This window comes from Pipra filicauda, unplaced genomic scaffold (assembly GCF_003945595.2).
Source record: "Pipra filicauda isolate LSUMZ 115617 unplaced genomic scaffold, ASM394559v2 scaffold587_size370460_pilon, whole genome shotgun sequence".
In the NCBI taxonomy this organism is placed as follows: domain Eukaryota; kingdom Metazoa; phylum Chordata; class Aves; order Passeriformes; family Pipridae; genus Pipra; species Pipra filicauda.
The window spans coordinates 305241-370407 of record NW_024104739.1 but is presented as its reverse complement, the minus strand read 5'-3'; the positions used below and the strand labels follow the sequence as shown (position 1 = coordinate 370407).

General features: G+C 60.4%; 3 protein-coding genes across 3 annotated transcripts in view; 2 read left to right on the top strand and 1 right to left on the bottom strand.

Annotated features, from left to right (window-relative positions):
• Positions 1-5276: 5276 nt before the first annotated feature.
• On the top strand, positions 5277-31272 carry ADORA1 (adenosine A1 receptor). Its single transcript, XM_027746802.2, has 3 exons — positions 5277-5632; positions 6138-6522; positions 30261-31272. Exons 2-3 carry the CDS (start codon positions 6182-6184, stop codon positions 30895-30897), a joined length of 978 nt encoding a protein of 325 aa, XP_027602603.1. The 5' UTR covers positions 5277-5632; positions 6138-6181; the 3' UTR covers positions 30898-31272.
• Positions 31273-35587: 4315 nt separating this feature from the next.
• On the bottom strand, positions 35588-49492 carry MYBPH (myosin binding protein H). Its single transcript, XM_027746799.2, has 11 exons — positions 49138-49492; positions 48821-48955; positions 45734-45901; positions 42872-42960; positions 41620-41815; positions 40976-41115; positions 39943-40102; positions 38902-39038; positions 38299-38485; positions 36328-36368; positions 35588-35795 (listed from the first exon to the last, which is right to left on the bottom strand). Exons 1-10 carry the CDS (start codon positions 49490-49492, stop codon positions 36358-36360), a joined length of 1578 nt encoding a protein of 525 aa, XP_027602600.1. The 3' UTR covers positions 35588-35795; positions 36328-36357.
• Positions 49493-62906: 13414 nt separating this feature from the next.
• The window catches only part of DENND2D (DENN domain containing 2D), a 5006-nt gene continuing 2745 nt past the window's right edge, over positions 62907-65167 (top strand). The window contains exon 1 of the mRNA XM_039387755.1: positions 62907-62981. Coding sequence (XP_039243689.1) covers positions 62924-62981 — 58 coding nt within the window. The 5' untranslated portion in view covers positions 62907-62923. The remainder of the gene's footprint in view (positions 62982-65167) is intronic.

Below are 65167 nucleotides of genomic sequence, written 5' to 3'. Positions count from 1 at the left end.
CGTGTCCACGCTCCGAGCTCGTGGCAGGGACTCGTGTCCCCGCGTCCCCCGAGGAAGGAGCCAGCTGTGGGAATGTCACCGCCGGCGTTGCTCCGAGCAATGCGGAAATGTCCCGTGTCCCGTGTCCCATGTCCCGTGTCCCGTGTCCCGTGTCCCCGTCCCGGAGGGGCCCTTCCCGGGGGATCGCGGCTGCGAGGTTGTTTTTGCCGGCACTCAGACGCTTCAAGTGGTGTTTGTGCTGCTCCAGGGCCACGGGGGATGGATCCCAGCTGGAAGAGGAGCCGCGGAACAGGCCGGGAGGCGGGTCCCCTCTGCTGATAAGGAATTTTCCACGTTTTCAAATAGGAATCTGGGGGTTTAGGAACGTGGGAAGGGTTTGAACGGCTTTTTCTACAACGCAGAGGAGCTGCCCTGCGAATTTCTGTCCTGATTTAATTCCTGAATATGAAAACAATTCGGTTCAGGTTGGTTGGAAGGCAATAATTTGGGCAGCAGCAGAGCTCAGGGCTCAGGGGCTGCAGGAGGGAGTTGGAACAGGAGCTTTCCCCATGGAGGGTGGGATGTGGTTACAGCCTGTGAGTGTCTGAGTGGGGAAAAAAAAGCCTCTCTTAGCGAAGTCGAGAGCTGTAAGTGACAGCTGGAAGCCAAAAGCAGAGAATTTAAAAATAGAAATATGGCACATATTGCTAAAGTGAGAAACCCAGACCTGGGGAGCAGCAGATGAGAGTTCTCTTTGTGCCCTTCGTGAGGGGGCACCTCTCCCTCCCCGCCCTGGGGGCAGCGAACCAGCCCCTTCTCAGCCCCTTCCCTCTGCCACTGTCACTCCTTCATCCCCCCTTTTCTCCCTCACCCCAAACCCTCGTTTCCCACCACCCCTGTGGAGCACAGGGAGGGCAGGGCTGGTGTCCCCAGGCCACCACAGCCGCGGCTCTGGGGCTCACCCTGGGCTCTTCCCACTCAGCTCTTCATCCCCTCCCAAATATTTTCCCAAAGATCAGTCAGCAAATGATTTTATCACCTCAGAGATCCACCAGGGGAAGCAGCTCCCGCATTCACACCTTGCAGCAAACTCGAGCTCACAGATCCACATTTTTCCTTTTACAGTTTCCTCCCTCACTGCCTGTTTTTTATCCCTTCCCTTTCCCGGGAAGTCGCTGGATTCCCTCCTCACTGCCGGGTGTTCCAGAGCCCTCACACCAGCACCTCCCTCCTCCCTCCGCGGGGGCTGGAGCATCATCCTGCCCTTACAGGGGCCACTTCAGCTGAAAAAAGAGAGGCCAAAGAGTGCTGGGGCTGTTTAAGGGCTGGGGGCGAAGGGGTTTGGGTTTTGAGCGGCCTCGGAACCCCTGGCAGGGCTGGAAGGGTCGAAGCCCCTCCTGCCCCTCGGAGCGGCGGCAGGAACAGCTCCTGGCCCCAGCCCTGCTCGGGAACATTCCCGGGGGTCCCTCGGGGTTAAAAGAACCGCGGTGCGTGCGAGGAAAACGCCGCAGCGAGGAGGGAAAGGGCCCCGGGGATGGGGCCGACCCTTTGCCCTACCCCCGTGCCTTGCCAGGGACGGCGCTGGCACAGGGCGCTGGCACCGGGCTCGGGCGGGTTCGCTGCTCCGCGCGGTGATGGCTCAGCAGTTCCTGACGGGGAAGCACAAAAGCCCATTAGGAAGGATCCTGCTGTGCCAAGGAGCCCGGGCTGGCCGGGAGGGCAGCGCCCGGCTGGGACCCCGCAGGGCACAGGGAAGGATGCGAGTGACAGTTCGAGTGACAGAGCACCGAGCAGGGTTGGACATCTTTTGGCACTGCCTGGGAAGCTGCAGGGTCCTCGATGTGGCACCTCTGTGTGACAGGGGGCACTGGGACACGTCCTGGGAGTGACCGTGGGCACCGTCAGTGACTCGGGTTCTCCCTTGGTACCACGGGCAGCGCTGCCACCCTGCTCTCCAGTGCTGCCACCCTGCTCTCCAGTGCTGCCACCCTACTCTCCATCACTGCCACCCTGCCCTCCATCACTGCCACCCTGCTCTCCAGTGCTGCCACCCTGCTCTCCATCACTGCCACCCTGCTCTCCAGTGCTGCCACCCTGCCCTCCATCACTGCCCCCTGCCCTCCATCACTGCCACCCTGCTCTCCATCACTGCCACCCTGCTCTCCAGTGCTGCCACCCTGCTCTCCATCACTGCCACCCTGCTCTCCATCACTGCCACCCTGCTCTCCAGCACTGCCACCCTGCTCTCCATCACTGCCACCCTACTCTCCATCACTGCCACCCTGCTCTCCATCACTGCCACCCTGCTCTCCAGCCTGCCCCGGGATGTGCTCAGTGGGAAGGGTCAGTCCCCAGGGCAGCCCTTCCCTCATCCACCCTCTGGGATTTGCTGATTTAAATCCTCTCCCAGGGTTTTTTGCTCTGCTGTGTCATTGCTGTTGGGGACCTGCTGCCAGGCCCAGGTGGGGATGCACCACCCCACAAAAACTTCCCAAATGGCTTCCCAGGGCTGTGCATCCCATGAAATGGGAGAGGAACTGGGCACAAGTCTCGGAGCAGCCCCGAGTGAGGTCCCCCCGGGCTCTGTGTCACCTTGGCCCACACGGAGTGGTGGCCCCAGGGCTGGTGCTGGGACAGGCATCGCTCCACAGCATCCCAGGGGAGCAGAGGCCTCCTTGGAAAAGCTCTGGGGTTTTCCCTTTGTTTGCCCCTTCTATTTTTGCCTTGTGCCATCCTGTGTGGAGCCACCAGACCGTGGCATTCGGGGGGTCACTCGCCCTAATTAATCAGTCAGCCCTCCAAGCATGGCCCCAGTGCTGCTGGCACCAGCCACGCTCCTAATTAACTTCCCTAATTAAGAGGCCCCTTTCCATGGCCAGAAGGGCTGTGGGATGGTCCCCATGATGGAGAAACCCTCAACTTCTCCTCGCCCTGAGCACCCAGGGGTGGCATCACAGAGCTGGAGGTGACCTGAGGCAGGAGGGGGAAGCTCAAGGAGAGGCCGAGGAAGGTGGGTGGAGATGAGAACTGAGCTCCCCACGCCCTGACTTGTCTCCCTGCAACAGCATTTCTTGGCTGCTGCCGAGCCCTGGGGGTTCAGTCAGGGTTTGGTCTCGCCAGGGCGGGCTCAGCCGGCCCTGACACGCCAAATCCTGCGGATCATCCGCTGGCACCGGGCTGGGCACACACCGGCCCCTCCTGCCATGGCCACGGGCTGTGAGTTGGCCTGTGCCTGTGCCTGTGCCTGTGCCCATCTCACGGGAGCCAGTGCAGGAAGCCACACTGTGTCCCCTCTTCATCCTCCTTGTGCTCCCTCTTTGTCCTCCTTCATCCCACCTCTCCTGCTGTGCCAGGAATGGCAGCGGGTACTTGTGGCCATCCAACACTTCTTTGGGATCACCACGACCCACTGCATCCCCCAAGACCTGTTTCCTCCTTCCAAGAACCTGAAAGATCTTCTCAGTGCTTGGTGTTCACCAGGAAAACCTCTTTCCATGGGTTTTTAAGGAACTCCCGACATTCCCTGGACACATCCCTGGTGACCCAGAGGATGTGTGGATAATGCCATGGCCACCAGGAGCAGGCTCTGCTCAACCACCTGCAACATTTGGTCACTCTCAACCTTTTCCCAAGCCCCGGGACACTTTGCTCGGGATGATGGGAGAGCCGGGATCCCCCTCTGCCCGGCTCCCGCCCGGCAGCTCATTTTTGGCACAACCCGGGGTTTTTTTTAGGGGTGCTGCTGGAATTAAGAGCACAGGGGCACGAGTCCAGAGGGGGAGAACAAACTGCAAATCCACAAAGGAAAAGGAGTGGTTTTAATCTCTGTTTAGGAGATTTGCATACAATTAGGCCGAGCCCTGCCCGCCTTCGCTTCCGCATTGCACTCCCGTGAGGAACCCGCCGCTTTTCCTGCTCCGCTCCCAGCCAGGCGCTGATTGCGAGGACACTCCCCCTGGGAAACCGGGGGGCGAGGGGTCTCGGGGCTCCCTTTCCACCCTCAGTACCCCGTTCTGAGCACACACCCCCCGCCCCTCGCCTCTGGATTTGGGGGCTCAGCCGAAGGGGGAGCATCGGTTCCCTCCCCGCGGCGCGGGAGGTGTGAGGAGATGCTGCGGGATGCAAACGCTCCCATAAATAGCTCGGTGTTTACAGGAGCCCGCGTGCCTGGGTTTATTTTTCTCTCTGCAGAGCAAACAGATCGTTCAGAGCCAGCCAAGCTCCCCTCACCCTGTCCCTGGCACAGCCCAGTGCCCGGAGGTGGCACAAAGCCACCGTCTCCAGACGGCCCCGGGATGCTCGGACCTCCCAGCCCCGGGCTGGGCACTCGCCCAAGGACGCGAGGGGGAAGCCCACGGGCCACCAGCCGATGGAGAAGTCAGCCCTGATTTGTGGCAGTTCCACACTGATCCCACCCCTGCAGTGGGGTGAGGAGGCGCTGGCGGAGGAGAGGATGGGGGTCAACCCCAAGGAGCAGACCCAGGTGTTGGGACATCTGTCACCAAGGCGGGAGGGGACAACTCCAGCCCGGAGTCTCACCAGAGGGGGCAGAAAGGATGGGGAGAGGTGCTGATGGGGGTTGGGAGAGTCCTTTTGCCCCACACCTGAGGTCGTAGCTGGTCCTGGTCCCTGCAGCACTCGTTAAACCAGCCCCGTTCCTGGGGGAAGAATTGTGCAGGATGAGCCTCGCAGGTGCCCGGGCCACCTCTGGGGGTCCCTGGAGGGCTTGGCTGGTTCAGTTCCATCAGTCAGGTCGAGCCTCCGCGCCCACCGTCTCTGCGCTGCCCCGCCCGGGGGGGTGGAGGGGATGGGGTTTGAGGGGTGACCGTTTCCCCCAAAAACTTCTCTGAGGACCTCAAACAGCGTCTGGTGCAACCTCAGCACCAGTTTGGGGTCACCGTCCCTCCACACACCTTGTCTGGACAGACCCTCCCCCCAGACACGGCCCCTGCACGGGGGGTGCTGCCTCCCCCTCCCAGCACGGGGTGCAGCCCCTCAGCACCCGGGGGTGCCCCAGGAGGGCGAAGGGGGCTTTGGGGCTCACCCCCGCCCACCCCAGCAGTGACTGGGGGTGAGACGTTGCCAGCCCGAGCCCCGGCGAGCAGTTGGGGTCTGAGTTGGGGTCCCGAGCCCCGAGCGGCGCTGCCCCAGCCGGGGGGGTGGGTCGGGTCCTCGCCGCCCCCACCCCGAGCTCAGGCTCTGCCCCCGCCCTCCCCTCCCCGCCCCGATCCTCCGCTCACACCCGGCCTCAGAACCCGGGTTTAGTGCTAAAGCCGGGCCCGAGCCGTGCCGGGAGCCTCGGGCTGGGCCGGACTCCGCCGCTCCCCCCGGTCCCGCCGCCGCCTCCGCCCGCCCACCCCCGTCCCCCCTCCCCCGGTTCCTGCCGGTCCCGGCGAGCCCCGAATCGGGTCAGTCGCTCTTTAAACGCTGGCAGGCGGCACCATGTGATGCTCGGGCTCCGGCGGGGAGCGGGCAGCGCCTGCGGGAGCCGAGCGGTGCCGGGCACCGGGCACCGAGCGCAGCCCCGGCCCGGTCCCCGCAGCATCGCCCCGGCCGCCCCCCGGCATGAGCCGCGCCCCAGCCCGCGGGGGGACAGCGCTGCCTATTTTGGGGTGAGGACACCCCGAAACAAGCCCCGGGCTTGCAGGACAAGGTAAGAGGGGTCGGGGCGAGCGCGGGCGGGCCGGGGCTCGGGGCTCGGGCGACTGCAGGAGGCGGGAGGGGAACCAGCCGGGAGGGGCAGCGGAGATCCCGCTGCGGATCCATCGGCTCTGGGGGGGTCCGGCAGACGGGCCCGGGGCGGCCCGAGGGGCGGGGCGGGGGGGGCTCGGCTGCTCTCTCTGGGCTGGTCGGGAGGTCCCGCTCCTCCCGCAGCTCCGGGAGCGGTCGCGCTGCGGGACGGAGGTGGGTGCGGGATGGAGGTGGATGCGGGACGGAGGTGGGTGCGGGACGGAGGTGGGTGCGGGATGGAGGTGGGTGCGGGATGGAGGTGGGTGCGGGATAGAGGTGACTGCGGGATGAGTCCCGGGGGGGTGTGGGAGCCCCAGGGGATGGCACAGACGGGAGAGGGTTTTTTGCCACCCCCCTGCCCAGGCTCCATCCCGCTCGCAGCGCACTCGGCGATGCCAGTCCCTCACAGCCTCCTCGTGCGTCTGCAGGTGACCGAGAGACCCCGGAGGGAGCGGGGGGGCACCGGAGCATCATGGCACACCCCATCTCAGCCTTCCAGGCTGCCTACATCTCCATCGAAGTGCTCATCGCCCTGGTGTCCGTGCCGGGCAATATCCTGGTCATCTGGGCTGTGAAGATGAACCAGGCGCTGCGAGACGCCACTTTCTGCTTCATCGTGTCGCTGGCGGTGGCCGACGTGGCCGTGGGGGCTCTGGTCATCCCCCTGGCCATCATCATCAACATCGGCCCCCAGACGGAGTTTTACAGCTGCCTCATGGTGGCGTGTCCCGTCCTCATCCTCACCGAGAGCTCCATCCTGGCGCTCCTGGCCATCGCCGTGGATCGGTACCTGCGGGTGAAGATCCCTGTCAGGTAGGGAGACGCGCCGGGACCGGCCCCGCGGGGGTTAACAGGGAGCGGGGGTGCCTCAAACTCTTGGAGAAGCACTGGGAGAAAGGTCTTCCTCCGCTCTGCCGTCCCAGACGCGTCTGGCTGCAGCAGCGACCGGGGCAGGCTGGGCTGGGGAGGTCCTGCAGCATCCAGCAGCTTCTCTTGGGGCTTCAGGGGGTGCTGGGTGTGCAGGCAGAATCACAGTCCCTCCCAGGATCCCCGTGGCCAGGACAAAGTGTGTCCTCATGCTCGGGACAGCCCCGACGTGGTGCTTGGGGAGTGGGAAGGGGACACGGATTTGGCTTCCAGCCCGGGTTCTCCCTCGCCACGGGGACCCCAGGAGCCCAGGGGGGACAACCTGCTGGCCCATGGACATGTGGGACACAGCTCTGGGGGTCTGAGGGACCAGGGGTGCCAGCCTAGCACGTTTCCTGGGGCAGCCTCACCCAGGAGAGACCCCACAAATGACTCCTTTCCATTTTCCCCCTCTCGTCACCTGCCTGTGCTCCCGTTCCCAGCCCAGAGCGAGGACCTTGGGATGGGAAGGAGGGGGACGCTCCGTGTCTGAGCTCTGCTGCTCCAGGAGGAGACATTGAAGCCTCTGTGCCCTGTCGGGGCTGTGCTGCAGCCCCTGGGGATGGGGGAGGCAGCCGGGGGCTGTCTCAGTGGGGCTGGGGGGTGTCCTAGTGGGGCTGGAAGGGGAGGTCACCCCCGGCCTGGGCGCTGCTCCAGCACAGCCCAGCTCAGCCCCTCCCGGAGCAGCTGCTCTCCCCGGTCCCCCTCGCTCTGCTCAAGGACATTCCTGGGCTGCAGGGACACCTCAGCACTGCTGGAAAACAGCCCAGCCCGGCCGAGCACATCCCTACTGCCGCCACCCCCCTCATCACAACAAACACCCCCAAAAGGCACCCAAACTCCTTGTGTGGGTGCTGCCCAGGGGCTGTAGGACCCTTCCTGGGGCAGGAATGGCCTCCCCATCTGGGGAGACAGGGACTCCTGCGTGGGGATCAAACGGCAGCTCCGGAGCGCTCAGTGTTCCCAGATCCATGGGATCAGGCCAGGGATGTGCTGCTTTGGGGTTTTCCTGCCCCCACAGCCGGTGGAGCTGCTCGGGGAAGGAGCGTAAGACGAGGGGGTGGAGATGGGGGGGCGCAGGATAAATCCACAATTCCTGCCCACCCCCTCCCTGCCACACAGGATCTCACAGACTGTTCCCAACTTCCTCCCTGGCTGTGATTTTCCCACCCTGACAAATCCCTGTCTCCCAGCCCATCAGTGTCACCAAAGTGATTCCCACCCTGTCGCTGCTCCTGGGGCTTTTTTTGGGTTCTCTCATTCCCTGTGTGGGGTGTGGGAGTTCTGCAGACTTCCAGCAGCACTGCCTGGCATTTTCCTCCCAGTCCCAGCCCATTTTCCTCCCAGTCCCAGCCCATTTTCTTCCTTTGCTGCTTCCTGGGCCTTTTCTGGGGAGATTCCTGTCCTGATCCCAGGAGCAATATTAACTCAGAGCCTCCCATGCTGGGTGCAGTTTAAGTGGGTTTTTCTCCTGCAATATCCCCCCGGAATTTTATCATCCCATTACGTGCCTGAGCACTTGGCAGTAGGAGATTTTCCTCTGTCTTTTCATAGCCTACTTTAATATTGAAAAAGCTTTGCAGCCTCATCAACTTAATGGTTGCACTCGAGTATCTTGGAGGTCTTTCCCAGCTTCAGTGGTTCTGTGACTGGATGAATTCCCAGCGGTCGGAAATGCAGGGATTTTAGGGGATGTTGTGCCCTGTACACAGCAAATAAGAGAGGAAACACCATAAAGAACATTCCCTGAGTCTGAAACGTCCCAAGTTCCTCCTGCCCTGTTGCAGGATGCTACAAGATGAGACTGGATGAGGGGGGATTCTTGGCCTCAGGCTCATCCCTGGGGCAGCCTGGACGTGGAGCAGGGACAGTGAGCACTCTGCAGTGACAGGGTGCACTCTGGGGCCTGGTCCCATGCCAGGGAAATTCCTCAGATAAGCCTGGCACAAGGTGGATGTTTGCCAGCATGATCATGGCTGAGGGTCCTGTGGGATGTGATTCCAGGGAATCCCTCATGTTTCCAGACCCGCTCTCTGCTCACAGAGAGAGGGAAATGAGTCTCACAGAATCCCGGGATGGTTTGGGTGGGAAGGGATCTTAAAGCTCACCCAGTTCCATGGGCAGGGACTCCTTCCCCTATCCCAGGTTTCTCCAAGTTTATCCAACCCGGCCTTGGGCACTTCCAGGGATGGGGCAGCCACAGCTTCTCTGGGAATTCCATCCCAGGCCCTCCCCACCCTCCCAGGGAGTAATTCCTTCCCAATATCCCATCCATCCCTGCCCTCTGGCAGCGGGAAGCCATTTCCAACAGGGAATTCCACAGAGGCAGCTGACAGGGCCTGGGAGCAGCAGGAGAGAGGCTCCAGGAATCCCTGCTCCATCCCTGCTCTGTCCTCGAGCTGAGCACCTCCCAAATGTCATCCCCACTCCAGGGTCCCCCATGAGTCCCCACGGGCATTTTGGGTGTCCTGAGGGGCTGTGTGAGGGTCTCCACATCCCCATCCCATCCCCAGCTGGGAGGAGAAGCCAATGGGACCCTTGGCTGGGGAGGAGAAGCAAAGTCACCCCAGGGCTTTTCCAGGCTCTCCGTTCGATCAGACTGGAAGCGTGGCTCGGCAGGGATGGGGGAACGTGGGGCACCCGAGCCTGGCTCCGGCTCCAGGCTCCCCAGGGACATCCCAGCCCTCGGGGGACAACCTGCGGGTCTGATCCTGCTTGCAGCAACCCCCTGGATGCCCCCAGTGCCGGAGCTGAGCCCTGGGGGGACACCGGGAGCTCTGTGGCCCCGGGGTGGGGGTGCCCTGGCAGCAAACGGTGCCCTGAGCCCTCGGGGTGTCCCGGGATGGCAGTGGGAGGTGCTGAGCCCTGGGTGTGTCCCGGGATGGCAGTGGGAGATGCCAAAGCAGCATCCCGTGCTCTGCCTCGGGATCCTCCGTGGGCACAACAGCCCAGAGGAGCATTGGCCGCTTGTGCAAGGTGGAGGCAGATTTGCTCAGATGTAGACAAAAATCCCGTTTGAGTTTTTTTTTTTTCTTTTTTGCTCGGCTCCGAGGTGGCACCTCCTTCCTCCTGCTCCTCCTGCCCCACCCAGCACACCCCCGGCAAGGTCGGGGGACCAGGATATCCCGACAGACCCAAATCCCTCTGCCCCAGCCTCTGGATATCTCCCCTCCCGGGGTCTGGATAAGGCTGCCTCCCCCCAGGGGGCTTTCCTTGGCTATGGGGGGATGCAGGAGCCCTGTTTGGGCTGAGCAGAGGGGACCCCGCTCCCCACCCCGCAGGAACTGCCCCGAACAGCTGGAAACCACCCAAAATAGCTCTTCTGCCTCCGCGCCGGTGGAAGAGCTCCCACCTCCCCTCTCACATCCTTCCCCCGCGCCGGTGACAGGGCAGGACCCCCGTCCTGTCCCCCCCCGGCCCAGCCGGGCCCAGCGGGGTCCCCGCAGCCCAAACTTCCCTCTCGCAGCCGCGTCTGGGGGAGATGAAATGAGTTCAAAGGGAGGGGAAGGAGCCGGCGGGGGGGGGTCCGGCAGGAACCGGCCCCTCGGCAGCCCCTGCAGGCAGGAACTGCCCCCTGAGCATCCCCTGCGGGCAGGAACGGGCAGGATGCTGGAGGAGACGGTGCCGGGGGGATGTTTGGGGGGGATGTTGAGCTCCTTTGTCCCCACCCTGTGCTGCCCTGGGGGTCCATCTGTGCTCCGAGGTGTGTTTTGGGCCAGGGCAGAGGGAGTTGGTGCCCTTGGGATGCCCCAAAGAGCCCCTTGGTGGGGGTGCTGGATGTGGGGGATGCTGGATGTGGGGGTGCACCCCCCAGGCCTGTCTCGGTGTGTCCTTCGGGTTCCTCGCCTCAAACCCTTTGAAACGTGTGCCAGGAGGAGAAAACCTGCAGGAATTTGCTGTTTTGCCTCATTTATGGGGTCTCTTACCCTATAGCACCCCCCACCCTCTGTGCCCAAGCCCCAACTTTGGGGTGCCCCCCCAGGCCTTCCCTTCCCTCCCTGTGCCATCCCAGGGATCTTCCCACCAGGCTGAGCTGCGTTTCCTGTTGCTGAGGGCTTGGAATCCTCGCCTGAGGCTGCAGAGCCACGGAAATCAGACCAGAATGGGCTGGGAATCCCTGGGAAACAGGGGGGCAGGAGACTGGGGGCAGCAGAGGGGGGGCCCAGGGCAAGGCAGGCTGGCATTCCCAGCACTGGCATTCCCAGGGAGTGCCCTGTCCCGAGTGCTGGGAGGTGACAGAGCTCAGGGCAGGCAGGAGCACCCCTGGCCCCGGATGTGGCAGTGGAAGGGGAAAGCTCTTCCCCACTGGACTCCTTGTTTCCAGGCTCCTGCCGGGATTGCAGACGCTCTTTCCCCTTCTCCCCAGCCCTGCCAAGGGCCTCGGGCATGGGGCCAGCTGGGGCTGGGTCACAGCAGGCCTGGGAAGGCTCTTCCCCCTCAGCCTGGGGCTGTGGAGCTGGACACTCTGAGCTGTGGCTGCCCCATCCCTGAGAGTGTCCCAGGCCAGGCTGGACGGGGCTTGGAGCAACCTGGGATAGTGGGAGGTGTCCCTGCCCATGGCAGGGGGTGGGATGAGATGAGTTTGAAGGTCCCTTCCCACCCAAACCATCCTGGAATTCCATGATTCCTCCAGCAGGAGTCCATGGAGGGTCTCGGCAGGCACCCCCCAGCCACAGGAGGGGGATGAGGAGGACATTGGGGTGAGACCCTGTTTTGGCCCAATTCCCAGGCACCAAAACACCTGAAGATCCTTTAGGATCTTCCCATCTTCCCACTTACCCATTAAAGCACCAGGAAACCTCCCTGGGCACTTGGGCTCTGAGGGACATTTTCATTGGGGTTTTTTCCCCCTGGTTTTCAGGAGGAAGCACCGACCCTTGGTGATGAATCCCCAGTAAATGCGAAGGCACGTCCCCAGCAAGGGCAGGGAACACTTGTGCACCTCTGCAGACAGGGGAGCTGGGACATGGAGCAGCCCCAGGGCTGGCCCAGGGTGACCCCAGGAGAGGGAGATGGGGACGGTCCCACCAGGCTGGGCTGGGGTGGCCCCGGTGACTGTGGGAGCTGCTCCCCAAGGACAATCCCCGTGGAAGTGGGAATATCAAACCACCACAGCAATTTTTCAGGCCCTCACGGGGGTTTCAACCTGGAGCAAGGGGATGAGACCCAGCGAAGGACACGCAGGGGGTGAGTGTCACATGTCCCCACGTGTCCCCATGGGGTTGGAGGTATCTCCTGCCACCCTGGCAGAGGATCAGTGAGAGCAGTGCTGAGAGATTCTGCCCAGCCAGGCCAGGGAACAAACCAAACCAGGCTCTTCCAAGGCCTATTTTAGAATCTGGAGGCATTTCCAGCCTGTCCAGGTGACTCAGAGCCGGGGGAGCTGCGGGCGGCTCTCACGCCCGGGAGCTCATCTGTTCTCCTCCAGCCTCCATCAGTCAGTGCAAAGATGCCACCTGTCCTTGCAGGCCCTTCACCTGTGCAAGCACACTGCATTTCCAGGGAAAACACTCCCATTTTTCTCGTCCTGTGGTAATTTGGGGGACTGGCAGGTCTCTGCAGCCTCTTTCATTCCTTCCCTCCCCGCCCTCCTCCAGGTGTATTTTTAGCCGGGCAGAGCGATCTGTGCAGACCTTCATCGCAGGGAACGGGCAGATCCAACCCCAGGCTGGGGATTACAAGGCAGGATTCGCAGTCCAGGGAGGTTTCTGGAGGCTCCAGGCTGTTTCCCAGCCGCAGTTCCCAGCGCAGTTCCCAGCTCAGCGTGTGGGTGCTGCGGCAGAGCCGGCGCTTCCCACCCAGCCCCGCTCCCACCAGAGCCGGGTGCACGGACAGGATGTGCTGCTCCAGCACCGGGAATTAAATCCCAGCATCCCCAAAACACTCCGAGCCTCGGGAGGGATTTGCCAGCACATTATATCGATCTGAGATCCCGGTAAATACCCGCTAAATACCCAGGTGAGCTGGTTTGCAGCCCGGCTCTCTGATCCACGGGGTAATTTGCAGCCAAGAGCCGGCTAAGTCAGGGATCAAAGCCGCGAGGGCTCTTCCCTGGGCGAGGGAATGTCTGGATTAGGCTCGGCGGGAGCACTCGCAGCTGCTGCAGCGGCGCCACAGACGCAAAATCAGGTCACTCCAAACAGCTCCAGACGCCGCAGGGGAGAGACCTGGGCTGTCAGCAGCATTCCCAGCTCCTGGGATGTCGTGGAAAACACTGGGATTTGGGGGTGTCACCTTGGGGTGCAGCGAGAGAATGAGGGGGGGACGCTCCGACCCTCGGGAGGGAAGAGCCACAAATCCCGCGCGGGGACGCTCTGGACTCGCTGGGATTTGGAGTTATTCCCGAATTTTCAGGATTAAAAGGGCAAGGGGAGGTGAACGCCCCCGGGAGAACCCGGATGAGCTCCCTGAGCGGAGCTATCCCATCTCATCCCAGCCCTTGTGGATCTCAGCAGGGCAAGACGTGGCTCCCGTGCCGGGTAATCTGCCCTGACCCCGTTCCTGCGAGGCCACATCTGTCCCCCGGCACAGCTCGGCATCTGCCGGGGCTGCACTGCGGGGCCGGGGATGAAAACCAGCTCCTTCCTGCTGCCCTTCCCCTGCTGCACCCCAAAGTCCTGCTCTGGGAGTGTTTTCTTCGGGATTTTTCCCCGTTTCTCCCGGTTTTCCGGGTAAAATGTCACCCCTTGGAGATGGGTCCCCGGCGAATTTGAAGGCACGTTCCCAGCAGGGGCAGGGGCACATCCTGGGACAGGGACACTGAGGCACAGAGCAGCCCCAGGGCTGGCTCAGGGTGACCCCGCTGGGCAGGGACAGAGCTCGGGGCACAGGGAAAGGGGGGAAGCTGAGATGTGCTGTGAAAACCTGGGAAAAGCTGGGCAGTGACCGGCTGGACCCGGGTCGGGACTGTGTCAGGGGCAGCCCAGCCCCCCAATCCCATAATTGCCCTGATCTCAGCAGGAGGATCCCAGCAGGAGGAACTCGGTGGAACTGAATTATTTCTCTTTACACCCTTCCCAGAGTGGTTTTGTGTTGGAATGAGCTTAAAGTGTGTCCTGAAAGTGCCAGGAGGTGCAGTGGTGGGATGAGGAGTGATGGGTTCAAACTGAAGGAGGGGACACTTAGGATAAATAGTGGGAAAGAATTCCTCCCTGGGAGGGCGGGGAATGGCTGGGATGGAATTCCCAGGGAAGCTGCGGCTGCCCCATCCCTGGAAGTGTCCAAGGCCGGGTTGGAGTCGCCTGGGATGGTGGGAGGTGTCCCTGCCCATGGAAAGGTGGGACCGGGTGAGATTTAAGGTCCCTCCAACCCAAACCATTCCAGGATTCAGGGATTGTGTGGCTGCCCATGAGATCGTCCTGCAGGGAGCAGCCCCCAGACCAGGTGGGGATGGTGGATGGAGCCCAGCAAGGCTCCACAGCCACCGAAGCCCAGGGGTGGTGGCACCTCCAGCCCAAGAGGATGTGTCACTGAGCCCCAAACCCACCTGGGGACACCCAGCCAGGCCATCACCCTTCCAGATGAGCACTGGAATGGTTTCCCCTTTCCTGGGGTGACTGGGCTGTTCCCCGGGGTGCTGGGTCAGTGAGGGGATGGGGATGCAGCTCCGGGTTTGTGGAGAGGATGGTGGTGCAGCTCTGGGTTGTTGGAGGGGGTGATGGTGCAGCTCTCAGTGGGTGTCCAGGGCTCTCCAAGGGCTCCGTGCAGCTCCTGCTCCCAGGCCAAGGGAAACACCCGACACAGGGAGGCTCTGCCAGAGCAGAAGCTGCTGACTCAGCGGTCCCGGTGCCCGGCCCAACCCGGCCCCGCGGGCAGGGCGTGGGCTGAGTCAGGACCAGCTCACCGTGTCTGTGCCCCAGCGCGGGGCTGCAGCAGCCCCGGGGCTCGGGAGCCCTTTGATGGGGGGCTTTCCCCACCCCCGAGATGTGACTCCATCAGGGGGAGGTGTCACCGTCACCCGGGCTGGGCAGGGACGGCCCCACCTCTGCTCCAGAGCAGGGCATGGAGCCAGAGCAGGGCAGGGAGCAGGAATAAGGGACTCAGGGGGTCCTGGCTGGGGTTGCAGAGGGGCTCAGTCACTGCTTTGGAGGTGCAGAGGGGCTCAGACACCTTCCTGGGGGTGCAGAGGGGCTCAGACACTGCTCTGGGGGTGCAGAGGGGCTCAGACACCTTCCTGGGGGTGCAGAGGGGCTCAGACAGTTCTCTGGGGGTGCAGAGGGGCTCAGACACCTCCCAGGGGGTGCAGAGGGGCTCAGACACCTCCCAGGGGGTGCAGAGGGGCTCAGACACCTCCCTGGGGGTTCAGGAAGGCTCAGACAGTTCTCTGGGGGTGCAGAGGGGCTCAGGTACCTCTCTGGACATGGAGCCCTCCCCAGTGACCAGCTCTGGAGCCCCAGGCTGGCGTCCCTGTCCCTGCCCAGCCCGTGCTGTCTGACTCTGGTGGAACATTTGCCACGTGGCCACCAACCCCTGGGCCACCCTCAGCTCCTGTTGCCCCCCAGGGTCCATCACAGGGGAGGTCTGGAGCCCGTTCATGGAGTCAGAAGAAGTTTAAGTGTGTCTCCAAATTGTCCCCTTGGCTCCGCCGACCACAAAGTGGGGGTTGGCCCCAAACTTGGGTGGGAGGCAGCAGGGACTGAGCCCAGACTCTGCCCTGGAGGGACCCCCAGTTTACAGCCAGTGAGGCCAGACCCCCCCAGGTTTCTTGAGTGGGACATCCCAGAGCAGCTGGTCACCAACAGGAGGGACTGTTGGCCATGGGGACGTGCCCTGGGGGGACACAGCAGCCCCTGGCTGGGTGACCTGCAGGTCCCTGGGCCTCCAGGGCAAAAGGATCAGGGATCTGCATCCCAATGGAATCAGTCTGACAGCAGGGAGGGATGGCTCATCCCAGGGGCACGGGCAGGTCTGTGCTCTGGGGGAGCAGGGGAGGATAGAAAGGTCATGGCAGCACAGAGAAGGGGGGGGGAAAGGAGGAAAACGTGCGGGAGGCACCGGGGTGAACCAAGCTGGGAGCTGAGTTTGTGTGTGACACACACCAGAGTCACTGCAGAGCGGGAGGAACTGACGGGCTGGAAGGAAAACTCTGTCTGGGAGAAGGACAGGGAAAAACCCTGCAGGTCCTGCCTACGGGGCTGTGAGGGGAGCCCAGACACAGAGCAGGGGAGTTGTGGTCCCTGCAAGCTGCAGGACATGGAGTGTGGAGACCACGGGGGCGAGAGACTCCTGGGAGGGACAGGGACAGCTTGGAAGACTCGTCCCCTTGGGGACAACAGCACCATCTCAGAGCCTGGGGCAGTGCCAGCCAGCACAGCTGAGCTGGGATGAACAGCACTGGTTTATCCTGGGCATGAATTCCTGACTTTTCCCAGCGATCTTGCCAAAGCAGCAGGGAGGGACTCGGGAGAGCCCAGGAGAGCCTGGCTGGGAGGGGGAGCCCCAGGGAGCCAGTCCTGCCAGGACACACCTCATCCAGGGTGACCTGAGCTTTCTGGGCCATGGAATGGGAAGGCAGATGTGCCAGAGGCTGGCAGGGTCCTGGCAGGGAGAGGCTGCTCTGGCAGCTGCCGGCGAGGCTCTGGTGTGGGAGGCCCAGAGGCAAGAAAGAGCCATTGATGCTCTCCAGGGTGGCCACAAAACGTCCCCACAGCCAGAGGGGTGTCCTGGGAATAGCAATGAGCTGGGCACCCCTGGCAGTGCCAGCCCAGCCCGGGATCCCCCCGGAGCTGCCGCTCCCACCCGGACAGGCAGGGCTGGGGGTGAGGAGACATCCCTGGTGGTGCCACCAGCAAGGCAGGATGAAAGGACCCCAAAAGAGTGAGATCCTCCTTCCCAGAGAGTCCTGTGGGCCGAGGGCCAGCTGGGGGAGGGGGCAAACAGGGGGGAAGGGCCATGGTTGGTGATGTCAGGCAGAGCAGGATCAGGATCGGTCCTGGAACAGTCCTGGAAAGCTTTGCAGTGTCTGGGTTTGCCCCTCACTGCACTGTGGGACCTCCACCTGCACACCCTCGCCCCATCTCTCACTGCCTTTCCCATCCTTTCCCCCATCCCTTCCCTTCCCCCCTGGCACTGAGCAGGGAACCACAGGGAGCAGGTCCGGGGTGGTTTGGGTGGGTTTCTGTTGAGAACCAAAGTCTCTGATCACAAAAGGAGCTGGAGGGAGATGAGGGGCTCCTTCCCCAGCCCCTTTCCCTGGTCCTCCTCTCTGTCCTCCCTCTGTGCTGCCCCGAGGCCACCGTGGTGCCCTTGGGCACTGAGCCTTGGGTACCAGCAGGAGCACAGGGACAGAGCCAGGGAGGTGACACCGCCTGTGCCACCCCCTGCCTAGGTGACAATGACACCTTTGCACCACCCAGGGCACAGAAAGCTGGACATCCCCACCATGGCAGTTATCACAGTTATCAAAGATGAGGGAAAGGCTGAGGGGTTTAACACTTTCTTTACCTCAGTTTTCCACAGTGGGACAGGATGTCCTGAGCACAGCTGGCTTCTGGGGCTGGTACACAGGGATAAGAAGCTGAACAGCCCCCCTGTAATCCAGGAGGGAACAGTCAGTGCCCTGCTGAGCCACTTGGGTCCCCACAAGTCTATGGGAGCAGACGGGATCCACCCTGGGGTGATGAGGAGCTGTCAGAAGAGCTCTCCAAGCCTCTCTCCATCATCTACCAACAGCCCTGGCTCACTGGGGAGGGCCCAGATGGTTGGAAGTTGGTGAATGTCACACTGATCCACAAAAAGGGCTGCAAGGAGGACCCGGGAAACTCCAGGCCTGTCAGCCTGACCTCAGTGCCTGGCAAGGTTCTGGAGCAGATCATCCTCAATGCAGTCCCACAGCACCTACAGGATGGGCAAGGGACCAGACCCAGCCAGCACGGGTTTAGGAAGGGCAGGTCCTGTCTGACCAACCTGATCTCCTTTTATGACCAGGTGACCTGCCTGGTGGGTGAGGGGAAGGTGTGGATGTGTCTGTCTGGATTCAGCACAGCCTGGGACACCATCTCCCATGGCACACTCCTGCAAAAACTGCAGCCAGGCTTGGACAGGGGCACCCCGTGCTGGGTCAGGAACTGGCTGGAGGGCCGGGCCCAGAGAGTGGTGGGGATGGAGCTGCATCCTGTGGGGATCCCATCACTGGGGGTGTCCCCAGGGATCAGTGTGGGCCCAGTCCTGTTCAGTGTCTTTATTGATGATCTGGATGAGGGGATCGAGTGAACCATCAGCACATTGGCAGGTGACACCAAGCTGGGGGTGTGTTGATGTGCTGGAAGGCAGGAGGGCTCTGCAGAGGGACCTGGCCAGGCTGGATCCAGGGGCTGATTCCAAGGGATGAGGGTCAAGCAGGCCAAGGGCCGGGTCCTGCCCTTTGGCCACAAGAAGCCCCGGCAGCTCCAGGCTGGGCCAGAGTGGCTGGAGAGCAGCCAGGCAGGAAGGGAGCTGGGAGTGGGGATGGACAGGGAGCTGAACAGGAACCAGAGTGTGCCCAGGTGGCCAAGAGGGCCAATGGATCCTGGCCTGGCTGAAGAAGAGTGTGGCAGCAGGAGCAGGGAAGGGATTCTGCCCCTGGACTCAGCACTGGTGAGGCCACCCCTGGAGTGCTGTGTCCAGCTCTGGGCCCTCAGCTCAGGAAGGACATGGAGGGGCTGGAGCAGGGCCAGAGGAGAGCAGCGAGGCTGGGGAAGGGACTGGAGCACAAGTGCTGTGAGGAGAGGCTGAGGGAGCTGGGGGGCTCAGCCTGGAGAAGAGGAGGCTCAGGGGAGACCTCCTCACTCTGCAACTCCCTGCCAGGAGGGGGGAACCAGGGGGGGTTGGTCTCTTTTCCCAGGCAACTCTCAGTAAGACAAGAGGGCTGGGTCTGGAGCTGTGCCAGGGGAGGTTTAGGTTGGATATTGGGAAGAGGCTCTTTCCAGAGAGGGTGCTCAGCCATTGGAATGGGCTGCCCAGGGAAGGGGTGGATTCTCCATCCCTGGAGGTGTTTAAGCACAGACTGGATGTGGCATCAGTGCCATGGGCTGGGAACCACGGCGGGGTTGGATCAAGGGTTGGACTGGATGATCTCGGAGGTCTTTCCCAACCTGGATGATTCTGTGATTCCCTGATTCTCTGATTCCATGATTCTCCAGGTTGTTTCTCTCCCTGCATCCAGAGACAGGTAGGATTATTTTGGCCTCCTCCAAAGGCAAGTGGCAGCTCCTGGCACCAGGGACACTTTCTCATTCAGCTTGATCCCTCCTGGCACATCACAGCCCCCCTCTGCCACTCCCTGTCCCCATCTGTTCACAGAGGGGATGATGCTGCAACCCCTCCAAAAAACACCAAGAGGCCAGTGCTGAAAATGCTGCTTCAGGCACGGCCAGAATTAGCACAGTTTGGGGGACTAAATTATTCCTCTTTCTCTCCTGTGCTGGTAACAAACACCCAGTGAGTTAAACCCTGTGACAGGAGGAGGTGGAACCCTCACTTTCCCCAGTGCCAGAGGCTCTGTTTTCACCTGAGCACGGAGTGGTTGGACCTGGGAGAGCCCAGGGCTGGGCCCGGGGCCAGAGGGACGTGGCAGAGCCTGCGGGGCAGCGGCTGGGCCGGGTTTGTTTTGGGGGAGGTCATTGCCCACGTTCAGCACTGCTGGGACAGTTCAGCACTGCTGGGACAGTTCAGCACTGCTGGGACAGTTCAGCACTGCTGGGACACCGGGGCTTTACGGGCTCGTTTGCTCCAAGGGAGCTCCAGGTGCTCTGATAACAGAACACATGGAACCATGGAATGGTTTGGGTGGGAAGGGACCTCAAATCCCATCCCATCCCACCCTGCCCTGGGCAGGGACACCTCCCACCATCCCAGGCTACTCCAGCCTGGCCTTGGACATTCCCAGGGATGGGGCAGCCACAACTTCTCTGGGAGTTCCATCCCAGCCCCTCACCACCCTCCCAGGAAGAATTCCTTCCCAATATCCCATCTATCCCTGACCTCTGGCAGTGGGAAGCCATTCCCTGTGTCCTGTCCCTCCATCCCTTGTCCCCAGTCCCTCTCCAGCTCTCCTGGAGCCCCTTTAGGCCCTGGAAGGGGCTCCAAGGTGTCCCTGGAGCCTTCTCTTCTCCAGGGGAACATTCCCAGCTCTCCCAGCCTGGCTCCAGAGCAGAGGGGCTCCAGCCCTTGAAGCATCTCCATGGATTTCGTGCATCCCTCATTCCCGTGGCCTGTGCCAGCCTGGCTGCCTGGGCATCGTGTGTGCCCGTTGTCCCTGGTCTGGAATTAGGGCAGAGGATCGAGGAAGGTTCCAGGGTGTCCCTCGGGCATTTCTCTGCCATTCCCGGGCCTCAGATCTCTCCCCCATCCCATGGGATGGAAACACTGAGCTGCTTCCTCCCAGCCAGGGTCAGGCAGTTTTCCCCCAGGGGATTAAATAATCTTTTAATCTAAACGAGAAAAACAGAGTGTAAATAAACTCCAGGTCGGTTTTGCATCTGCACTTTTTATTCGTCTTCCTGGCGAGGGATTGATTCGCTGAGGTGAGGGAACATCTGATCGTGGTGTGAACTGGAGCCTTCACTCCCAACCTGGCCTTTCACCTGACTGGCTGAGACATGGACTCACTGCACAGATCCATCCCCACAGAAATTACCAAATGGCTCAGCACGAGCGTGCTCTGATCCTCCCCTCTCCCTTGTTTATGGTCTGTCCAGGGGACAATAACTCAGATTTTCCTCAAGCGTTGTGGGAAGTTGTGTTTGGAATCCACCCCTGCCCCAAACTGGCACTTCAGAAACAATTTTCACTAAGTGAAGCAGCTGCATACAGGCACCTTGTTAGCAAAAAAAAAAAAGAAAAATAATCCAATGACTCCAGCTGCTTTTTGTGTTTGGGATTGATCTTTTAATCAGGGGAATTTGCATTGGACAGAAGATGCCGGACTGGTTGTTTGGGGTTACTGTGTCCTCTGAGGTCTGGGAACAGGAGATCTCATCAGCTCTCCTAATTCTCCTTCAGACACTGGGGTGGAGGAAAAAAAAAAACAACCTCCCTGGGTTTGGGAGCTTCCCAGCCAGTTTTTTTGTGCTTAATCTTTGAAGTGGGTTGAGTGCAGGGAGGGAAATGTTCCCTCTGCAGCGACAAATTGTGCCGTGAGCATCCTGGTCCAGTAACGAGCTGCAGCCTGTGAAACCCAGGGGCTGAGCTGTTGACTGCAGGATCAGGAGTCAGGTCAGCCAGGAGAAGGGCAGAAAACAAGAAATTAAAGGGCAGCCGATACCAATCTCGTGTTCCAGCTGTAATTGAGGATGTCTTTCCTTTTTTTTTCTGAAGAGCCCTCCTGCCTTGGAGAGATAAAGCCCCACCTCAGCCCTGCCTCAGGCTGGTTAGTGCCTCTCAGTGCAGATCCTATCTGCAGGCTCCTGCCTCCCTGATGTCCAGGGATAACAGATCTTGATGTCCTGTCACAGGCAGGTGCAACAACAACAGCAGGTTCTCGAGACCCCCCCGATCTCCTTCTCCCGGGGGTCTCTGCTCTGCTCCTGCCTTTTGGTGCCTCTCGGTTCTGTCCAGGCTCCCGTGGCTCCAGGTGTCCCCTTTAGCAGTGCTGGTGGCACTGGGCACCTGCCCTGGTGCTGCAGGGGTGGCACCAGGCCCTTCCTGAGCTGGCATTTCCCTCCCAGATTTCTCCAAGCCTCCACATTCTCTGGGACAAGTCTGAGCCCCAGAGGCTCTGGGAGCCCGGTCGCCCCAACACTTTGTGTCTGCTGCCTCATTTCCATCTCTCAGAGAGCCACATTTGTCACATTTGGCATTTTAAAGTGGTTTCTGGAGCTACTTTCTTTCTTCGTCCTCCCCACTTCCCCCTCCCTCCTTAATTCCAAGGGCTGACTTGCAGAGTCCTCGTTTCAAAGAGGTTCTTTTGCATAATGAGGAAAAATATGCAATGCATAGAAAAACACCCAGGCACAATACAGCCAGTAATTGAAAAAAACACTGCTTTTATGCAACCCAGCCCTGGCTTTGCACTGGAGACTGCCAGAGCTGCCTCTCATCCCTTCTCCTTCGTGCTCTGCCTTGCCCTGACTCCTCCAATCCCCCGGTGTCAGACCCCCGGGATCCACTGCTGAGCCAGGGCTGGGCAATCAGCTCCCACCCCATTGCCGTGGCAGGGGCAGGGCTGACGTGTGAGAGCCTTGGAGGTGCCCAATCCCCCAGGGGATGGCCCAGCATGGCCAGGGCACACGAGCTGAGGCTCCTGGCCAAGCAGGGTGAGGTCCCACCACGATGCTGGGGGAGAAACCCCTCCTAGCACAGAATCAGGGGAGGGTTTGAGTGGGGAAGGACCTTAAGGACCCCGTGGGCAGGGACACCTTCCACCAGCCCAGGGACACCTTCCACCAGCCCAGGCTGCCCCGAGCCCCGTCCACCCTGTCCAGAGGGGGATGTACGTGGGTTTTGAGGGGCTCCTCCTGAAAGTGTCTTCTGCTGAAGGTGGGCTCACTCTGTGGTGGGGTTCAGACTCAGACCCACACTCCTCCTCTCCAAGGAGCTGTTTGCACACCAAAGTCCCATTTTTTTTGGCAACAAAACAGCTCAGACACTAAAAATGCCCAGGGAATAATTCATTGCCCAGGGGCAGCACTGGCGAGTCCATCGTGCTCATCATCCTCAGTGGAGGAACCAGCTTTCACAGCTTCACCCCCAGCTCAGAGGGACCAGGCTGTTCTTCCCCGTGTGTCCCAATTCCCAAAGCCCTGGTGCTATAAAAGAACCCCAGCTCATGTTTCTGTTCTCTTTTCAAGCAGTTCTTCTCCCTCTCTGCGTTCCTCAGAGCGCTGTTGCCTGAAACCAGGAGCCAAGAGACAAGAACATCACATTTTCTCCCCCGGTTCTGGGATCCTGCAGCTCGTTCCACACTTTGCAACCACTGCCAGTGGTGTTAAATCATCTCCCTCCCACCTCTGGGGGAAGCCAGAGGCCCAGGAAAATCCTGGAGGGCCGTGACCACACATGGAGGAGCTGGGAGGGGCCCTGGAGCTGCCTGGGGGCAAATCTGTGGCTTGGTGGGACTTGAGCCCCATTGCCCAGGGGCATTGGGGGCACCCTCGGGGCTGTCACATGGCAGAGGGGGGTGACAAGAGCACGGCCACCCCCTCAACACCCTTGGAGGGACTCGGTGCTGCCACAGCATCGGGAGGTGTCACCGACAGACACAAATCAAAGTGTTGTTTCCACCAGGCCTGGGGTGCCCTGGGTGTCCATCAAATTGTCATTCCCACCAGGCCTGGCATGTCCTGGGTGTCCCCAACCCCCGTTTGTCCCCCACCCACCCCGTTTGGGCCGAGGGGCCGAGCACAGGGCGGGGGGTCCTTACTGGGAATCGCTGCTGGTGCAGGGACAGAGCACTGGGACCCGTCAGGATCCAGCCACGGGCTGGAAACAGAGCCCGGCTTGGAAACAGGATTCATTTCCCGTGCAGAAAGGATTTGCATTCACTGCTGGGTGCAGGATGCTGCTGGAAGGAGGGGGGGAAATTGCCTCTGTCTCTGAGCAGCCACGTGTTCCTTCACCTTCCTCATGTTCCTTCACCTTCCTCATGTTCCTTCACCTTCCTTGTGTTCCTTCACCTTCCCTTGCCAACAGAGGTGTCTCCTCCACACCCAGGGCAGAGCCTGAGGGAAAGATGGGGGGTGTGAGATCCCTGGGCTTCCCATCCTCCCTCCCTGAGGTTCCCAGTGCTCCCCTGGCTGTGGGAGCTGCTGGGATGCCCAGGAGGGAGCAGTGGGTCCCAGCCCATGGTGGAGCTCCCGTGGTCACTCCAATCCCAGCCTGGCAGGGGACCTGAGAGAGGCTCTGCACTCACTGGGAGCCTGTGGTTTGTTCCCAAAGATGTGATTCAGTGCCAGGGCCTGTGGAGACCAGAGGCACAGACCCTCTGAGCTCCAGGAGCAGCCCCAGGAGGGGTGTGCAGGGAGCTCCTCCAGCCTGCAGGGGTGTTGTGGCTGCTCCTGACAGCCCAGAGACCAGAGGGGGATCAGACAAGTCTCCTTGGCCCAGCAGGATGAGGTTTGACTCAATCCTTGTGTCCCTGGGGCTGCCTTTGGATGTGCCCACACCCCTCTGGAGATCTCAAGGATCTCAGGAGGCCTCCAAGGTCCCGGGAGATGTGTCAGGGCAGGCTGAGCCCACGGCAAGGCTGAACCCACCCTGAGGCAGCAGCACCTCCCCAGGCTCTGTCTGAGGTCCAGGTCCCTTCACAACCTTCTCTGACAGATCCCAAACCACAAACCCTCCATTTTCCGCCGTTTGCTGGAGCTGTGGCCAACTCCAGCTTCTCACCAAAGCCCTGGGGACTCCCTGCCTCGCTCTGTAGGGACCAGGCTATTTTGACAGGGCGAATTTTTGTCCTCTCAAGCCTCACAATCACCCTCTCCCCCATCCATTAGGCAATTAGTGGCTGTTGGAAGCGATCAGAGACATCAGTGGTCTTGCCAACCACCCCACCCGGCCAGAGCTGCCTGTGCTCTGCAGGCACCTGCTGCAGAATGATTCCTGCATTTTGGGGTGGTAAAACCAAACCCTGGACGCAGACTGGACCAGGAGGAATGTCAGTGGGATGCTCCCCTATGGATCTATGCACCCTGTGCTTTTGGGGTCTCTCATCGTGCTTTCGGGGGAGGTTTGCACGAAGCAGCCTCGGGGTGTGGTGCCACCTCCTTGTGCTGCAGTGGAGGAGACTCAGAGGGGTTTGGGAGCATCACTAGTGGTTGTTGGAAGGGTTTTGAAGGGCTGAGTGTTTGGTGTTTGACCCCAAAAAAGCCACAAAGCTCCCAAATGTCACACGGGAGGGATGTGAGCAAAGAGATGCAACTCAAACCATGCGGGAGGACCTTGTGCCAAGTGACATTTGTGCCGATGCTGAGGGACCTTTGTAGACCTTTCCACACACCTTCGGAGCCTTGGGAACCTTCACGACTTTGAACTTTGGGGTTTGTACCCAAAGGAAGGTCAAAGGATCCAAAGGGAAGGAGGACAAAGCAAGAGAGTGGACACAGAGGGCAGGGTTAGATGGGATAGTGGGAAGAAATTGGATACTGGGAAGGAATTCTTGGCTGTGAGGGTGGGGAGACCCTGGCACAGGGTGCCCAGAGCAGCTGTGGCTGCCCCTGGATCCCTGGAAGTGTCCAAGGCCGGGCTGGATAAACCAGGATAGTGGGAGATGTCCCTGCCCATGGCAGAGGGTGGGACTGGATGAGCTTTAAGGTCCCTTCCAACCCAAACCATCCTGGGATTCTGTGGTCCTGTGATTCTGGGGGCAGAGTCACCTCAGTGTCACCCCCAGGCTCCATCTCTGCCTTTGTCCTGGGAACTGGAGCAGCGGGATCCCTGTGCTGGGCAGGGCCTTGGAACAAGGTGGTCTTTGGGGTCCCTGTGACCCAAACCATTCTGGGATTCCTTCTTAGGAACAAACTTCTCACTGACAAAGGATCCATGATTAAGGCTCCTCTGTCACCCAGCACTTCCCACCTCGTGTGAGCCCCCAGGGACCTCCTCGTCCCTCCCCTGAGCTGGGAACACCCTCCCAGAGCCCAGACACCACTTTGCATCTCCCAGACTCTCATCTTGGAGCAGCTTTGAACACCAAGCCCTGAGTCTTCCCACCCAGAGGCCTCCAGGACATGGAGAGATCTGAGAGGGAGACACAGGCAGGAGAAAGGAGCAGGAGCCCAAACCCACTGCCATCAAAGCACTTTTGTCCAGAGATCTCCAATTAGACCAGGACATGCTCTGGCTGCTCTTCCTGGCTGTTCACAAAGCACATGAACTTCGTGTCAGCTTGGCCTCCTCTCCTCCTGCCCCCTGGCTCCAGCTCCTTCTCATTAACGATGCTCTGTCTTCATTAGCAAATTAATCCCCCAGGAGCTGCAGCAAAACCCACCAGAGCGAGGAGCAGCAGAGCCACGTCTTGGCTCTGGCTGGACAACAGAGAGGATTTCCTGGGCACAGAAAGATAATCACAGAAATGCTAAAAACCTCCCAGACCTGGGATCTTTGAGGCTTTTTTTATTTAAACCAAACAAGAGGTGATTTGTGAGTGTTGGGTCTGGATTGGGTGCAGGTTGGAGGGTTGGGAAATGAGCTCTCAGCTCTCTCCTGGACAAGGGGGAATGGCTTCCCACTGCCAGAGGGCAGGGATAGGTGGGATATTGGGAAGAAATCCTTGCCTGGGGGGGAGGGGGGGGGGGCTGAGATGGAATTCCCAGAGGAGCCGTGGCTGCCCCATCCCTGGAAGTGCCCAAGGCCAGGTTGGATGAACTCGGAGCAGCCTGGGACAGTGGGAGGTGTCCCTGCCCAGGGCAGGGGGTGGAATGGGATGAGCTTTAAGATCCCTTCCCAAACCCTTCTGGTATTCCACGTTCTCCTGGAGAAAAGGGGCCTCAGTGTTTCTGCAGCCTCTCCTGGAGTGTCCCCTCGGGAGGCAGCAGCTTTCCCTGCAGCCCCTGCTCCTTTTAGCTCTGACCAATCTGTCTGCCCTTGGGGACAATTTGTCTGCCTCCACCTCCACCCATCGCCTCTTCCCCTCCTCTGGGGAGCAAACAGCACCATCAACAGTGTCTATTTTGCCTCTTTGCATCACTTTCCAAAACCTCAAAGACGTTTTTGTTCCACACCAACCCAAACCTCCTGCCCATCCCATCTCCCCAGGGGATCAGAGGCTGGATGGTGGCTGTGCCTCCTTTCTCCCGAGGACTTGGGGTGATCTTTGTGGGGAAAGGATGGTGCAAAAACCACCACGGAGGTGGAGGAAAATCTACCAATTATGGTCAGGCTGAAAACCCACAGGCAAAGGAAATAAACCCAAAGTGGGTGATGATGGTGGTGACTGATCAGGGATGGTTTAGTCACAACTGCCAACAAAAATAATAGTGGTAATAAAATTGCAATGATGCTGCTAATTGTTCTGATGCTGATGGTAATAATAAGATTATTTATTAATTGTGAGCCATTATCAGCATCTTCTAGGGCTTCTTCCTGCCAGACCCACCCCAAACTCCAACCCTGTCATATCAGTGCAGGATGAGGTAAATGGGAAAGGCTTTTCCTCTGTGGGAAGGAAGAACCACAGGAACAGCAAAGCCTGTCCCTGACCTCCCTGTTAAATCCCCCCCATGTGCCAGGGGGTTGGAATCAGGGGGGACCTTGCATTTCCACCCTTTACAGAAGCACAGGATCATTAGGGTTGGAAAAGACCTCTGGGGTCATCAAGTCCAACCTTGGACTGATCCCATCTCATCACTGAGTGCCACATCCAGTCTTGCCTTGGGCACTTCCCTGGAAAATCAGGTGGAAAAGTGGTTTAAGTGGGGCCTGTGAGCCCTGGGAGAGCTCCATGGCCAGACCAGAGGGATTCATGGAGCTGGGGGGGAGGACAGAGCGGGAACTTGGAGTCACTTGGTGGCTTTTGCCACTCTCCACGTGGATGGGGACAGAGGGGGTTCCCAGGGAACACAATTCCCTGCAGCCACCCCTGCGCTGGGCTCGGCCCCTGAGGGAGCAAAGGGAACCGAACCAGCTCCAAATGTTGCTGTTTCCCATGGATTTTGGGGTTCATCCAGGACAGGGAGGTGGACAGGCGGCAAGGAGGGATTGATCTGGACCAGGGCAGAGGGATGTGTGAGGAGGAAGAAGGGATCTGGACCAGGAAAGAAGGATGGGTGTGTGAGGAGGGGGGATGGACCTGGACCACAGCAGGGACATGGATGGGCAGCAAGGAGGGATGGATCTGGACCATGGCAGAGGGATGGATCTGGACCATGGCAGAGGGATGGATCTGGACCATGGCAGAGGGATGGGTGTGCAAGGAGGAGGAGGAGGAGGAGGAGGAGGAGGAGGGGTGGATCTGGACCAAGGCAGAGGGATGGGTGTGGGAGGAGGAGCAGGGATGGACATGCAGCAAGGTGGGAGCATCCCTGTGAGGAAAAGAGGGATGGATGTCCAGCGAAGGGGGGGGATGGATGGATGGATGGATGGATGGATGGATGGATGGATGGATGGATTTAAGCAAGGGATGGCTGTGTTGGAAAGGGATGGATGTGCAGTGAGAAGGACAGATGTGCCATGAGGAGGACAGAGGTGCTGGGGGCAAGTGGGAGCTGGAGGAGCCCCTGGCAGGGTGTTTCTGTGCTCTGTGTTTCACCCCCTCTGGACCCCATGAGCTGTCACCCCGGGGTGTGCACACCCTCCCCCGCTCTCCCCACACCCACCTGCACAACTCAGGGTGTTCTGGAGCTCTGGGGGGCTGGGATTGTCCCCCTGCAGCTGTTCCCCCTCCCCTCTGCCTGGGCTGCCCCATGTCCTCTGCTCCTGGTTCCCGGGTGACAGCAGGGACTGGGTGCTCCCTCTGCCCCCTGTGCTCCTACCAAGGGGAGAAGGGCTGGGGGCTCTGGGAGCATCCCCCTGCCTGGGTGCCCTGGGAGTGTCCCCCTGCCCCTGCCTGGGTGCCCTGGGAGTGTCCCCCTGCCTGGGGGCTGCCTGCAAGCCCTGGGAGGGTGTTTGGGGCCGTGGTGGCCCCGTGGCAGCTCAGCAGCTTTGTCTCTCTGCTGGTGGCTCTCCCGCAGCTCTGCAGGGCAGGGCAGGGGTGGGAACACGTCCAACAAAACCAGTGGGAGACCCTGGGAACCCCCGGGAGTGGGGAGATGGGACACGACCTGCAGGGGCTGCAGGGAGGAGCTGGGGTGGGGGATGGGGCTGTGATTTCCACTCTTGTCCCCCCCACCCTGAGCTGCTCGAGCCTGGGGCGTGGGAGGGTGGTGTCAGGGCACACCAGACCCCCCAGGACCTGTTCTGGGTGACAGGGGGTGCACAGGCCAGCACAGAGTCCCACGGGAGCCTCTGACATCCCTCTGCTGCCCCCCCTCCCATGGGCCCCCCTCCCCTCTCCCTTCCCTTGTCCCACAGTCCCAGTTCTCTCCCACCCCTCCTGCCCTCCCCATGCCCTCCCAGCCCTGAGCCTTTCTCAGGGTCTCCTGCCCTCTCTGCTCCTCACAAGGAATAAATCACCCTCCGGCTCCAGCCTTGGCTCTCAGAGGAAACTGTTGCCCACATTGTCACCTCCTTCCCAAGGGACCTGGCTGCCACCAGCATGTTGGGAATCTTTTCCCAGGACAGGGAGGGTTCATTCAGGGGAGCTGTCCGGGAGACTGGTGGCTCTGGACCCTCTGGAGTCCTGAGGACTGATGTCCCCTCCTCCACCCTGGGCCCCTCCTCGCTCCCACCCTGACACCTTGCCCACAGGGTGGGTCTGGAGAAGGGGAAGGAGGTTGGTTTGGGGTCCTCAGCTGTATTAAAAAGCCCCAAAATGCTCCATTTCCCACCACAGGCAAAGGAAACCTTTTTCCAGCACCAGGATGGAGATCCAGGTTTGCCCCCCACCCTGGTCCCCGTGGCCAGGTTAAACACAGCAGCACTGACAGACCCAGCAAACAGATGGAAAACATCCTTTGTTCAGTGCCCTCCAGGGAAAGGCAACAACTCTTGGGCTGAGAATCTTCTCAGCCTCCAAAGAGAAGCTTTTCCGAGGGCCAGGGAAGAAAATCAATGGAGCAGAACTGCACTTCCCGCTTGGAGAGCTCTGGGGACACGAGCCCAGCCCTGAGTGCTCCCCACGGCACCAGGCAGGGAGCAGAGCCCGGGCAGAACTCGGCTCTCCTCCTCCTCCTCCTCCTCCTCCCCCCAGCCTTGGCACCAGCCCACGAGGGAAGAGGGTTTTTGGACGGGTCCTCTCCATTAGGGGGTGGAACTGGAACAGGCCGTGCCCAGAACCTTCCCTGGGGCTCCATCAGCACCTCAGACCCTCCCTCCATCCTCGGGGCTCCCAGGAGGTGCTTTGGCGGCGATTTCCTGCCCTGGCACCGGGAATTGTCTGGGGCAGGAGTTGGCAGGGCCGGGGGGTGGTGGGAGCACAGGGAGCCCTGGCTGGAGGGGCTGGGGTGGGAGCTGGGCTGGCAGGGCACAGGGACCTCTCCTGGGGATGGGGTAGGACACCCAGCAGGCACACTCCAGGTTCCTAAAGCATTTTCTGCCGTGGCATCAACCCCCTGAGCTCCAGGATCGTGTCTGGGGTCTCTGCCCATCCCAGGGCATGTGCAGGGAAAACAGTTTATCAGCACAGTTCTCAGAACAGGCTGTTAGTGGTTGCCAGGGGAGGGGGTGAGGAACATCACCCCCCAGCACAGGCACTGCCACCCCACCTGGAGCAATCCGTGGAAATGGGGGGGATTTGAGATGTTTCAGAGCAAGTCTTGGAAATGCAACACCAGGAGATGGTGTGAACTGAGGGGAAATCCTCCCTGTTCACACACTGCAAATTCCCAGACACCAACCTTTGGAACGATGGACAGGTTGGGTTGTTGGCTTTAACCTGCTCAAGGGTCACTCAACAATTTGGGAATGTGCACAGAGACATTCCAGTCGTACCTCCAGAACCCCAGGTACCTCAAACCCGACCCTCTCTGGTAACTGAAGTTCCCCACTCCAGTAACTGAACCTCCCCAAACTCCCCCTCTACACGAGGTTTATGTCCAGGATCCCCCTGATTTATGTTCGGCTCCAACCCAGACATGATTTTGGGACACGGGGACGAGCACCCGGCCGGGGTTTGACTCCTGTCCCCCCCACAGGTACAAGAGCGTGGTGACGCCCCGGCGGGCGGCCGTGGCCATTGCCTGCTGCTGGATCGTGTCCTTCCTGGTGGGCCTCACCCCCATGTTCGGCTGGAACAACCTGAGCAAGATGAGGAGGACTCAGGAGCCCAACGGCAGCCAGGAGTTCGTCATCACGTGCCAGTTCGAGACGGTGATCAGCATGGAGTACATGGTCTACTTCAACTTCTTCGTGTGGGTCCTTCCCCCCCTGCTGCTCATGCTGCTCATCTACCTGGAGGTCTTCAACCTCATCCGCAAGCAGCTCAACAAGAAGGTCTCCTCCAGCTCCAATGACCCCCAGAAGTACTACGGGAAGGAGCTGAAGATCGCCAAGTCCCTGGCGCTGGTCCTGTTCCTCTTCGCCCTCAGCTGGCTGCCCCTGCACGTCCTCAACTGCATCACCCTGTTCTGCCCGTCCTGCAAGACCCCCCACATCCTCACCTACATCGCCATCTTCCTCACCCACGGCAACTCGGCCATGAACCCCATCGTCTACGCCTTCCGCATCAAGAAGTTCCGGACAGCCTTCCTGCAGATCTGGAACCAGTACTTCTGCTGCAAATCCACCAAAAACGCCGCCGGCAGCACCACCGAGGCCGAGCAGGGCAATTAGGGACAGGGGAGGGCAGGGAGGGGGGTCGGTGCCCACCCCAGCCCCGCTGGGCAATTAGGGACGGGGGGAGGGCACCCGTCTGTGCCCACCCCGGATGCTGCTCCTGCCGTCGGGAGAAGGGAGCGAGGACCTGGAGGGGTCGGGCGGCCCCGAGCAGTCCCAACAGTCGTGTCCCCCCCCGGGGGGGGTTATTTATTCACTGTTTGGATGTTGTAGCCCTGCACTGTTCCTTTCTGGGTTCGTTTTCGGGTTTTCTCCCCTGTTTGTTTTTGTTTTTCATTTTTTTTTAAGGGTTGCCAAGTATTTAAGGAGAAGTTGTACAGACAGAGGTGCAGTTTTTCTTCCTGCAAATAAAGACCTGTGACCCAAACCAGGCAGGAGGAGCCCACCCATCGATGGAGACCCCCAGCTCTGTCTGGGGGATGTGGGGGCACCTCATGCTCCGACCCCCCCATCCACAGACCCAGCTGGGCACTGGGAAGAAGGGAGTGAAGCTGCTGAAGCCCTGGGCAGTGGGATGGGATTGCTGGAGAGCTGAAGCTCTTCAAGGCCTTTCTTCCCCCTCCACAAGGGAGGGGTGAGCTGGGCACAGGCACAGCAAGGGGTGGGAAAAGGCATCCCATGGCAGTGGGAACCACAGAGCACAGGGTCAGTGCCCAGCTCTCAGTGCCACCAGGGATGTGGGCAGGGGGGCAGTGACACCCTCGGGCACAACCCCAGAGGACTCTGCAGAAGCACCTTTTGCAGCCCCGATGGCTCCCCCTGGACCCCAACAGCACCCACCACCCCACGAGCTGCTGCCAAACACCTTCCACCCAAAAGCTGTGGGATAATGCAGCAATTCCTCTGCCCAGGGAGGGCAGAGGGGCCCCTGCACCCACCTGGGGGCAACTGAGGGGTGGCTGCAGGCCACTGAGTCAGCGCTGCTGCTGCCCCAGGGGCACTTTCCCACCCCTCCCATTTGAGGAGGGGGTGGCTGGACAGGGACCATCATCCCCTCCCAGCTGTGACCCTGCTGGATGGTGGCAGTGCCAACCCCTGCTCTGCAGCAGGATCTCCTCCAGGGCTCAAGCAGTGGTGGGAAGGGTTAATTCGAGTTGATTGGGATTCTTTCCTTATCCCTTGCTCACCAGGCTCCCATTGGAAACACACGTCCTGTGACCCTCAGGGTCCTGCCCTCGGCGGGGACACGTCACCAACGGGCAAAGGGGCTGCAGAGAGTTCCTGCGAGGGCTGAGGTGGGTGCAGAGAGGAAAAGGACCTTGGAAGGGTGAGATTTGGGGGTGGTTTGTTGGCTGGGCACCAAGAGTAACGCCGAGAACGGGGGGCACGGGCAGTGGGGCTGCTGGGTGACCCCTTCTCCCACTCTGCTCAGCCTGGAGGGACGGGGAGCATCACAAAGAAGAAAGGAGACAAGGAACCCACCCTCCCACACTTTGCAGGGGCCTCAGTGCCTCATTCCCAGGCTCCACACTGGGTAAAACGGGAGCAGAGCAGAGGAGCAGTGGCAAAAGGATGGGGGGCAAATCCTAAATCCTCCCCTTGGGCCCTGAATGCCCTCCCAGACCCCAGAGGTTCAGACCCCAATGTCAGCGGTGCCTGAGGGTGCTCAGACCCCAATGTCAGGGGTGCCTGAGGGTGCTCAGACCCCATGTCAGCGGTGCCTGAGGGTGCTCAGACCCCAATGTCAGGGGTGCCTGAGGGTGCTCAGACCCCGATGTCAGGGGTGCCTGAGGGTGCTCAGACCCCAATGTCAGGGGTGCCTGAGGGTGCTCAGACCCCAATGTCAGGGGTGCCTGAGGGTGCTCAGACCCCAATGTCAGCGGTGCCTGAGGGTGCTCAGACCCCAATGTCAGGGGTGCCTGAGGGTGCTCAGACCCCGATGTCAGGGGTGCCTGAGGGTGCTCAGACCCCAATGTCAGGGGTGTCTGAGGGTGCTGCAAGCCCAGCCTGGCACAGAGAGACCCCCCAGCCCCCCGTGGTCCCTGGGCACAGCAGTGCCCTCAGATCTGTGCTGCTGTTTGCCAGCTCTGATCCCACTGGCATCTCATTCCTGGCACTGTCACCTTCTCCTGGTCCTCGCTGAGGTGCCCGAAATCCCGAGGACTGGGATGCTCGTAAATTAAAAGCCACGTGAACGGTCACTTCAGACAAAAAAACCCCCTCCAGTGGATTTTTCCACTCCGTGCTCTCCAGACCTTTCCCGGGGAGGGCTCGCTAAAAGTGGATGTTCTCGCCCACCTCGGTGCCCCGGGGGGTCACAGGCACGGGCTGTGCCCTGGAGCGTTGGAATGAGGGTCTGGAAAGGGCACAGTGGGCAGTGTGACACAGTCTCAGGGGTCCTGCTTCTCCCCTGGGACAGCAAAGCCCCTGCTGGGAGATTCCAGGTCCTGTCTCCCGAAGAATGTCCTGGGCCGAGGTGCCAGGGGGATCCAGGGGCATCCAGGGGACCAGGACGTCCCCCCAGTGTCCGGGATGAGTGTGCCAGGGCAAAGCAGCTCTGCAGCCTGGGCTGGGACATCCCCCGGGTCCCAACTGCGCCAACAATCCCCCGGAGCAGCAGCGGGACAGTGAATCCAGGGATGGGACAGTCAATCCAGGGATGGGACAGTGAATCCAGGGATGGGACAGTCAATCCAGGGATGGGACAGTGAATCCAGGGATGGGGCTGTGAATCCAGGGATGGGACAGTCAATCCAGGGATGGGACAGTGAATCCAGGGATGGGACAGTCAATCCAGGGATGGGACAGTGAATCCAGGGATGGGACAGTCAATCCAGGGATGGGACTGTGAATCCAGGGATGGGACAGTCAATCCAGGGACGGGACAGTGAATCCAGGGATGGGACAGTCAATCCAGGGATGGGACAGTGAATCCAGGGATGGGACAGTCAATCCAGGGATGGGACAGTGAATCCAGGGATGGGACAGTCAATCCAGGGACGGGACAGTGAATCCAGGGATGGGGCTGTGAATCCAGGGATGGGACAGTGAATCCAGGGATGGGACTGTGAATCCAGGGATGGGACTGTGAATCCAGGGATGGGACAGTGAATCCAGGGATGGGACTGTGAATCCAGGGATGGGACAGTCAATCCAGGGATGGGACAGTGAATCCAGGGATGGGACTGTGAATCCAGGGATGGGACAGTGAATCCAGGGATGGGACAGTCAATCCAGGGATGGGACTGTCAATCCAGGGATGGGACTGTGAATCCAGGGATGGGACAGTCAATCCAGGGATGGGACAGTCAATCCAGGGATGGGACTGTCAATCCAGGGATGGGACAGTCAATCCAGGGATGGGACAGTGAATCCAGGGATGGGACTGTGAATCCAGGGATGGGACTGTGAATCCAGGGATGGGACAGTGAATCCAGGGATGGGACTGTGAATCCAGGGATGGGACAGTTAATCCAGGGACGGGACAGTGAATCCAGGGATGGGGCTGTGAATCCAGGGATGGGGCTGTGAATCCAGGGATGGGGCTGTGAATCCAGGGATGGGACTGTGAATCCAGGGATGGGACTGTGAATCCAGGGATGGGACTGTGAATCCGGGGATGGGACAGTGAATCCAGGGATATCAATCCCAGGATGGGACAGTCAATCCAGGGATGCCCTCTGATGGTGGGAATGGTGCTGGTGTGGCCGGGGCTGTGCCTGTGCTGAGCCCCCGGGAGCAGCAACACCCTCCGGGTGTAAAACACAGTCAAGTACCCCCAAAGGTCCCAACCTGTCCCAGAATTTCCCCAAATCCCTCCAATATTCCCAAACCCACAAAACTACCTCCAAAAAAAAATCACAAATTTAAATACACCCAAAATATGCGCAAAATACGCCCAATCCCCCAAATCATCCCAAAATCCTCCAAAACCCCCAAATTTCTCCAAGTCCCATCAAAACACCAAACCCCCCAAATATTCCCAAAATCCTCCAAAACCCCCAAATTCTGCCAAGTCCCATCAAAATCTTCAGGGATTTGGGTGGATTTTGAGGGCATTTTGGGATATTAGGCGACTTGATTGGGTATTTTGATGTGACTTGGGGGAATTTGGGGGTTTGGGAGGATTTTGGGATGACTTGGGGGGTTGGACGCATTTTGCGCATATTTTGGGTGGATTCGACGGAATTTGGGGGTTTTTTTGGAGGTGGTTTTGCCAGTTAGGGAATATTGGGGAGATCTGGGGACATTCTGGGATATTTTTGGAGATTCTGGGGGTGGTTTAGATGTGTTTTACATGTTTGGGGCACTTCGGTGCAATTTTGCGCTATTTTATGAGAGTTTTGATGGAATTTTGTGGGAATTTGGTGGAATTTGGAGGAAATGTGGGATTCTGGGAATTCTGGCCCCACCTGTGCACATTTATCCCTCCTCATGCCGCAGGGAGGGGATGCTGGGGGCCGTTCATGGGTCGCTGGTGCGGATAAAGAAATTTGCTTTGATGAAGGAGGACCAACCCCACAGTTCTGGTGCTGCTGCTCTTCCTCCCCAGCCAGGATCAGCCTCCAGTTCCAGCAGGAAAACTTCCCTCCCTATCCCTTCTGTCCCAGACACCTCTGTGGGTGTTCCTCCGTGTCCCTTCCCAGCCCCTCCACCTGTGGGGTGGGGGATGTTCCACGGCCCCACATCCCCCCTGGAGCTCTTCCTCCCGCCTCCCCCCAGCCCAGCAACCCCAGGACAGGCAGGACAGAGGAGTTTGGGGTTTTTATTGGGACCAAAGGCCCCCAGAGGGGCTGGTTTTATTGTCACAGCTCAGGACAGGCTCGGGGAGGGCCGTGCCAGGGCAGGATGAGGTGCAGACCCCCAGAGCTCTCAGGGAGGGGCAGCCCCGCAGGCAGCAGGGACCAGGGGCATCCCCACGGGCCCTGATCCCACCCAGCAGCTGCAGCATCCACCTGGGGACAGGAGTGAGACCTGAGGGCTCTGGGATGGGATGAGGTGGGAAAAATCCCTGCTGTGGCTCCAGTGCAGGACAAACCCAGCCCAGCCCCTCCACCCTCTCCTGCCCCACAGAATTTAGGCACGACCCTCTACCTCCGTGTTCCCACAGCCCCATTTCTCATCCCTTTATACCCATCCCCAGGCCCCAGGACCTACCCCTCGTGTCCAACCCCGAGTTGCTCCAGGAGTCCTGGCTGCAAACAGGGCTGTGCCCGTGCTGGGCACACCAGTCCTGGCCTCCTCCCCCCCCCGGCCCCATTTGCAGCCCTCCCTCCACCTCCCTCCCAGAGAGGCAGTTTTTCCTCAGGCTCCTCATCCCACCTCAGCATCCCCTCCCCAGCCGTGGGATGAGGGAGGCCCGAGTTGGGGTGAGAGGGGCTAATCCAGGACCCTCAAACCCTCCTTCCCCCGGGAATCCCAGAGCCCCAACCCCCTCAAACCCTCCATCCCCCAGGAATCAATCCCAGAGCCCCAGCCCAGACCCACCTTGCTCTTTTCTTGCCCTTGGGTCCGTCCTCACTTGGGCACTGCAGGAGAGCACAGGAGACATAAATTCCCCCTGAATTCCCCTCGTCTGACTCCCCTCCCGACTCCCAAAGGTGGGCCAGGGCACAACTGACCCCGCTGTGTGCCCCCACACCCCCCATCCCTGCACACACCCCTGATCCCAGCGATCCCAGCACCGCCAGTGCCCACTCCTGGCCCTGGGTGATCCCAACTCTTCCCAGCACAGGGACCAGCTCATCCTCCTGCCTGGGCTGATCCCACAGCAGGGACAGCAGGGCAGGGGGGATCCTGCCCCTCTGCCCCCTCAGCTGAGACCCCCCTGCAGAGCTGCCCCAGCCCTGGGAACAACAAAGAAAGGACGTGGAGCTGCTGGAGAGAGTCCAGAGGAGGCCACGGAGATGCTCTGGGGCTGGAGCCCCTCTGCTCTGGAGCCAGGCTGGGAGAGCTGGGGGGGTTCACCTGGAGAAGAGAAGGCTCCAGGAACACCCCTTCCAGGGCCTAAAGGGGCTCCAGGAGAGCTGGAGAGGGACTGGGGACAAGGGATGGAGGGACAGGACACAGGGAATGGCTTCCCACTGCCAGAGGGCAGGGACAGATGGGATATTGGGAAGGAATCTTTCCCTGGGAGGGTGGTGAGGGGCTGGACTGGATTTCCCAGAGGATGCCCCATCCCTGGGAGTGTCCAAGGCCAGGTTGGAGCAGCCTGGGATGGCGGGAGGTGTCCCTGTCCCCACCCTGCCATGACCTCCAAGGTCCCTCCAGCCCAAACCATTCCCTGGATCCATGATTTTGAGAAATAATTCTTGGGGAATCACAGAAACGAGGCATGTTTAGGGACACACAGGCACGGGAGGAGCACAGGGAGGGCGGGCAGGAGGAATCCTGGCTGTGGGACAGGAGGGGTGCCCCGGGCAGGGGGAGGAACGGGGGCAGCTCCTTGCAAGAGCTGCTCCGGGAGCGCTGCTGAGGCAGGAAATGGGAGCTGGGGGGGCTGGGCAGGACCCCGGACACAAATCAGGGCAGCTCAGGGCCAGGGGAGGAGGCTCAGCTCCCAACCCCCCAGGCAGGGCTTGAGGGGGCTCAGGAGCCCGGTGCTGGGGGTGCAGGGAGGAGCAGGATGGGCCCGACCTCCAGCAGCTCCTCTGGCTCCGGGGTCTGGGTCCCTCCCCACTGTGCAGGTCTGGGCACCACAGTACGAGGAAGATATTGAGCTCTTAGAGAGTGTCCAGAGAAGGCAACAGGGACAGGGAAGGGCCTCGAGGGGCTGAGGGCACTTGGTGTGTTCAGCTGGAGCAGAGGAGACTGAGGGGAGAGCTCAGTGCAGTTCCAATTCCTGGGCAGGGGCAGAGGAGGGGCAGGGACTGAGCTCTGCTCTGGGGGGACCAGGGACAGCACCCAGGGAATGGCTGGAGCTGTGTCAGGGCAGGCTCAGGTTGGATCTCAGCCAAAGGTTCTTCCCCCAGGGTCTGGTTGGGCACTGCCCAGGCTCCCCAGGGCAGTGGGCACAGCCCCAAGGCTGCCAGAGCTCCAGGAGGGTTTGGCTGATCCTCTGGGGCACAGGGGGTGACTCTGGGGCTGGGCCTGTGCAGGGCTGAGGGTTGGACTCGGTGATCCTTGTGGGTCCCTTCCAGCTCAGCACATCCTGGGATTCTGTGAGTCTGGGATTTTTAGGCCATGAATGTGGAAAGATGATTTCAAGATGCTTCAAAGACCACAAACTTGAGAAGCCTGTGCTCCACAGGGCTGCCCAGAGCCCTCAGATCCCCCCAGCACCAGGAGCAACACAAACCAGGGACAAACCACCCCACATCGAGAGAGACAGGGAGTCCTGCCCCTCCTCCCCCTTCTCCTCCTCCTCGACCACCCTCACCTTTCACATCCAGCCTGCAGTCCAACCTCACCACCCTCACCTTTCACATCCAGCCTGCAGTCCAACCTCACCACCCTCACCTTTCACATCCAGCCTGCAGTCCACGGAGGCCTCCCCGAGGGCGTTGATGGCCTTGCAGGTGTAGACGCCCCCGTCGAAGGGGCCGGGCTTTCGGATCTCCAGGGAGCACACGCCCTGATTGATCAGCGCGATGTACTTGGGGTCCTCCCGGATCTCCATCTGGTTCTTCAGCCAGATGATTTTGGGCTGGAAAGCAGCAGGATCCGTTCGTTTGTTTAAAGCAGGGAGAGGGGTGAGAACTCTACCTGACCCCAAAATGCAGTCCCTCCCTCTGCCTTCGCCTCGGCCCCGCCTGGAGCTGGTGGCCACAGTGGGATTCACACTCAGAAGGAATTTGAAGACCCAAATCTCCCATTTTCGAGCCCAAACCACTGTTCCACACGTCCTCCAAAAGAAGGAGACAGGACATGGCTTGAATTACAACCAGTCTCCCACCCCCGTGAAGGAACACCCCAAACCTGCCCCAGTTTGACTCAGGGGAGCAGTTGCAACTCCCCACCCTCACCCAACCCTAACCCAGCCCGACCAACCACCTCTCAAGCCCTCCATCCCCCTCCCAACCCCCCTGGTGCCCACACACGAGGAGGTGCTGCCCCTCTGACCTGGGGGAAGCCCCTGACAGAGCAGAAGAGGTGGGTGCTGTAGCCCCGGGTGGTGGTTCGGTCTGTCAGGGGCTGCGTGAACTTTGGAGGCTCCATCATGTCCCTCTGGGGGATCTTCTCTGGCTGGTAAGTGGTTTCTGAGGAAATAATCAGTTCTGGGCTGAGGCAGAGCTTGGTCTCCCAGGCTGACCCACACGTGATCACGGGGTACCCAAAAGTCCTTCTGCTCCCTCACATGCGCCAGGAGTCACCACCCCCGACCCCAGGACCTGCTCCTCAGCTCAGACCAGCCCTGTCTTCCCATCCAGCCACCCCAGTGCCCAGTCCCTGCAGGGGACAGGGCAGATGCCAACCCTCAGTCCCACTGGGATCCATCCCACAGGCAGCAGGTCAGACCCGGGCCAGGCACCTCCCTGGATCTGCCACTCCATCCCCAAAACTCAGGGCACAGGAACAGGAGCTGGTGGGCAGAGACCCCCAACTCCCCGTTTGCTCCCAGGGAGCAGGCTGGGAATGGATAGAGGGAGAGCAGGGCCGAGGGAGGATGGAGGGGGAGCAGGGCTGAGGGAGGATGGAGGGGGAGCAGGGCTGAGGGAGGATGGAGGGGGAGCAGGGCCGAGGGAGGATGGAGGGGGAGCAGGGCTGAAGGAGGATGGAGGGGGAGCAGGGCTGAAGGAGGATGGAGGGGGAGCAGGGCTGAAGGAGGATGGAGGGGGAGAAGGGCTGAGGGAGGATGGAGGGGGAGCAGGGCCGAGGGAGGATGGAGGGGGAGCAGGGCTGAGGGGGCTGCTTGGGGGTTTGGCCCTGAGCTGGACCCCTGAGGGGTCTCTGCTGGCCCTGAGCTGTGGGACCAAAGGCAGGGCTGTCTCTCACTGCCCCCAAGGGGATTGACCCCGGCACAGGGAATGAGGGCTGGGATAAGGGCAGGGGGCCCCCGGGGACCAGCACAGCACCACCACCCCAACACCCAGGAAGCCCCCGCGGAGTCAGGGCCACTCTTGCCCCCACGCCACCCCGAGCCCGAGGCAGGGGGTGCCCCACTTGTCTTCTCGATGTGGGCGAGCCCGGCGGTGACGGCGGCGCTGTCGCTGAGCCCGCAGGAGTTCTCGGAGAAGACGCGGAAGGAGTAGGAGTTGCCGATGATGAGGTCGGAGATGGTGCAGCTGGTGCGGGTGCAGCGCTCCAGCACCGTGAACCACTTCTGCAGAGGGGAAAGGAGCCGTGAGGAAAGGGAGCCAGGAGGAAAGGGAGACAGGAGGAAAGGCAGCAGGGCCCAGGGATGGAGGAGGAAAGGCAGCAGGTCCCAGGGATGGAGGAGGAAAGGCAGCAGGGCCCAGGGATGGAGGAGGAAAGGCAGCAGGTCCCAGGGATGGAGGAGGCAGGATGCTGACAGTGCCCGAGTCTGCTTTTGCCGTCCTTCACCAGGAAATGGTCGGTTCTTTGCTGTATTTATTTCTATTGCACCACACGAGAAACTTCTTTAACTATTTTCCTTTTTCCTTTTCTTTTTTTTTTTTGCTCAAATCGAGAATCCAGTTTCATCCCTTCCCTCTGGGGCCCCACCCATACATCACACATACAGAAACTCCTACTACAGTACAGTACACACACAACCCTTTAAACTAAGAGGTCGATATCACCATTTTCAACAAATCTTTACCTGCAAATATTGAACTGATCTGAACTGCAGCTGTACCAAAAAAAAGTGTTTGTTTCTTTGTTGGTTTGTTTGGCGGGGGTTTTTTATAACCACAAAGCCTTTAGATGCAAGGGTTATTTTTTAAAAATTTTAATCCTTGTCAGACATAACGTACTGACGAACTCGAACGCTAAAAACAGAGGAAAACAGAGGAAATAACAGGGAAGAAGCGCCTGAAAAGTCTTAGTAAGAAAAGCACAGCAAGAAGGTTCCCTTTTCACTGCACAAAAACACGCCCGAAAATACATTGATGTGTTAAAAAAGGCTGAGGTCTGTCATGGGTCAAAAATGTCTCAATCCCTCCTTGTGCCAAGGTCTGACTGTGCTGCCCCTCTGCCCCCAGGGCTGCCCAGCACCGGGGGTGCCCACACTCACCCCGCTCTTCTTGTCTGACTTCTGCACCCTGTAGCCCTTGATCTCGGCGTTCCCGTTGTCCGCAGGGGGAGACCACTCCAGGGCCACATTGAAGCCCCACACGTCCACCAGCTTCAGGTTCTGGGGGGGCCCGGGCGGCTCTGCAAGCACAACCCCCCCGCTGACATCCCGACTCGTTCTGTGCCCCGAGCTCCTCCCTTTGGATCTCTGCTCACCCTCCTGCAGCCCACCAGGGGTGAGGAGCCACAAGGGGCAAGGGCTGGCAGGAATCCTGCCCCCCCAGCCAGAGGATTCACCTCCGTGACCCTGGAGAAGATCCCACTGGAAGAGGCACCTCCACCTTGTTACTGGTCCTGCCCCATCCCATCCCACCCCAACCCATCCCATCCCATCCCACTCCACCTACAACAAGATCTACCCAAATCCAAGGAGAAATGAGCCCTGGAGAAGCTGTGAGGGGCAAGGGCTGGTAAAAACACTACATCCCCAACCAGAGGAGTTTTCCATTATCCTGGGGAGGATCCCACTGGAAGAGGCACCTCCGCCTTGTTACTGGTCTTGTCCCATCCCACCCCACCCAGAACACGACCTTCCAAAACCCAAGGAGCAGAAACGAACCCCGGGGTGTCCGTGCCTGTCCTTACCAACCACCTGGATGTCCAGGATGGCCTTGTCCTCGGTGCCACCGATGCTCACACAGAGCTGGTACTGCCCCGAGTCCCCGCGCTGGGCCTGCCGGATGTAGAAGATGGTGTCCCTCGCCGTGGTGCGGATGTTGATGCGGGACTTGTCCAGGGGCTGGCCCCCCTTGGTCCAGGTCACCTCGGGCTGGGGCTTCCCCTGGAGCAGAGAAGGTTGGGAGCCCCTGGAGCACGCGGGGTGAGGGTGGGCAGGACCACCCTGCTGTGCCTGGAGCATCCCAGGGAAGGACCTAGAGCCGATCCCTGCCAGCCCCGGATCAGCTCCAGCCCCGGATCAGCTCCAGCCCCGGATCAGCTCCAGCCCCGGATCAGCTCCAGTCCCAGATCAGCTCCAGCCCTGGATCAGCTCCAGTCCCATTGGGCATCAGGAATGGGAAGCCATCGGGCTCCAGGGGTGAGGCTGGAACGTGCTGGTTCCCCAAATTCCTTTGCTCTCCCAGAGCTGCCCTCCCATTTCCCAGGTGCTGAGCTGAGCCCAGGCTCAAGCCTAACAGCACGGGCTTAAATCTGGCACCCAGGGAAAATCCATGCCTGGAGCATGGCCAGCACAAGGTCCCAGATTTCTCTGGGACATGTCACTTATCTCAGGGGCCTCTTGCTCCCCCCTGCTTGGCCAACTCGTTTCAGGGCTGGTTTTGCCCATCCCAGACGGTGGGGGAGATGTTTGGGTGATGTCTCAGCCAGGGTGAGACAGATCAGTCGAGGGGATGACCTCCAGCTTTTCCCACCAGCACCAGCATCGCTCCCATCCCACAACCCTGCTGCCCCCATCCCACAGCCCTGCTGCCCCCCTCCCACAGCCCTGCTACCCCCATCCCACAGCCCTGCTCCAGAGGCAGCTGCTCCCCTCAAGGGGACCCCAGGGTTGAGCTGTGGGGTCTCAGGTCTGGAGGGGGTCAGTGGGCTGAGACAGCAGCAGCAGCCAGCCCATGTCCATGTTTGGGGTGTCCTGTGGTGTTTGGGGTTGTCTTGTTGGCAGCACCACCAATAAAGGTGTAGCAGGGGAAAAACGGGAGCTGGGCAGGAATGGGAAAGAGTTCCCACCCCATTTCCCACCCTTGGCCCATGAGATACAGGACCAGGCCAAGTCAGAGCACAGCTGGCCCCAGGCACATCATGAGGGCCAGAAAAGTCACTGCAGGATCTAACCCAGAGCGAAACCCCCCGGGGATTGAATCCCAAAGCACCCACCTACCTGGAAAGGGATCATGATGTTCACGGCGTCCCCCACATGCCTGACGTAGGTCTCCCGCAGGTGCCGAGGCATCCGGATCTTTGGGAGCTCTGGGGACCAGAAAGGCAGCTCAGGACACCAAGGGAAGCACAAGGGAATCACATCCCACCCCACACGTCCCACCCCACATATCCCCTCCTTGGCCACCAAGGAACCCCCCAAGAAATGCATCCACCTCTTCCCTCCCGTCCCCGGGCAGTTCTGGTTCCCTGCAGGACCATTGCCCGTGTCCCAGAATTACCCCCATCCTTGGGACACCAGGTCACCAACCCAATGGATCATGCACTGCCTTCGGGTCATGGACACAACGTGGGCTGGACCAGGAGAGCCCCACACGGCCCCCGTGGTGACGAGGCTGGGAACGGCGTCTCCCATTGGAAACATTCCTTCCACAGACCTTCCAGAGGCAACACAACCCAACCTCCAGCTCGCCCACCCTCCACCTTCCCTGTGCCATCGGGGCACCGAGGAGGTGCCCGGGCACAGCAGAGCTGGGGCAGCCCCGGGCTGGTGACAAAGGAATGTCCCCAAGGGAACACAACAAAGCCAAGGAAAACACCCCTGAAAGGCTGAGGGAGGGATTGTCTCTTCCTGCCGGGGTGAAAATAGAACCTGTGTAACTCAACCACCCGGGGATCCTTCTGGAGAGGATTTAGGGGGGCCCCTCGTGAGAGAGCCGAGTGTCTGGGCCTGGATTAAAGGGGCAGCAGCTCTGGGAGGGGGCACGGCCAGAATTAAACCCGACTGAGCCAAGCAGCTGTGAGGGTGGAATTCGGGGTGGGCCAGGAGGGCGGGAATGCCCAGAGCTCCCAGACAGCTCCGACAGCTGAGGACGTCCCTCCTCTGCTCCTGCTGCAGCTCCAGGGATCCATCCCTGCATCCCTCCATCCCTGCTGCAGCTCCAGGGATCCATCCCTGCATCCCTCCATCCCTGCTGCAGCTCCAGGGATCCATCCCTGCATCCCTCCATCCCTGCTGTGGCTCCAGGGATCCATCCCTCCAGGGATCCATCTCTCCAGGGATCCGTCTCTCCAGGGATCCATCCCTCCATCTCTGCTGCCACTTGGGCTCATCACTCTCAGCAGGGCACTGAAACCTTATCCCGAGGCAGGAATGGGAATGGGAATGGGAATGGGAATGGGAATGGGAATGGGAATGGGAATGGGAATGGGAATGCTGGGGGGTTCCCTCAGCTCCCTCTCTGCGCTGAGGTGATGATGTCAGGGTGGGGAGGACAAGGTTGGTGGTCCAGGTGACACTGTCAGGGTGGGGAGGAAAAAAGAGAAAAGAGAAGAGAAGAGAAGAGAAGAGAAGAGAAGAGAAGAGAAGAGAAGAGAAGGGAAGAGAAGAGAAGAGAAGAGAAGATAATATAAGAGAAGAGAATAGAGAGGAAGAGAAGAGATAGAAGAGATATAAGAGTAAGAGAAGATCAGATGAAGAGAATAGAAGTCGTAAGAGAAGATAAAGAGAAGATATAGCATCAGAGAAGAGTAATATAATCTAAGCTAATCCCCGCAACTTACCGCACATAAATAACCGATACCAAGCCACTCACCTCCAATCTACTCAACACCCGTCAAATCAAAGACCAGACCCTCCAGAACGACACTCACAGCCCATCCACTACACTCACATCCACTCCAACACCGACCACTCACCCCCCTCACCTACACTCCACTCCACTCACCTCCCATCCAATCCACGCCCCTCCCCTCCACATCCCCCTCCCCCTCCCGCTACCCTAGCCCTCCCCTCCTCCCCGCCCGTGCCACTAGAAACATCCACCTCCTCCCAGAGAACAAACCCTGCAGCACCTTCCCAGACTCCTCCAAGCCTTTTCCTAGGAAAAGCTGATGGTTCCTGGAATAACCCTTGTTGGCATTATTGCTATTTTTAAGCAGCTGTAAAATCCCAGGCGTCCTTCGGGTACCAGGAAAACTTGAGAGTTCATAATTCCTTGGAAAGGGAGAATGAGCCTGAATGTGCTCTTTGCTGAGCAGGAACCAGCAAAGCCTCATCCAGCGGCAGCATCCCGGCAGGAATGTGAGCCCTGCCAGGCACGGGAGCAACTCGTTCATTAGCGAGTTCAGCGTGATTGGAGTTCAGCGTGATTGGAGTTCAGCGTGATTGGAGTTCCCACAGCCCCGACGAGCAGCTCCCGCCTCCCGTGAGCCAAACAAACAGAACTGTCCAACGGGGGGAATTTTGGGGATCTACTCCTGCCTCCCTCGAGCCAAACAGACAGAGCTGTCCAACGGGGGGAATTTTGGGATGAGAGCGTGGCCGGGGGGAGGAGACGGGCGGGAGGGACACGGACGCCGAGCTCCTGCCGCGGGAATTCGGCTCTGCCCGGTGAGTGCTTCACCCCCAGAGCTTCCCCGGCTGCAGGAGCAGCCCCTGGAGGTTGGGAAGGTTCTCCCTCCCGAGGGAATTGGGCACAGGCACGGAGAATAACCCCAAAATCTGGGATTGGATCCGTTGGGTGCAGCGTGGTGCTCCAGGGGGGTGGGTTTGGTCCTTTCACTCAAGGGTTGGACTGGATGGTCCCGGTGGGTCCTTCCAGACGGGAATGTTCCATGGTCTGGGCCAGAGGTTGGATGTGATGTGTGAGAGGGACAGAGGCTGCAGGGATGGACACCCAGGAATTCTGCAGGGATAGACACCCAGGAATTCCGCAGGGATGGACAGGAATTCTGTAGGGATTTCACCCAGAAATTCTGCAGGGATTTCATACAGGAACTCCATAGGTATTTCACCCAGGAATTCTGCAGGATTTCACCCCGGAATTCCCAGGGATTTCTCCCGGCACTCGGCAGTACTCACGGAGGATCTCCCTGATGAGCACGGGCTGCTCCAGCGTGGCCGGGGCGCTGGACCCGCCGGCTCCCACGGCCGTCACCCGCACGTGGATCTTGTCCCCGGAGCTGAGGTTTGGGATCGTGTAGCGGGTGGAAAGGAAAGGCTCCTGGTTCACAGCTTTCCACTCGGAACCTGGGATGGACCCAGCACAGAACTTCAGGTGTGCCAGGGACAGACAGACAGACAGACAGACACCCCCCCAGACAGCAGGAGCCCCCCAGGAGTGATCCAAAGAACCCCTTCCTGGGAAAGATGGAATGATTTGGGGCAGCAGAGGGAAAAGGGACCTTAGAGGGGGGGTCGGGCACCCTCTGCCAAGGAGTGTGGGGGGTGAAGAGCTGGGTGTGAAGTGTTGGGGAGGAAGTGTTGGGGATGAAGTCCTGGGTAAGTCCTGGGTATGAAGAGCTGGGGATGAAGTGTTGGGTTATGAATTGCAGGGTATGAAGAGCTGGGTATGAAGTTCTGGGTGTGAAGAGCTGGTTATGAAGTATTGGTTTATGAAGTGTTGGGTAAGTGCTGCGTAAGAAGTGCTGGGTATGAAATGCTGGGGTATGAAGGGCTGAGTATGAAGTCCTGAGTAAGTCCTGGGTATGAAGAGCTGGTTATGAAGTCCTGGTTTATGAAGTGTTGGGTTATGAAGTTCGGGGTATGAAGTGTTGGGTAAGTCCTGGGTATAAAATGCTGGGTATGAAGTGCTGGGTAAGAAGAGCTGTATATGAAGTGTTGGGTCTGAAGAGCTGCGTATGAAATGCTGGGGTATGAAGAGCTGAGTATGAAGTGTTGGGAATTAAGTTTTGGGATATGAAGTGTTGGGATATGAACTGCTGGGGTATGAAGTGTTGGGTATGAAGGGCTGGGTATGAAGTCATGGGTAAGTCCTGGATATGAAGAGCTGGTTATGAAGTCCTGGTTTATGAAGCGTTGGATTATGAAGTTCGGGGTATGAAGTGTTGGAGTGTGAAGTGTTGGGTAAGTCCTGGGTATGAAGTTCTGGCTATGAAATATTGGGTTATGAATTGCTGAGTATAAATTGCTGGGTAAGAAAAGCTGGATATGAAGTGTTGGGTCTGAAGAGCTGCTTATGAAATGCTGGGGTATGAAGTGCTGAGTATGAAGTGTTGGGGATGAAGTTCTGGGATTTGAAGTGTTGGGTATGAAGAGCTGGGTATGAAGTCCATGTATGAAGTCCTGGGTATGAAGAGCTGGGTGTGAAGTGTTGGGGTGTGAAGTGTTGGGTAAGTCCTGGATATGAAGAGCTGGTAATGAAGTCCTGGTTTATGAAGTGTTGGGTTATGAAGTTCTGGGTATGAAGTGTTGGGGCATGAAGTGTTGGGTAAGTCCTGGGTATGAAGTGTTGGGTAAGAAGTGCTGGGTATGAGGTACTGGGTTATGAATTGCTGGGTATGAAGAGCTGGAAATGAAGTTCAGGGTATGAAGAGCTGGTAGAAGCTCAGCAGTGGAGCAGGAGGTTGTTTGCAGACAAGAAAAGGCATCACGGTCCAGCGAACCTGATCCTTGCTGACCACAGGTGTTTCTGAAAGCAAAAATCCTTTGACCCTCTCCTACCAGTCTGCCCCTCTCACTGCCCCAGGGCAACACTGGGGCTCCCCATGTTCCCCAGCATGTCCTGCCCTCCAGGCAAGATACCACCAGCCCCATGGACCTGTCCATGCCAAGCCACCGTCAAACCAAGGAGGTTTTCCTGTCACTGCCAAATACCACCAGGGGTTCTTTCCCTTCACCACTGGCTTCCTGCTTGGAAGGGGCATCTCAAACCCACCCCACAGCCAAGGGGTAGAACGCCCCCCATCCCCCAGCTGACACAGCTTTGCCTCATGCCAAACCTCTGAGGAGGTTCCTCAGCTGGAAAACGAACTGCCCCGGTCACCAGAGGCCTGGGGCCTAAAATGACCCCCGTGTGCCAGGGGTTGCTCCTTCAGAGCGGGAAGGTTTTCCCTGTCAATGCCATCAGAGCAGCCAAATCCCCCCAGCTCCTCTTTCCCCTCACAGCTGGCAGTGCCCAGCCCAGCCCTCACTCAAACCTCACCAGGTTTGGCCCACCCAGGGCCATGCCCCAGCCCGAGCACGGCAGTCACGGAGCCCCCGTGGTGGTCACAGCCTGGCTGGAGCTCTCCTGCCACCCAGGCAGGCCCAGCAGAGCTCCCAAACTGTGCCCTCTGGGTGGCTGCCACCCAGCTCCCTCCAGGAACTGCTGTACCTTTGCCTGTGCCACAGAAGGGCCTGCTCGTGGCTGTCCCCTGTCCCCAGCCCAGTGATGGGAGCCAAGAATGTGCCAAGAACGTGCTGACCATGTGTGCCACGAGCTGAACAGCCAAGGATCAAGTTCCCCGAGGCCCTCGGACCACCTGGGTCCCCCAAACCCCTCCAGGCTCCTGCAGCCCCAGCCCACCAGCCCCAGCCTCCCCCTGCAGATCCCACAAGACACGTGGGTCACCCACTGTCACCCCAAAGCCCAGTAGGGCTTCAAGAGAGGTCCCAAAACATGAGTCTTCCCCACCCCCCATTCCACAGGCCAGTCATGCAACCAGAGACCCACAGACCATCACTGCCACCCCCCAGCCCCCTCCACCCACCCACCCAGCCTGCTGCAGGGCTGCCAACACATTCCAGCCCCTCTCGCCCTGCCCGGGATCCTTTCCTCCCTCATCCTCCCACCTCATCCCCATTCCTTCCTTGCTTCTCTTTAGGCTTCTTCCTCCTGTTTTCTTGGATCACCATCCCAACCCCAGGTCTCTGCAGAGCTGGAGATCACCAGGGACCATCCTCAGAGGGCAGGCTGGTCCCTCCTCCACCCTCCAGCTGGACACAGCAGTGACATTAAACCCCCTGCCAGAGACATCCCAACTATCTGAAGCCAACAGGAAGCCCCACTTCTCCATGGGAAAAAAAAATAAAATAACAATTTAAAATGAACCAATTCAGTCAAAGAAAGGGAGTTGGTGCCCCGGGAAAGGCATGTTCAGCTCCACCCCACACCCGCACATCACACCCCACCCCCCCGTGCTCAGGGGCAGGAAAGCCCGCTCCTACTTCCATCCTTGCAGATCTCCACCACGTATCCATCCAGGCCCGCCTTGCCCGTGTGCTCCGGGGCTTTCCAGGTCAGCGTGAAGGAATTCTCACTCACCTCCTCCACGACCAAGGACAGGGGGGAGCTGGGAGGCTCTGGAACAAACCGGGGGGTGAGGGCAGGCTCTGTCCCAGGACAGTCCCTCACCCTCAGCCCACCCACCCTCCTGATCCTCAGCAAAACCCCCTGGATGGCTTCACCCCTCTGTCCCTTCACCCCGACACCCCCCCAGCCCCTGCAAGCCCTGCTCCTCTCCAGGGTCCCGTCCCGTCCTCACCTTCCTTTGGTTTCTCGGGCTGAGGTTCAGGTTCGGGGGCCGGGGGTTCGGCTGGGGGGGCTGGGGAACCTTCTGCGGGGGCTGGAGGGGCTTCTGCTCCGGCTTCGGGGGGGGTGGGAGCGGCTTCTGCGGGGGCTGGGGGCTCTTCAGCAGCGGGGGCTGGGGCCACTTCTTCTTTAGGGGTCGCTTCTTCTTTAGGGGTTGCTTCTTCCTTGGGGGCCGGGGCTGATTCTTGCTTCGGGGCTGGTTCTTCCTTGGGGGCCGGAGCCGCCTTTTCCTTGGGGGCTGGCGCTGCCTTTTTCTTGGCGGCCGCCGGGGCGGGTTTTTTGGCCGGAGGGGCCGTTTTCCCCGTCATCGCTGCAGAGCCGGGGGCTGGGGGACAGCGGGGTCTGGGGGCTCCGCTCCGGGGGCTCCGCCCTGCTCTGGGGTTCCTGCTCCACACAAAAGGTCTCTGCTCCCAGTCCGGGCTCCGCGGTGGGATCCCCGCTCAGGTGTGTCCCCTCTGCTCCGGGACGGGGGAACCGGGTCACTGAGCCAGGACAGGGGCTGCGGTGACTTTTATAGGCTTGGGCTGGCACTTGTCACCTCCCTGCAAACCAATCTGCCACTTGTCACCCCCCTGCAAACCAATCTGCCCGCGCGGGCGGGCCGGGCCAGGAATAGCCACCCAGGACCTGCACATTCAGCAGCCCCCGCCGCCCCTTCCTATGGGATGGCAGCACATGGGCCCGGCCCCCCCGGGCTCACAGGGCCGGGTCACCTTTCTCTGGGGACATGGCTCCTGTCCCCAGCACCCCTCTAGCTCGGGGCTTACCCAATCCCCACCCCCAGCCCCTCAGCCACCCGCTGCCCCCCATGTCCCCTCTCAGCTTCTCCAGGGACCCCTGGACCCCTCGTGCCTTCCCCAGCCTCTGCACTGACCCCATACTCCCCCAGCCCCGTTAATCCTGCACTGACCCCCCCCAACCCACCCGCTCCCCGTCCCGTTCTCCCACAGCCCCTGGAACCCCAGAGCCCTCTGCTCCCTCCGTCCTCCCCCCACCCTCAATCCTACAATTTCTGGGGTTGGAACACAACCCTTGGGATCATTTGGCCCAACCCATGTAGCTGTCCCCACACCCCACCCACGTTCCTGGAGAACATCAATCCCTCCCCAGCCCTGTGCCATGTCCTCCAGGCTCTGCCCTGCCTATCCCACCAGGACCTTGGCCACGGAGCCTGATCCCCTCAGAACTCATGACCAGCCACCCTCCTGTCACCCCCCAACCCAAATTCACCCCAAATCCCCCCACTGAACCAGGAAAGCCCCTTAATCCTACAGGACACAACCCCTCACCCCCTGCCTGCTCATGTTTCCCTCCTTTCCCATGTATGAGACACTCCTAAAGATGTCTCTGCATCCCTGTCCTTCCTCAAATCTGGGCTGACAGTGTTTTCCCTGTTCCCCAGCTGATTCCCTGTGTGCAGGGAGGCAGCCAAGCAGGCCTGGCTCCCCTGGGTGCTGCTCCAAAGGCTTCTGGTTCCGTGGTCCCCAGGGAACACCCCCAGCCATGGACAGCAGGGCCAAGAGGCACCTCCAGGACAGCCAGAGCAGGAGGCCTGTCCTCTGCCAGGGCCAGGTGACCCAGCCTGGCACCGAGGGGTGGCTCTTCAGGGGTGGAGGGGAACTGGGGCTACCCAGGGATGGGAGGGAGAGAAGAAAGAGCAAAGCCCCCCTGGCCAGGCCTGGTCTGTGAAGGGACGCGGGGACATCCCAGAGGAGAGCCTGGGGGATGATGCATCCCAGCTGGAGCAGCAGGACCCTCCTGCTCCAGGGAGGGATGTTTGTCTCTACCCTGGTTGTTTGGCAGCAGGACAAGGCCGGGACAGCCTGAGCTGGTGTCGGTGCCCCAGGGAGGGCCCGTGTCCTCCACAATTATGTGATACCCCAGATGTTCCTCGATTACCTTCCCCGTGAGGAGGAATGTGGCAGTAAAACCTTCCCCTAAATACCCTGGGGATGCCTGAGGGATGAGCTTTCTGAGGCAGGGGGAGGTGACAGGGCACTCCCAGACTCTCCTGCTGCCATGGCCGGGCACGGCAGCTCCTCCTGCCCCCCGGAGCATCCTGGAGAGGCTCGGACTTGCCAAGTGGGTCACGAACCAGAAAATCTCCTGCAGCTGCTCTGGCAAGAGAGGAGACAGTGCTGCTGCCCAGGGCTGGAGGAGCCCTTCCATCTGAGCTCCTCCAGCTGCCCTTGGCTCCCAGGTGGGTCTGGCATGGAGGGCACCACGGGAGAAGCTCTGGTTCCTCCACAGCTTGACCTTCAGGGATTCCATCCTGCCTTGACCCCTCCACTTGACTCCTCCACGTGCTCTGATGACTCTTTCCACAGGTGGCCATTTCCAGGCTCCCACAGACATCCATAATCCTCACAAGTCTTCCCTGTGCCTTTCCCAAAGACGATTTTGATGTTTAATCTGCACTGAAAACACTTTGTTGTAAAGAAAAGAAAATGTAGGTTTCTTTTGATAAAGAAAAGCAATTTGAAGAGCTCTGAAAGCAAAATAAATCAATACCACCACTCTGGCTCGTCAGGAAATGAGCACACGGGTTCCTGTCCAGGTTCAATCTGGGGGAGCAGGGTTGAAAATGAAACGCTTTCCCCGGGAAAGGAAGAACACCAAGGCAACAATTTCGCTCGATTTGAACAAAACTCGAGTTTTTTTGACCTGCTGGATGACGTTTGGGTGCCGTTTGCTCTGTTGACTCACAGGGTGACTCATAGTTCAAGTGCAAATGAATCAACAGGGTTTTATCACCCCAACTTATCTGGGGCACATTACTGGAGCCTTTTGGCATCTTGTTTATCCACACAAGACACCTCACACTGAGCAAACTCCAGCAGGGGTTGAGCAAACTCCAGCTGGGAAGCTCTGCTCTCCACGGTAGGGGCACCACGGCAGGTTGGCCAAGCTCAGAGTTGGAGGATTTCAGAGGCACCAGACCCGAGATGAAGGTTCCAGTTCCCATCACCACGGCTCTGCTGGTGGGGACCCAGCAGAGATGGGGATGGGGTGTCTCAGCCCCCAGGTTTGGGTGAGGGACCTCAAACACCCACAGGGACCGTTCACCTCAGAGTTGGGCCTCCATGGTCCTCGTGGGTCCCTTCCAACTCGGAATGTTCTGGGATTCTGACCTGGTGAAAATGAGTCTGGTGGTGGAAATAAAATCCTCCTCAGCGTGGAAGTGACCATCACCCGGAGGGGGCTGTGCTGGCTCCTCCTGCAGGCAGCTGGGAGGGTCGAATATTAAAAATTTAGTGGTAATTAAAAATATCAGCCCGATTTTGCCTGGAACTCCAAGTGTTTCAGGGTTTTGCTGAAATGCAGGTTCTCCCTGATTCCCAGGGAGAAAAGATCTCTTCCTACAGAAAGCTGGGACTTTTATCAATTGGTTTTTAAACCCATGTTTCCAGGGCATTGATGTGTTTCCTCAGTTATCTTCCAGGTAACTGTGGGTCTAGACAGGGACCGTGTCATTTATTCCCCAAAGGATCAGATCCTCCTCGTGCCACTGCCCTTCCAACCCCCCGGTGACGCAGCACAGGCACCTCCCAGCTGGGTTTATGGACAGGGCCCCATTCCAAAGGGGTAAATCTGTCCCACAAAAGCATTGGATTGATCCATCCCCCCAGATTTTTCCAGGAAATCAGAGCCCTGCCGGGTGGGAATGAGGGGGAGCCTCGGCAGCGCCTTCCCCGCCACGACAGCTGAGCGGGGAGAGGGAGGATCCTTCCAACAGCTGGGGCAAACCCTGGGGCTTCTGGAGATTAGGACCATCCCTAAACGAGGCTCCAGGATTAGACAGGAGGTGGGGAGACTTCCCACTTGTGCCTCGTAAAGCTGAGATGCCAAAGGCCCGGGATAAAGGAAGAGCTCCTTTCATCCATGTGGGAAGGGCTCCCTGGAGCTGTGACATCCTCCCTGCTCGTCCCATAAACGGCTCTGGGGGTCCTGGGGGGCTCTTTGCACCCCATCAGGGCTGGGACAGCAGTGGGATGTCACACCTGGGTCACCACGGGTCACCAGCAGGTCCATGGGCAGGGGACAGAGCCAGGCTCCAAGGGATGGTCACCCACCCCCTGTGCCAGCGTGGGAAGGGACACCCAGGGCTGAGGGGGACACCCCGGACTGAGAGGGACACCCTGGACTGAGAGGGTTCCCAGCGCCGTCCCCAGTGGGACACATTCAGAACCACCCAACAGGAGAGGGCAGGAACTGTCCCCTCCTGCCATCGGCCACATCCAGCTCTGAACACATCACAGGGAGCGTGAGTCCGTGGGAGACACCTCAGAGGGCCAGAAAAACACCCAGACCCCCTGGATTCCAGCAGGAGGGAGGTGCCCAAACCCTGATATTGGGGGCATATTGCTGGTGGTCACTGGAGATGATTCCTGAGCGGGGCTGTCCCCTCCTTTCAGCTGCTGCCCCTCCTGCCATCGGCCACACCCAGCTCTGAACATATCACACCGAGTGTGAATCCGTGGGAGACACCTCAAAGGGCCAGGAAAATACCCGGACACCCCGGATTCCAGCAGGAGGGAGGTGCCCAACCCCCTCTGTGTCCCTGGTTCCTGGTGACAGCTCCTGAGCAGGGTTGTCCCCTCCTTCAGCTGCTCCCCCTCCTGCCCCTGCCGGGCCCCTCTCCAGGGGGTTAAGTCAGACCTTTAGGGGAGTTAATTCAGATCTCCAAAGGTGTTAAATCAGACCTTTAGGGGAGTTAATTCAGACCTCCAGAGGGGTTAATTCAGACTTTTAGGGGAGTTAATTCAGACCTCCAGAGGGGTTAAGTCAGACCTCCAGAGGGGTTAATTCAGACTTTTAGGGGAGTTAATTCAGACCGCCAGAGGGGTTAAGTCAGACCTCCAGACACCCCTGGAGCTCACGTGGAAAACACCCAGTGGTCAACCACAAACAGCAGCGGGGATGGCTCCCTGCCCTGCCCGGCACCTCCCACCGCCCTGTCCCGTCCCCGTCCCCATTCCCAGCACCGGCTCCAGCGTTTCCAGCCTGGCCGTCACCGCGATATTCGCGGGCGCTGAGTCAGGGGCAGGGACAGTGGCAGGTGGCCCCGGACAGGGTTTCCATTGGTCTGTCACACACAAGTGGACTCTTACTTCACCCCCCAGCAATGACCGCGGGCAGGGGCTGCGGGGCCGGGCTGGGACAATCCCAATCCCGCTCCCAAAGCCCCCCCCGGCTGCGGGGCCACCCCCCCGGGTTGGAGTTCCATCGAGTGTTGTCTCTAAAATGTCCATGCTGAAGGACATCCTGCCTGATGGGCTTCCCTTGGCTGGCCCAGGCTCCTGCTCCAGGGGAATCCCTGGATCCATCCCGGCTCACACCAGCAGCACTCACGGTCACCAAGTGGATTCACTGGATCTTCTTTCCTCGTGGAAAGGGCTGCCCAGCCCTGGCACAGCTGCCCATGGCAGTGCTGGAGTCACCATCCCTGGAGGGACACCTCAGACGTGTGGATGTGGCACTTGAGGACCAGGGTCAGGGGTGACCGTGGCAGTGCTGGGCTAAGGGCTGGACTCAATCCAAAGGGTCTTTTCCATCCTAAATGATTCTCTAATTCCATGATCAGTTGGGGTTCACCCCCCACCAGCTCCCACAGCAGCACAGGGGGCCCAGCCCTGAATTCCTGAATTCCCGCCGGGATCAGGAGCTGCCGGAGGCAGGACCTGGGAATTCAAACGAGAACCGGCTCTTTGGGGGGTTGTTTTGGGGCTGTGCTGGGATCGTTCTCCTCCGAGCTGGGTGGGGGAGAGCAGCAGGGACACCCATGCAGGGATGGCCCCATTTTGCCCCGTGACTCGCAGGGAGCTGAACCAGGGAGGGGCTCCGTGTCCCCTCCAGCCTGGGGATGGCACTGGGAAAACCATCCCAGGGAGGCACAACCTCAGAACCACAGAATCACAGAATCAGTGAACCATAGAATTCCAGACTCACAGAATCCCAGGATATGCTGAGCTGGAAGGGACCCACAAGGACCATCCAGTCCAACCCTCAGCCCTGCACAGGCCCAGCCCCAGAGTCCCACCCTGTGCCCCAGAGGATCAGCCAAACCCTCCTGGAGCTCTGGCAGCCTTGGGGCTGTGCCCACTGCCCTGGGGAGCCTGGGCAGTGCCCAACCAGACCCTGGGGGAAGAACCTTTGGCTGAGATCCAACCTGAGCCTGCCCTGACACAGCTCCAGCCATTCCCTGGGTGTTGTCCCTGGTCCCCCCAGAGCAGAGCTCAGTCCCTGTCCCTCCTCTGCCCCCGCCCAGGCAGTTGGAACTGCAGTGAGGTCTCCCCTCAGTCTCCTCTTCTCCAGCTGAACACACCAAGTGCCCTCAGTGTCCTCACACGGCTTCAAATCAAGGCCCTTCCCCATCTTTGCTGCCTCCTTTGGACACTCTCTAATGGCTCAATAATACATAATTGGATGATATTTTACTCTACTCTGTTTGCACCCCAAGGAATTACTCACTCCAAGCCCCTGTGCCAGCGAACAAAGTCCCGCCTCATTTTGCCGAGGGAGCCGCGGCCGTTCCCAAACTGTTTCCTGCACCCGCCGCGGTTCCGTGGATCCATCCCCTCCCGGCCGTGGCAGGGGGGGCACAGCACCCCCCGGACCAGCAGCTGCCCGAGGGCCGTGACCCCCGGCAGCTGCCCCGGGCCGGGACGTGCCGGGCGGGCAGGAACCCTCACGCACCTTGGCACCGCATCCGTCACCTGCCGGGAGCGGGGCCAGCCCGGACAGGGGGGTCTGCCCGGGCTCTAGGGGGGTTTTTTTTCCAGCCCTGCCCTCCCTCCGAGGCTCCCAGCAGGAGCTCACCTAGGACAGGCAGGCCGGACCAGCCCCGCTCTGCCCGGAGTCACCTCTACCAGGGCTCGGGGGCACCAGGAGGGCTCTGTCGCCTCCTGTTCCGCAGGGTCCTGCTCCGGGGCTGCAAACGGCGGCTCGGTTTTTCCTCCTGCGGTAAACCAGGTGCTCAGGAAGCCCCCAAGTGTCCCAAAACTGGTTTGTTCGGGATATTTGTGCCCAGGGGACGCAGCCACACGCCCACTCCTGTCCCTGAGCTGTGCCAGCCCTGGGGCCAGCGCGGAGCCGGGACAGGCTGCAGCAGAAGGGGGAGGGCAGAGCTCAGCCCGGGGCTCCATCAGCCCCAATTCTGGGATCACCGGTGCCAGCAGGAGCCCAGCAGGAGCACAGGGACAGGCACCACCCCCCAGAGCCTGCTCTGCTCCTCTCCTGTCGCTGTGGGTGCCCAGGAGGGTGCCCAGCCCTGCCCTGAGTTTTCGAGGCACTGAAACCCCTGCCAGGGTGCCCCGTGACATTGGGGTGACACTCCAGGTCCCATCTGACCTGCAGCTTTCCCTCTGTTCCCCTTTACCTCCATCGAGGACTTAAGGCCACCCTGAGTGTCCCTCAAGGCCGCTGCTCCTCCCCAGTCCCTCCTGTGGGACCAACACTCCCCTGCCAGCTCTTCCCATTTTCCTCACATCCACCCCCCTCCTTTCCTTGCCTTAAACATTTCCACTTTCACCCCATTCCCTCTGCCCTCTCCAGCCCCTCTTCCCACTGCACCCTCCACCCCCCTCCCCACCCCAGGCAGGGTCTCTGGAGGGCAACCATACCCCTCCCATCCCTGGGGACACTGGTGACACTGGGACAGACCCCTTCCATCCCTGGGGACACTGGTGGCACTGGGACAGACCCCTCCCATCCCTGGGGACACTGGTGACACTGGGACAGACCCCTCCCATCCCTGGGGACACTGGTGGCACTGGGACAGACTCCTCCCAGCCCTGGGGACACTGGTGGCACTGGGATCAGCCCCGTTTCAGATGGGGTAGCGACACCCCAAGGACGTCCCCAAGGGCACAAGGTGGTGGCACAAGGGCTTCTGTCCCTGCCATGGCTGGGGGGGTCTGGGGAGGGTTGTCACTTCCCAGGATTCTCTGAAGCAAATGGGATCTGCTCCCTTGGTGGAACAGCACGTCCTGGATCCATCCCACATCCTGAATCCATCCCATGTCCTGGATCCATCCCCTATCTTGGATCCATCCCATATCCCGAATCCATCCCACATCCCTCTCCAACCCAAACACTTTTGCTTGAGAAGCTCCCAACCGTGTCCCCTCCCCGGAGAGTTTCCTGGGTCGGGAGGGACTACGAGAGGGGTTGGAGCATCCCCAAATCCCAGTGACTCCCTCCAGGTTCCAGTAAACTGTGAATACACTCCAGTTTGGGGTATTCCAGCTGCATCCCTTCCCCGCTGCCACCAGGGAGCATTACGGGGACGTTCAGTCCGGCTGGTCCCGCCGAAATCCCCTGGATACCGTGCCAAACTCTGGGAAGAGGCTGTTCCTAAGAGTCCCTGCTGTCCCCACAGCCAGGGGTGGCCCAGCCCTGTCCTGGATGCGGGAGCTCCTCCTGCCAGGGGGTCACTGGCCCGGAGCCGCTGTCCCCGTGACCTCCAGGGGGGATCATCCCCCCCAAAGCCCTGTGGGGCAGCGGGGCGGGGCCGGGGGGCTCGGGGAGCAGGGGAGGATCTGTCCATCCAATAACCTGCAAGGAAACACCCGTGGGAGATGCTCCGTCCTCCTCTGCCCACAGCGGTGCCAAAGGGACACTTGGATGTTGGCAGGGGAGGTCAAACCACCCCCTCCAGCCCAGGGTGACCAAGGACAGGGAGAGCAGGGACAAGGCTGGAGGTGGCTCATGTGCAGGGGCTGGGAGGGGACACAGACCCCGAGGGATCCGTGGACAAGGGACAGAGGGGGAGGGATCCTGTGCTTTCCAAGAGCTGCCCCCGAAGGAGGAGGAGAAATTCTGAGGCAAAGAAAAATCAAGAGCAGCCCTGGGAGAAGAACCTGGGGGGTTGGTGGGGGAGAGGCTGGAGAGGACCCAGCCCAGAACCCCTTGTGCCCTGGGCAGCGTGGGCAGTGGGGAGGGGAGGATTCTGCCCTTCTGCCCCCTCAGCTGAGACCCCCCTGCAGAGCTGCCCCAGCCCTGGGAACAACAGCACAAGGACGTGGGGCTGCTGGAGAGAGTCCAGAGGAGGCCACGGAGATGCTCCGGGGCTGGAGCCCCTCTGCTCTGGAGCCAGGCTGGGAGAGCTGGGGGGGTTCTCCTGGAGAAGAGAAGGCTCCAGGGACACCTTGGAGCCCCTTCCAGGGTCTAAAGTGGCTCCAGGAGAGCTGGAGAGGGACTGGGGACAAGGGATGGAGGGACAGGACACAGGGAATGGCTTCCCACTGCCAGAGGGCAGGGATGGATGGGATATTGGGAAGGAATTCTTCCTGGGAGGGTGATGAGGGGCTGGATGGAATTCCTAGAGGATGCCCCATCCCTGGAAGTGCCCAAGGCTGGGTTGGATAAACTTGGAGCAACCTGGGATAGCAGAAGGTGTCCCTGCCCATGGAAAGGTGGGACGGGATGAGCTTTGATGTCACTCCAACCCAAAACAGTGTGGGATTCCACGACCCAGCTGTTGGATGGGGAACCCCCCCACTCTTCCCAGCATGTGAAGGGGATCCCACCCTTCCCACAGGATGGAAACGCCCCGGGATCCCTCTGGGAATGGTGGCCAGAGGCGTCATTCCCATCCAGCCCCTGTAAAGCTCCGGGGGGTCTCACGGGGGTGGTCAAACCCCGCAGGAATCCCGAGGGACGGGCGGGGCTCCGGCTCAGCCCCGGCTACCGCTGGAGGCGAGGACCTGATTTATTGTCACAACCTGCAAAGCCCCGGGCAGGGGACACGGCCAGGCTGGGGAGGGGACACCTCCCCGCTGTCCCGGGGCGCAGCAGAGCTTTGGGCTCCCCGTGAGCTCCCAGGCTGTGCCCCAGTCCCGCCCAGCATCTGGAAAAGGGGCAACACCCTAGAGGTTCCCCTTTTTCCTGCCGGCTCCCCCCTTTTTGGGGGATGCAGAAGGAGCTGGGCCGTCCTTTCCCGCCCGGAGGGAAGGGGGGAGGGAGCTGCCAGGGCCCGTCATCCGATCCCAGTGTAAACTTAGCTTGGCCTTTGGGAAAGGACTCGGGGTGGCAAAGCCCGCAGTAAATCACGGCCCCGGATGCCACTGATGCCTCGGGATTAGCGAATCCCACAGCCCGGACTGGGCCAGGATTGGAGTCTGCCAGGGGAACCAGAGGGTGCTGCCCACCTGGGACCCCCCAGCTCCTGGAGGGGGAGCGAGATGGAAATCCTGGATTTTAGGAGGAGATGGGGAGAGATGTGGGGCCAGTGCTGAGAGTGGGGTCAGCAATGGGTGTGGGGTCAGCAATGGGTGTGGGGTCAGTGTTGGGTGTGGAGTCAGTGTTGGGTGTGGGGTCAGTGTTGGTTGTGGGGTCAGCAATGGGTGTGGGGTCAGCAATGGCTCTGGGGTCAGTGCCGGGTGTGGGGTCAGTGCTGGGTGTGGGACTAGCACTGAGTATGAGATCAGTAAATCTTAAAGCCCTGGTTTGGGGTCGGGGGTTGGAGCCCTACCAGGGAACTGGGGTTTAAATCCATGAAGTGAAAGGAAAAATGGCCAGTGTGGTTTGTTTCCCAATCCCTGGGAGCTCTGCAGCCTCCTCTGCAACACCACCCCCCCACCCCACCCCCCCCCAAGGAATGGGCCCTAAAGCTTCTTCCATGGAAAAAATGGGTAATTTTGAGGGAGTGTGACTTTGACTGTCACCCCTGCACCCCTGAAATTGGAACAAGGAGGGATTTGGGGGATTTAGAAGCCGTGAGTTTGGTGTTCCACGAGGGCTGACATCTCTTTTCCCTGCCCAGTCCGGGATTGTTTTTCTCCTGGTCATGGCTCAGAGTGCCCCAGCCCCCCTGTCCCAGGAGATCCCCCTGCACCCACAGACATCAGGGGGAAGAGGAACAGGCAGAGGATGTTCCAGGACACCCCGTTTTTGGGAGCTGGGAGTGACCACAGAGCACCAAAGAGGGCAGGGAGAGAGAGGAATCAGTGGCGGGAATTTTGTAAACACAAGTGGACTGAACCCACCCGTCCTCAGCCCAAGCAAAACCCCTCGGGGGGGTGGGATAACCAGAGGAAAAAGTCTCTCCAGGGGAGGTCCCTCTTCCCCCAAAGTCTCCCGGGGTGTTTTCCTTGCTCTAATGCTGCCATCCAGTGGGAAAAACTCCCTGGCATGGGAAAGGCTGGAAGAGAGGACCTCGGGACACCTCGGGACGCCCTCGGTGATCTCCCTGCCAGGATTCTGCGGCTGGACCCCATCCTGTGTCTCCGAGCCCCGATCCCAGCCTGGATGCGACGGGAAATACGGGAACAGCTCACAAGGAGCTCCCTCGAGTTCCTCCGGCACCTTTATCCTCTCCCAGAACGCAGCGAGGGGGTGGGAAAGGGGTGAGGATGCCCCGGGACGAGCGAGGGGCGACAGTCCGAGCCTTCCTCCTCCGGAGGAGGAGGAGGCTGTGGGACGAGCGGGCTGCCGGCACTGAGGACACCCCGCTCCCAACGCGATGCTCCCACCGGGATATTCCGCAGAAAACCGAATTCCAACGCGTGTTCAGTACCACCGGGGGCTTCCAGGAGGGAAAAAATCCCAAAGCAAAAGACCGTGAGGCCGCCCAGGGAAGCGGAGCCACTCCGGGACCACAATGCGGCCGTTTGTTGTCCCGGTGGGCGGCAGAATTCCCGCAGAAAGCTTTCAGTGGGAATATTCAGCAGTTCCAGCTCCCTCGGCAGAGCGAGGTTCGCTGGATTGGGCGGGGGCACAAAGGGACAGTGTTTTCCTCGGGAGAGGGAGGTGTTGGGGGCTGGAACGCGGCGCTTTTCTTCCCGCACAGGAGCCGCTTGAGAGGAATCGCGGCGTTATCGAGGCGGGATCGCGGCCGGAGATTTTCCTTAAAGGGAGAAAGCAGAAAAGATTTGTGTATTTGGGAACGAAATCAAAGAATTCGGGGATTTCTTTCGGCTGGAGGCAGCAGCTGTTTTCCTCCGGTGGTGCCGGTTTCCAGGAAAGCAGCGATTTTCCTCCAAAACCAAGGGGGAAAACCCCGAACTTTTTCTTTTCTCTTCGTGCCAAGGAGGAAATTTGTCCTGGGAACAAGCCCTGTGTGCAAACAAACTGCTGCTCCCTCCTCCGGGAAGCACAAATGCTTTGCCACCCACTCAAAACCGGCCCGAAAATGACTCCTGGAGCAGCAATTCCCTGATAACCCCAAGGAGGAGGCAGAATCCTGGCTGGATCAGAGGCTCATCCCCCGGTGGGGATGGATTTTGGAAGCATCCACCACCTCTGCGAGCTGGCAAAGGCCGTTCCCCCCGGCTACAAACCCACCCTCGAACTCCGGCCCACGCTCGGGAAAGGGAAGGGGATGATGGGAGGTGTTGCAAAACATGGCAGATTGGGATATTTGGTACAGGGAATCTGCTCCACAGCTGCAAATGGCCCCACTGAGGCCGAGAACTGTACACAGCTCATCACACAGACAGCCCTAATAAATGTGCCCGAGGTCCCTCCGTGTGTTTAATTAGGCCACAGAAGGTATAAAACTACTTAAATTACCAGACCAGAGATGGTTTGGGTTAGAAGGGATCTTTAATTACTGTCTAAGCACTGTCCCAGAGGAAATATTAGGGGTGTGGACAAGCTGAGGATGGGAAAGGGGGATTTTTTTCTTTTAAAGGGATCACTGGTTTTAGAGAGATTTTCCCTGCGGGTTTGGGGCAGTAAAACCACCCAGCAAAGCCGAGCAGCTCCGGGACAGGGAGAGCCGGGATTGCAGCACTAAGGAACTGCTCTTCCCGCTGGATGAAGCACCTGGGAGGGGGAACAAATCCCTGACCGGTGGAGAAACGTCATCCCGAGGGAAAGCACAACTCCGGAACTCCCGAGAAGAGCCGGGAGGAGCTCGCAGCCCCTGGGAATGAAGCATCACTGGGGTGGGTGATGGGCTGATTCCCCATCACCTCGCAGAGCAGGAGACCCCAAACCCCCCGTGCCCTGGAGGGGACGGGTCCGTGTCACCCCCGGCCCCGGCTCTGGGGGGTTCCTGTGGAGAAAAGGGCTCGGGGGGGGGGGAGGGGGGGGGTCGGAGCAGGGTGTGGGCAGTGCTGGAGCGCTGGGGGTGGATGTTTCGACCCCTGTGGTGAAGGGCAAAGCCATCCCTTGTCCCCGGGGTCCGTGCCCCGGTTCCCATCCTGTGTCCAGTTGTGCCCCAGCCTGGGCTGTGCCCGTCCCCCCACCGGGGTGCCCAGCCCCGTTCGTGGGGGTGCTCAGCTCCCTCCGCGCCCGGTTCTGCTGGATGCCTCATTCCCGGTTCCTCCTGGCAGCCTCATGCCCCGGGGTGCTCCCGTCTCCCCTATTCCCGGTGCTCCCAGTCCCGTGCCTGGTGCTCCTGACTCCTCCTCCGCATTCCCGGTTCTCCCCGCATCCCTGTACTCCCGGATCCCCCACCCCCGGTTCCTCCATCCTCGGCTCCCCGCTCCGCTGATTCCCGATGCTCCCGGGCCCTCCATTCCCGGTTCTCCCGGTTTCCCGGCCCCCCCGCGCCCCAGCGCCCCCGCTCCCGGGGAAAGTCCCCGGTGCCCGGCGGGTGCCAGGTGCTGCCCGGTTCCCTCCTCCTCCTCCCTCTCCTCCTCCTCCTCTCCGCCCCGTCCCTCCTCCCCCGGGAAAGCGAAAGCTCGGCGGGCGGAAGCCGAGCCCTCCCCCCGGGCCGCGCCGGGGCCGCTCCGGGAACGCGCCAGGAACACTCCGGGGTCGCCCGGGGGCCGCTCCGCGCCGGGGCCACCATGGCTTCTTCCATCGGCAACTTGTTCCGACGGAGCCTCCGGCGCCCCGGGCGCAGAGGTGAGAGCCGGGAGCGGCTCCGGGAGGGGCTCCGGGAGGTGCCGAAGTCGGGGTCGGGATCGGGGTCACTGTCGGGGTCACTGTCGGCGTCGGGACAGGTCCGTCCCCGGGGCCGCGGGACCCGCCGGCGGAGCGAGGACGTTCCCGGGCAGTGCCGGGTAGACGGACGGGACCGGCCCCGGCTCGGAGCCCTCCAGCCCGGCCCGTCCGCGCTGCCCCCGCACAGCCCCGCTCGGCCCCGCCGCCCCCGGGACCCCTCGCACCTCCCGGGGCTGCCCCGTCCTCGGTGGATCACCCCAGAGCCGGCATTGCACCCCATCCCGGGGGATTCAGCCCATCCTGAGGGAATTCAGCCCATCCTGAGGGAATTCAGCCCATCCCGGGGGATCAGCTCATCCCGGGGGATTCACCCCGTCCCCCGGGAGCTCACCCCGTCCCAGCCGATCCCACCCCGTTCCAGCCGATCCCACCCCGTCCCAGCTGATCCCACCCCGTCCCAGCTGATCCCACCCCGTCCCAGCCGATCCCACCCCGTCCCAGCCGATCCCACCCCGTGCCAGCCGAGCCCACCGCAGCCCCGGGGGCTTTCCCCCATCCCAGGGGCAGCCCCACATGTTCCCTCTCACCGCCCCACTCCCACTGAACATCCCAGGAATGCCAGGACACGGCACGGGGACACCCTGGGGGAGCCGCAGGGACGCGGTGCCCCCGAGGCCGGTGGGCGTTGCAGAGTCCTTGAAACGGCAGGAGTTGAGATCTTTTGGGATCTGTGAGCTTTTCCCGATGGTTCATCGGGGTTTTCTGGCCCGACGGATCTCTGGGGCTGCAGCAAAGCGGGACAGGGGTTTTGGGAGGGTTCTCTGTGCCCCCTCCCCGGGGTTTAGCGCTGGCTCTGGCTCCGGGTGCCACCCAGGTTGTTCCCAGCTCAGCAGGAGAGGTTGGATGAAGCCAAAGCCTTTTCCCCCCGAGCTGAGCTGCCCCCACACCGTCCTGCCGGCTCGGGAGACTTTGGCTGTTCCGGGAGGAAGGGAACAGGTTGTGCCACTTCGGCAGCTCAGCCCCGGCCATGAGGAAAGCCCGGGGCAGCCTTTGCCCTCCCCGTGCCCGCAGGATGGAGGGGGAGGATCCACTGCGAGGGGACCCGACCCCTCTCACTGCTCACGGTGTCCCTGGCCCCAAACCCAGTCCCTGGGACTGCCGGGGGTGTTTCAGAGGGGATTAGGGCCAGGGGGCTGCACCCCAGTAGCCCCACACACCCCACAGGCACCGAGGAGCCACCCCAGGATCCCCCCAACACCCCCTTATGTACCCTGTGACACCCCCCCGAAACCCTGAAGGGCCCAGCCCAGGTGCCCTCAACGTACCCCAGAGACCCCAGGGAGCAGAAGAACCTCCGAGGACCCCATAAACACCCCAAGACCCCCCCAGGGACTCCACAAACACCCCATAAACACCCCAGAACCCCCCCCCCCAGGGATCCCACAAACACCCCAGGACCCCCCAGAGACCCCATAAACCCCACCCAGGAGCCGTGTGATCACCCCCGGCCACCCGACTCATCGCCCTCCTCCCGAGGGGATGTTCCTGGTGCTGGGGGGCCGCGAGTGGTCCCTGAGTCTCCCCTGCACGGGCTGTGGGGGAGTCTGGTGATGGTGTTTTGTGCTCTCGGGAGCCGAGGGGCCGGGAATCCTTCTGGGTTCGGGAAGCACCGGGATCTCTGATGCCACATTTGGACAGCGCACCCCGGACATCCTCAGAGCGCCTTTTCCAGCCCAGGGATGGAGAATTGTTGTCTCCGAGGGGTTTAGGCTCTGCCAGGAGGGTTTGCAGCCGGAGCCAGCGATCCAAACTTCTCCATGTGCCGGAGGCAAAACCCGGGATGAGCGGCCCCTCCTCCTCCCGCAGCGGGTTTGACTTGTTCACTTGGAAACCCCACGGCCAAGATGCAAATCCAGCCCCTCCTCCGGTGTTCCCTGAAATGCAGGACGGGACTGGAAAGGCAGGATTGAACCAGACTCTCATCCTGCCTCGGTGATGGGAAAACAATTGATTCTGTGTCCAGCGAGGACGGGGGACACCAGCAGCCCCCCCAGGGCACAGCCGGGTGGTCCCTGGGGACCCCCAACAACCTCCTGCCCGGCCCTGGGGGTGGGATTGGACCAAAGCTGTCGCTGGAGCATCCCGAG

Coding starts and splice junctions, on each gene's coding strand:
- ADORA1 (XM_027746802.2), top strand. CDS start 6,182: ATGGCACACCCCATCTCAGCCTTCCAGGCTGCCTACATCTCCATCGAA. Junction 6,523..30,260: donor CGGGTGAAGATCCCTGTCAG/GTAGGGAGACGC, acceptor TCCCCCCCACAG/GTACAAGAGCGTGGTGACGC.
- MYBPH (XM_027746799.2), bottom strand. CDS start 49,492: ATGACGGGGAAAACGGCCCCTCCGGCCAAAAAACCCGCCCCGGCGGCC. Junction 41,116..41,619: donor CCTGGACATCCAGGTGGTTG/GTAAGGACAGGC, acceptor TTGTGCTTGCAG/AGCCGCCCGGGCCCCCCCAG. Junction 40,103..40,975: donor AGTCAGACAAGAAGAGCGGG/GTGAGTGTGGGC, acceptor TCCCCTCTGCAG/AAGTGGTTCACGGTGCTGGA.